The sequence below is a fragment of the Triticum urartu genome, chromosome 6A, assembly GCF_056163025.1.
Source record: "Triticum urartu cultivar PI428250 chromosome 6A, HENAU_Tu73, whole genome shotgun sequence".
NCBI lineage: Eukaryota > Viridiplantae > Streptophyta > Magnoliopsida > Poales > Poaceae > Triticum > Triticum urartu.
The window spans coordinates 142,129,554-142,201,642 of NC_141878.1; the positions used below are offsets into that span (position 1 = coordinate 142,129,554).

A 72,089-nucleotide genomic window follows, 5' to 3' on the forward strand; every position below is an offset into this window, starting at 1 on the left:
CAGCTAGGCGCGAGGCGAAGATGCCTCCAAAGACTAGGCCCTCAGTACAGTTAAGATTTAACCGCTTTGCAATAATAGCACCCATGCTGAATGTATCATCACGAAATAAGGCATGGCACAAAATAACAATATCAGGGGCACTCAGGTTTCCCTAGTTTCCGTGCCCAATTAAGCATCTACTAGCAAATATAGCAAAGTAACATAGAACAAGAAAGTGTATGCTAGTAGTTCGTGCATCGGAAACCTTCCTCGTTTGCCCTACAGTGATGGTATCAATAAACCCATCCACATCGCCGCGATGTGGTTCTTCTATGATGCCCTCGAAAGGGATCAAATAAACCCGACAAAAATCACGAAGTGACATCTCCTTATGCTCATCATATAAATAAAACTCCACCGTAGGTGGTGAGCTCCTAGCATGGAAATGAAAGTTTTGCACACAGATATTGGTGAGTAAGAGATACTATTCGCGCTAGCCGTGGAGGAAGGCGGTGAGGCCTACATTCTCAGCCAATTCATAGAAATCATCATAAATCACGGCTGCTCTCAAGAAATCATCACAAGGCCATTCACACGGCCGAACCTCCATGATGCGAGGCAGATTATATTTGGGCTTCTTTGCTTCTTCATTTTGCTTTTACTTCGAGCTTCGGCTCGATGAGCCCCTCGAAAATCTCTTCATTATTTTCTGAAAAATTCTGAATTTTTTAGTAACTTCAAATAAAAGTGAACCAAACTCAACAAAATTGATAGCAACTACTCCTACAAGTGCCTAGAGCCTATATAATGCATCAAAACTACATGGAACCACATAAATTTGACACGCAAGCTCAAGAACATGGTCACCTAGGCAACACAAATTTGCAATGAATAAAGCACTAGAACAAGAACTAATTGGACCATTGGAGGAGTCACATACCAAGGAACAATCCCCCAAAGCAGTTTTGTGAGAGGTGCTTTGAGCAAGGAGATCGAAAATCGTAGCAAAATGAGCTAAAACTCGTGCTTGGGATGGATAATGGTGTTTGTGGGAGGAAGAAGGAGTGTGTGGGTGCAGGAATAAGTGGAGGAGGGCCACCGTGGGCCCATGAGGTAGGGGGCGCGCCCTCCACCCTCGTGGCCAGGTGGATGCCCCCCCCCCCCCCGCTGTGTTCTCAGTGCCAAATATTCTCAAATATTCCAGAAAAAATCATATTTAAATTTAAGGGCATTTGGAGAACTTTTATTTTCGGGGTATTTTTATATTACACGGATAATTCAGATAACAGACAGAAAATACTATTTTTACTTTATTTAATATGAATAACATAAAGTAAAAGGAGGGTACAGGGGGTTGTGCTTTCTAACTTCATCCATCTCATGATCATCAAAAGGAATCCATTAACAAGGTTGATCAAGTCTTGTTAACAAACTCATTCCGAATAACATGGAACCAGAGAATTTTTGAATAACTCTAGGTTACCTCAACAGGGATATGCACATCCCCAACAATAAGAATATCATATTTCTTCTTGATAGTAGGAAGAGGAAATTCAAAACCTCCAAAAATAATTGATGGAATTTTTCCAATAGAATTAATACTGTGGACTTGAGGTTTTTCCTTGGAAAGTGTACCGTATGCTCATTACCATTAACATGAAAAGTGACATTGCCTTTGTTGCAATCAATAACATCCCCTGCAGTATTCAAAAAGGGTCTTCCAAGAATAATAGACATACTATCGTCCTCGGGAATATCAAGAATAACAAAGTCCGTTAAAATAGTAACATTTGCAACCACAACAGGCACATCCTCACAAATACCGACAGGTATAGCAGTTGATTTATCAACCATTTGCAAAGGTATTTCAGTAGGTGTCAACTTATTCAAATCAAGTCTATGATATAAAGAGAGAGGCATAACACTAACACCGGCTCCAAGAGCACATAAAGCAGTTTTAACATAGTTTCTTTTAATGGAGCATGGTATAGTGGGTACTCCTAGATCTTCAAGTTTCTTTGGTATTCCATCCTTAAAAGTATAATTAACAAGCATGGTGGAAATTTCAGCTTCTGGTATCTTTCTTTTATTAGTAACAATTTCTTCAATGTACCTAGCATAAGGATTCATTTTAAGCATATCAGTTAATTGCATACGCAAAAGATAGGTCTAATTGTTTCAGCAAAGCGCTTAAAATCCCCATCATCCTTTTTCTTGGATGGTTTGGGAGGAAAAGGCATGGGTTTTTGAACCCATGGTTCTATTTCTTTACCATGTTTCCTAGCAACAAAGTCTCTCTTATCATAACGTTGATTGTTTGTTTGTGGGTTATCAAGATCAACAGTAGGTTGAATTTCTATATCATTATAATTGCTAGGTTGGGCATCAACATGAACATTATCATTAACATTATCACTAGTTTCAAGTTCATTACCAGATTGTGTTTCAACATCAGAAATAGAAATATCATTTGGATTCTCAGGTGTTTCAGTAATAGGTTCACTAGAAGCATGCAAAGTCCTATCATTTTGCTTTTTCTTCCTTTTAGAAAGACTAGGTGCGTCTATATTATTTCTGTGAGAATCTTGCTCAATTCTCTTAGGGTGGCCTTTAGGATACGAAGGTTCCTGAGTCATTTTACTAGTTCTAGTAGTCACTCTAACAGCAAAATCATTATTCTTACTATTCAATTCATTAAGCAAATCATTTTGAGCTTTAAGTACTTGTTCTACTTGAGTGGTAACCATAGAAGCATGTTTACTAATAAGTTTAAGTTCACCTTTGACATTAGCCATATAATCACCCAAGTGTTCAAGCATATCAGCACTGCATTTTAATTCTCTACCAAAATAAGCATTGAAGTCTTCTTGCTTAACCATAAATTTATCAAACTCATCTAAGCATGGGCTAGCAAACTTAGTAAATGGGATTTCAGCTTTATCATGTCTATAGAGAGAATTTACCTTTACTACTTATGTCGGGTTGTCAAGACCATGTATTTCTTCAATAGGAGATGGATTAAAATTATGCATTTCTTCTACAGGCGGTAAATTAAGACCATGTATTTCTTCAATATGAGGTAAATTCTTAACATCTTCAGCTTTAATACCCTTTTCTTTCATGGATTTCTTTGCCTCTTGCATATCTTCAGGACTGAGAAATAGAACACATCTCTTCTTCGGAGTTGGTTTAGGAATAGGCTCTGGAAGTGTCCAATTATTTTCATTAGTCAACATATTATTTAATAGAATTTTAGCTTCATCCGGTGTTCTTTCCCTGAAAACAGAACCAGCACAACTATCCAGGTAATCTCTGGAAGCATCGGTTAGTCCATTATAAAAGATATCAAGTATTTCATTTTTCTTAAGAGGATGATCAGGCAAAGCATTAAGTAATTGGAGAAGCCTCCCCCAAGCTTGTGGGAGACTCTCTTCTTCAAGTTGCACAAAATTATATATATCCCTTAAGGCATCTTGTTTCTTATGAGCAGGGAAATATTTAGCAGAGAAGTAATAAATCATATCGTGGGGACTACGCACACAACCAGGATCAAGAGAATTAAACCATATCTTAGCATCACCCTTTAATGAGAATGGGAATATTTTAAGGATATAAAAAGTAACGAGTTCTCTCATCATTAGTGAACAGGGTAGCTATATCATTTAATTTAGTAAGATGTGCCACAACAGTTTCAGATTCATAGCCATAAAAAGGATCAGATTCAACCAAAGTAATTATCAGGATCAACAGAGAATTCATAATCCTTATCAGTAACACAGATAGGTGAAGTAGCAAAAGCAGGGTCAGGTTTCATTCTAGCATTAAGGGATTGCTGCTTCCATTTAGCTAATAACCTCTTTAGATCATATCTATCATTGCAAGCTAAAATAGCTCTAGTAGCTTCTTCATCCATAACATAACCCTCAAGAACAACATGCAATTCATATTTATTAAGGGGAGAGTCTTCATCATCACTTTCATCAATATTATCAGTTTCAATAATTCCATTCTCGCTAACCCTAGCAAGTTGTTCATAAAGAAATTCACCAAGTGGCACAGTAGTATCAAGCATAGAAGTAGTTTCATCATAAGTATCATGCATAGCAGAAGTGGCATCATCAATAACATGCGACATATCAGAATCAATAGTAGAAGCAGGTTTAGGTGTCGCAAGCTTACTCAAAACAGAAGGTGAATCAAGTGTAGAGCTAGATGGCAGTTCCTTACCTCCCCTCGTAGTTGAGGGATACATCTTGGTTCTTGGATCTTTCAAGTTCTTCATAATGATAAGCAGATATAAATCCCAAGTGACTCAAAGAATAGAGCTATGCTCCCCGGCAACGGCGCCAGAAAATAGTCTTGATAACACACAAGTATAGGGGACCGCAACAGTTTTCGAGGGTAGAGTATTCAACCCAAATTTATTGATTCGACACAAGGGGAGCCAAAGAATATTCTCAAGTATTAGCAGCTGAGTTGTCAATTCAACCACACCTGGAAACTTAATATCTGCAGCAAAGTATTTAGTAGCAAGGTAATATGATAGTAGTGGTAACGGTAGCAAAAGGTAATGATAACAAAAGTAATGTTTTTGGTATTTTGTAGTGATTGTAACAATAGCAATGGAAGAGTAAATAAGCGGAGTACAATATATGGAAAGCTCGTAGGCAATGGATCGGTGATAGAGAATTATGCCGGATGCGGTTCATCATGTAACAGTCATAACCTAGGGTGACACAGAACTAGCTCCAATTCATCAATGTGATGTAGGCATGTATTCCGAATATAGTCATACGTGCTTATGGAAAAGAAATTGCATGACATCTTTTGTCCTACCCTCCCGTCGCAGCTGGGTCCTAGCGGAAACTAAGGGTTATTAAGGCCTCCTTTTAATAGAGTACCGGACCAAAGCATTAACACATAGTGAATACATGAACTCCTCAAACTACGGTCATCACCGGGAGTGGTCCCGATTATTGTCACTTTGGGGTTGCCGGATCATAACACATAGTAGGTCACTATAGACTTGCAAGATAGGATCAAGAACTCACATATATTCATGAAAACATAATAGGTTTAGATCTGAAATCATGGCACTCGGGCCCTAGTGAGAAGCATTAAGCATAGCAAAGTCATAGCAACATCAATCTCAGAACATAGTGGGTACTAGGGATCAAACCCTAACAAAACTAACTCGATTACATGATAAATCTCATCCAACCCATCACGTCCAGCAAGCCTACGATAGAATTACTCACGCACGGCGGTGAGCATCATGAAATTGGTGATGGAGGATGGTTGATGATGACTGTCGGTGTCAAAACCGGCGGATCTCGGGTAGGAGGTCCCGAACTGTGCGTCTAGGATCGATGGTAACAGGAGGCAGGGGACACGATGTTTACCCAGGTTCGGGCCCTCTTGATGGAGGTAATACCCTACGTCCTGCTTGATTGATATTGATGATATGAGTATTACAAGAGTTGATCTACCACGAGATCGTAGAGGCTAAAACCCTAGAAGCTAGCCTATGGTATGATTGTTGTATATCTCTATCGACTAGCCTGGCCCCGGTTTATATAATGCACCAGAGGCCTAGGATAACAAGAGTCCTTGCCGAATACGCCGGTGGGGAGGAGTCCTTGTCTTGATCGCCAAGTCGTGTGGAATCTTCCATGTATGCGGCAGTTGTCCAAACTGGCCCATGAGTATACGGCCATGGGGGTCCTCGGCCCAATCTAACAGATCGGGAGACGACGTGGTGAGTACCCCCTACCAGGACACCGTCAGTAGCCCCCTGAACCGGTCTTCAAGTTAGGGACGCTCCTCGATTCTTCCGAACTGTTCTTCATCTTCGGTTGTCGGTCTTGAAAACTGGATCAACAAATCTTCTCATCTTCGATCTTGAGGATCGCCGAAATGCATTCGGCGAGTTTACACGTCGGGTATCCGAGGAGCCCTTTTAAGTTTCCGGCCTTTATCAATGCCTTGTTATTTTTATGCCACACCTCGGGTTTGAAGTTGTTCCCGGGAGGCAGTGTCCTCTTGCGTCCGAGCTCTAACGCCGGACTGCATTTGAGGTATCTTTTGCAGCCGAGCACCAACGTCGGACCGCTTTCTGAGCTCCAATGCCGGAATGTATCCGAGCTCCAACGTCGGACTATGTCCAAACTCCAACGTCGGACTGTATCCGGGCTCCAACGCCGGACTATATCCGAGGTGTCATATCACCTTGGTTCAAAAAAGTTGAAGGAGTTTAGCCGAGCTTAATGCTGGAAATGCCCTCTATGGAGCCAGCCACTAGCGCCCGAGCTTTATGCCGGACTGCTTCCGAGGTGGTGCACCACCCTGACTGTGGGCTGATTTTTTTTCAATATTTTTGATTGGTGCAATTTATTCTCTGCCGAGATATATAGTCAGTAGCCCTCAAGGTGTGTATCGGTCTAAAACTGGAGATGCACCTGAAGGATGACGTAAGACCGCTGATCCCAGTAGCCGATGAGACTCAGGTTGATTTGCAAAATCGGCCTGAGGATCTAGTCCTAGCTCGGCAGAATACTTCGGGACACAAAAGCGGCATGCTCAGTCCTCGGGACTCGGGTTGGGTGCGGCCGACCAACCTGAGGATCAAAATCTCGTTGGAAACCGTATTGCACTTAAAATTTTCTGCATTGAACAGGCAATGCAGTAGCCCCCGAGACACTGGTCGGGTGGCAACACCAGATCAGGGGATCGATGTGCCCCTTTAATATTTGTAAATAATAAGCCCGAAGCCCAGTAGCCCCCGAGCTTCAATGCGGGCACGGGTGGCCGAATTAAGGATCGATATCCATAGTAAAATTACAAATTATGTGTAATGACTCTATGTATCCAAGTACTTTACGTCATTAATGCTCGGATCCGCATTGTACAAAACTTTGTTGACCGACCATCGGCTTCCACCTCCTCTGCCAGTAGCCGAGGAGTGTTTGTCCTACTTTATAAAGCCTTTATGAGGGCAAAGATTTACGACAAACAAGGCAATCTGGCCATACGGTTTTATAAACAAAGGTACGCAGAGAGATATGTTATATTACTGTTTAACATAAGAAATGTCTTCCAAAGAAAAGAGTCCCGCTATCGGTTCCTTTCTTTGGGTTGTCATGCTAAGCATGATCATGAAACCTCAGCTCCAATGTAAGAGCAAAATATCGAGGATTTAGTTTGGGAGGCCAGTTAATAGCCCCCGGTAGTCTTCGGCGACAGTCGAGGTCAAGCCATAAACACTTCGGCCATTGTTATGAATGGCCCGTCATTTAACACAGTCATCGGATCGCTGACCAGTTTACCGGAATTTGTGACAGTCAGTTTTCGGCTTTCTCCACTGAGGTGCTTAACCATGTGAGCTGGAAGCACAATCGCAGTGGTTCTCCCTTCACACTCCTAGCCGAACAAAGCGAAACATAGGAAGCAAGTGCAGGAGCCAGGCAACCCAACTATTGACCGAAGACACAATTTAAAACCGATGCATATATAGCAACATCCGAGAATGTTATTGCCGAATCTCTAAAGGTGTCCGGCGTTGCACTGCGAGACTTGTGCTGAAAACACACAAATAGTTTAAAAGTGTCACAAGCTTGGAAAACCCAAAAGCGTCAGTAAAAACTTGACGTCCGAACAAGATCAATTGTTCGGTGCCAATCCAAAAATTGGTCTTAGGAAAAAAAAGAGTGCTTCTGTCATGCTTTAACATGACACATCCTATCTCAAGACTTCAAGTGGGTCAGCCTACGGCTTCGACCTCCTATCCCGAAGGCGGAGTACTTCTCATTAGGCCAGTTTAGCAAACTAAACTCTAGCGGCTTTGAGAGAGAAATTAGGCTCCCCGGCTAGTGACCACACACTCGTGTCGAAAAAAGGAGTGATGAATAATAATAGTAATAAAAACTTTGCAACAATTAAGAAGAAGAACACTTATTATAAAATTGCTCATATAAATTTAAGAGCCCCCAAGTGACTTGGGTAAAAGAATTTTATGTATAATGATTGTATGTACCGAAGTACTAATTTCATATCTTTGTTCACCCGAACTTTAAACGCGTCTTAACCGACCGTCGTCTTCTCCCTCTTCGGTCAAGGACCGAAAAGTGTTATGTACTCCACCTATCGAGAATATCGATAGTGTTTCCGATAACCAGGCCACTTGGCCATAAGACTGTAACAGAAAAAGCGCGCTCAGTGAACTTATGCTATATTACAGACGAAGTGTAAGAAGCATCTTCGAAGAAAATAGTACCCCCACCGATACCTTTCTTTGATGCTCATTATTACTATGAGACTTGTGCAATAGATTTTTTGTACTCATGAGTTCCGTTGTGTGCCGACCATGATTGAAAACAATAAGAGCGCTAGCTTTCGGCTTCACCCAGTCTGAGGTCAGAGCTCGGAGGACCCGGTCGTGACAATCGCAGAGGTGCTCCCTTTACTCCCTAGCCGAACAATCGGGAACGTAGGGGTAAGCACAGGAGCCAGGCAACCCAGCTTGCAAATTGCTTAAGTCAATATGGTGCATATTGTGGCATAATACATGAACAAGGAACGAAGCCGTACAAGTATAATCATATGCAAGAGGAAAATCTCCATCAAGGGAGCCCCCAAGTAAACGGGGTATTTGAATTTGTGTGTCACAAACAAAGTTTTGACAAGGAGATTTTCTACAAGCAACTTTTTTCCAAAAAAAGTATAATGCTTGGTCGAACCGAACACAAGTTAAAAATTTAAAACTTGGAGCATGAAGGCAACTTAGCTGGTTAATGTGTTCGGTATTGACGACGCGGTCCGAGCTTGATGCGGGACAAGGTTCCATCCCCCAAGCCGGTCCCGAGGTGGCAGAGCAAAGAGCTCGGCACTCCAAAGTTGTGACATAGCACAGTCAATGCAGGCCGGCCGAGTGATGCCGAAGTCCCCGGCATGGGGTAATGAAGTGTTGACGAAGCCCCGCGTCCAGCCGAGGTGACGCCAAAGGATATAGTCCGACTGGATCATTTTTCTGTGCACAAAAAATAGTGCAAATCGGAGATAATAATAATAATAATGACAATTAAAAAAATCGTTGCATAATGAATAATTTATGCAAAGTGAGTAATAAAAGAAATATGGTCTGGCGCCGAAGTCAATGTCGATGCAGGGCGTCGGCGTGATGCGGTAAAGGCGTGGCAAAGCCTGAATTCACAGGTCGATCCGAGTTCCGGATGCGGCGTTCGCCGGGCATGTACGGAAACTGACCGAACCACCATGCGACCATCTTTAATGCGGCCATTATTTGATAGATCTGTGTACATATGATGAACAAACTAGAGTAATAATTCCTTGGGAAAAATGAACCCGAGCAAGCAAAAAATACTAGGATTAATAGCACCTGGTTTATTTGTTGTAGCAATCTGGAGAAAGGTTACTCCCAAAATTGGGGCTTGATCCGCACACCCATTGCCTGGTGGGTGATGAAGCGGTGGCATGGCGATGCTAGCAAAGGTTGGCTCGCCGAGGAAAAGCCCGTGGTCCAGCTAATGTGATGAAGTTGGTCGGCTGGTGACGCCGAAGTCTCCGAAGTAAGTTGATGAAGAGATGGTGAAGCCCTCAGTCGACGCAGGTCGTAACTTGTGGACGCGGTCAATGCTGGCTTGATGAAGTGACCATGCGGAGATGCCTGTGTTCCCGCTCCGTGTATTCCGTGGGGCGGCGATGTTGGTGATGATTTATCCTTGGTGATTCCGAAATCTTGTTCGCTCACCGAGATGATGATCCAAAGTAGTTGAGCTTCGCTCAAAAGGCGACGACGTGTCTAGCGCAGGTCGGTAGCCGTGGAGCAGTATTGTCGGACTGGTTTGACACTAGTATGATAGTGAAGTTTACCTCAGAGGAGGCTTAAAATTTTATGGGCACATGTTTAAAAACAACGCACAATACCCTAGGAGAATATTCATTTAAGAAGGTTTTCCCATATCACGTTCATAAAGAAACATGAATTCGGGTCGGATCTGTATTCGCGCAGAAAACAGACCCGAAAAGTGATGCACTAATCGGAAGGTTCCCGGAGTTTGGACGGTCGGCTCGAGCTGAAATTTTGAGGGGTGTTAGATATAGGAATTCCGTAGCCGGTCAATGGTTGGATCTTCCAAAGGATGTCCGAGCTAGGTTCTGGAGACCACGCCCTAAACTCGTCCAGATTCCCGTCCAGATTTGACAGGGCTCCGATATATCGTAGATTGCCGGAGATTCCTCCATTGGAACTCGACGAAATTTTGCATGGTTGTTGTAGACTCAATTCCGCACAATCCCACCAAAGGGGTCGTCAAAGCGATGCTCTAAGAGGTGGTGGCAGTGGATACAAGTTCGCTGTTCGGAAAAACAGCACGGTCGCCTGAGGGCAATGTTGACGTTGAGCCCCCGAGCTCCATGGATGATTCCTCCATGATCTTGATAGAGATCGGAGTTGATGTTGATGAAGGACCTCGTCCGAACATGACGATCGGAGGCAGGGCACAGTCCTCGGTCAAGCCAAGGTGACCAATCGAGCTGGTGATGAAGATGTCGACGTCGCAGTCAATCTGTAGATGAGCCATCGATCCTTTTGCCGATCACACAGCGGAACTCTCAATGAAAGCACCAATGTCGGTGTCAAAACTGGCGGATCTCGGGTAGGGGGTCCCGAACTGTGCGTATAGGATCGATGGTAACAGGAGGTAGGGGACACAATGTTTACCCAGATTCGGGCCCTCTTGATGGAGGTAATACCCTACATCATGCTTGATCGATATTGATGATATGAGTATTACAAGAGTTGATCTACCACGAGATCGTAGAGGCTAAAACCCTAGAAGCTAGCCTATGGTATGATTGTTGTATATCCCTATCGACTAGCCTGGCACCGGTTTATATAATGCACCAGAGGCCTAGGATAACAAGAGTCCTTGCCGAATATGCCGGTGGGGAGGAGTCCTTGTCTTGATCGCCAAGTCGTGTGGAATCTTCCATGTATGCGGCAGTTGTCCGAACTGGCCCATGAGTATATGGCCATGGGGGTCCTCGGCCCAATCTAACAGATCAGGAGACAACATGGTGAGTACTCCCTAGTCCAGGACATCGTCAATGACAATGGCGACGGATTCCCCTCTCCGGAGCCCCGAACGGACTCCAGATCAGCCCTCCCGAGAGGTTTTAGGGCTTGGTGGTGGCTCCGTATCGTAAAACGCAATGAATCCTTCTCCTTGATTTTTTCTCTCCGAACACGAATATATAGAGTTGGAGCTGAGGTCGAAGGAGCTCCAGGGGGCCCACGAGGTAGGGGGCGCGCCCAGGGGGGCAGGCGCGCCCCCACCCTCGTGGCTAGGGTGTGGGCCCCTGGTCTTGATCTTTTGCCAGTATTTTTTATTATTTCCAAAAATACGCTCCGTGGAGTTTCAGGTCATTCCGAGAACTTTTGTTTCTGCACATAAATAACACCATGGCAATTCTGTTGAAAACAGCGCCAGTCCGGGTTAGTTCCATTCAAATCATGCAAGTTAGAGTCGAAAACAAGGGCAAAAGTGTTTGGAAAGATAGATTCGACGGAGACGTATCACACCCAAGGGGGTAGGGCGCGCCCTCTACCCTCGTGGATAGGTGCTTGCTCCCCCTGCTGTGTTCTCAGTGCCAGATATTCTCAAATATTCCAGAAAAAAATCATATTTAAATTTCAGGGCATTTGGAGAACTTTTATTTTCGTGGTATTTTATTGCATGGATAATTCAAAAAACAGACAGAAATTACTGTTTTTGCTTTATTTAAACTAAATGACAGAAAGTAAAAAGAGGGTACAGAGAGTTGTGTTTTCTAAATTCATCCATCTCATGCTCATCAAAAGGAATCCACTAACAAAGTTGATCAGGTCTTGTTAACAAACTCATTCCGAATAACATGGAACCAGAGAATTTTCGAATAACACTAGGTTACTTTAACGGGGATATGCACATCCCCAACAATAAGAATATCATATTTATTCTTGACGGTAGGAAGAGGAAATTCAAAACCTCCAAAAATAATCAATGGAATTTTTCCAGTAGAGTTTGTACTATGAACTTGAGGTTGTTTCCTCGGAAAGTGTACCGTATGCTCATTGCCATTAACATGAAAAGTGACATTGCCTTTGGTGCAATCAATAACAGCCCCTGTAGTATTCAAAAAGGGTCTTCCAAGAATAATAGACATACTATCGTCCTCGGGAATATCAAGAATAACAAAGTCTGTTAAAATGGTAACATTTGCAACCACAACAGGCACATCCTCACAAATACCGACATGTATAGCAGTTAATTTATCATCCATTTGCAAAGATAATTCAGTAGGTGTCAACTTATTCAAATCAAGTCTACGATATAAAGAGAGAGGCATAACACTAACACCGGCTCCAAGATCACATAAAGCATTTTTAACATAGTTTCTTTTAGTGGAGCATGGTACAGTTGGTACTCCGGGATCTCCAAGTTTCTTTGGTATTCCGCCTTCAAAAGTAGAATTAGCAAGCATGGTGGAAATTTCAGCTTCTGGTATCTTTCTTTTATTAGTAACAATATCTTTCATGTACTTAGCATAAGGATTCATTTTAAGCATATCAGTCAAACACATACGCAAAAAGATAGGTCTAATCATTTCAGCAAAGTGCTCAAAATCCTCATCATCCTTTTTCTTGGATGGTTTAGGAGGAAAAGGCATGGGTTTCTGAACCCATGGTTCTCTTTCTTTATCGTGCTTCCTAGCAACAAAGTCTCTCTTATCATAACGTTGATTCTTTGATTGTGGCTTATCAAGATCAACAACAGGTTCAATCTCTACATCATTATCATTACTAGGTTGAGCATCAACATGAAAATCATTATTAACATAATCACTAGGTTCATGCTCATTACCAGATTGTGTTTCAGCATCAGAAATAGAAATATCATTGGGATTCTCAGGTGTGTCATCAACAGGTTCACTAGAAGCATGCAAAGTCCTATCATTTTTCTTTTTCTTCCTCTTAGAAGGACTAGGTGCATCAATATTAGTTCTCTAAGAATCTTGCTCAATTCTCTTAGGATGGCCCTTAGGATACAAAGGTTCCTGAGTCATTTTACCACCTCTAGTCATAACTCTAACATCATTATCATTTTTCTTACTGTCGGTGTCAAAACCGGCGGATCTCGGGTAGGGGGTCCCGAACTGTGCGTCTAAGGCGGATGGCAACATGGGGTAGGGGACACGATGTTTTACCCAGGTTCGGGCCCTCTTGATCGAGGTAAAACCCTACGTCCTGCTTGATTTATTCTTGGTGATATGAGTATTACAAGAGTTAATCTACCATGAGATCGGAGAGGCTAAACCCTAGAAGCTAGACTATGGTATTATTGTATGTTGTTCTACGGACTAAAATCCTCCGGTTTATATAGACACCGGAGGGGGCTAGGTTTACACAAGGTCGGTTACAAAGGAGGAGATATACATATCCGTATTGCCTAGCTTGCCTTCCACGCCAAGTAGAGTCCCATCCGGACACGAGACGAAGTCTTCAATCTTGTATCTTCATAGTCCAACAGTCCGGCAAAAGGATATAATCCGGCTGTCCGGATACCCCCTAATCCAGGACTCCCTCAGTAGCCCCTGAACCAGGCTTCAATGATGATGAGTCTGGCGCACAGTTGTCTTCGGTATTGCAAGGCGGGTTCTTCTCCATCTTTCGAGTGTTTGTAAAGCAATGTCCGGTCCCATAAATGTTTGGACCTCTTGGCTTCTGTGCCCAATAAGGGCTATCTCCCATGCATCGAATGAATACGAGGTGCCAGGGCATTTTTACGTTCACCCCCCTAGCCAGATAAATAAATTGTCTATTAAAGGGATGGGGATCCTTAGATCCAATCCATACCATCCTCCCCCAGCGATAATCCATCAGAGCGCATTTCGGAAAGATCCATTCCAGCATGGCCGACCTCCGCAGCTCCTCCTCCCGCCCCCGTAGCCCTAAGCCCGGTGATTGGGAGAGGTGTTCAGTTCCGCACAGTCGATTAGTCGAATTGCAGACTAAGGGATTTCTCCCTCCGGCGTATATGGTGCCCGTTCGAGCTGGGCTTGCCACCTACAATGGCGGGGAGCAAGCGGAGAGCTTTCCCTGCCCCTCTATGGGGGAACGGGTCTGCCTTGTTCCCTATTTATTAAGGGGACTCGAATTTCCAATTCATCCGTTCCTCCACGGGCTCCTGGAGTTCTACGGCCTCCAATTACACAATTTCACCCCCGCCTCCATCCTACATATCGTCGGCTATGTTGCTCTCTGCGAGTTGTTCCTGGGCTGTGAGGCTCACTTCGAGCTATGGAAAAGGCTATTTTGCCTCGTCCCTCGCACACAGAGGGGGTCACTTTATCAAGTGGGCAGAGCCAAAATATGGCGCATCGCCGATACCGGATACCTGTCCGGTACCCCGAAGAAGTCGTCCGAAGACTGGCCTTCAGAATGGTTTTATATGGAGGACGTTCCCCTTCTGGACCCTGTTCGGCGGGGTCTTCCTGAGTTCAACGATGCTCCTCTGAAGAAACACCGAAGTTGGCACCCACGGAGCCCCCAGGTGGAAGACAATGGAGAAGTCCTCTATCTGATGAACCGGATTAAAGCACTGGCTCGATCAGGTTTGACAGTAATCGAAATTATGTCGATTTGCATAATGCGGGGAGTGCAACCACTACAATATCGTGGACACCCCTTGTGGTGTTTTAATGGGGCGGATGATGCCACCCGCTGCGGGCGTAAGGGTCCAGACAATGCTGCCGCTTTAACGAAAATTCTGTCCGAATTGTTCAAGGGTGAGGAAGAGGAGTTCACCAGCATCAAGCCACGGGATGGATTCTCTATGTACAATCCTCCAAGCTGGGTAAGTTATATCTCCCTACTCCCATTTCTCCCGTATTCTTTGTCGTAACTATTCACGTTGCCACTTTGCGGTAGGAACTGCGAAAAGCCATAAAGGAGGTCAGCAGCCCTTCTCCACAACCAGAGGACCCTGACTGGGCCCTCGATTCCGGGCTTGAAGAAGATCCAGTTATATTCGTGCAGCTAATAGACCGGCAGTTCTATCAGTTAAGCTGCGATGATGCCATGGTGGCCATTACGGCCGACTATCCCGGACTGCTCCCTGCATTGCACGTAAGAAAAACCAAAAATCCCAACTCCAAAAACTAGGATCCCCTTTTAGACACTTCACCCACCATATACACATGGCATTTTTACACGGAAGGCATTCGGGACGCCCTGCTGAACCCGCAGCAACTTGCCAGCAAGAGGCGCCGAGGCCGGGTAGGCCAAAAAGGAAGGCGGTCAGGACGGAGACGCCGGCGCAAAGGTATGACAAAAACCCCGCTCCGTGGTTGTCGTCTTTCTCGAAATATAATGACGCCCATGTTTCTTTAACAGAAAAAACACTCGCCGGAATATGTCCGGCGATGTTACTAATCACGCTTCCACCAGTCGGGCGCCAGGACCGGACATAGAGGCGGAAACCGATATGGGGCGGGCGCCGGATACTCCCCCTACAGAGGATGCGGATAGATTATCCGCTACAAACTCAGAAGTGGAAAGCACCATGAATCATAGGCGCCACCGGGCCGTACTTCGTGACACTTGTTTCTCACCAGAGGCATTTGATGCCTTCAATTCTAGAGAGGCGTACCTCCGAGCTGCTCAAGATGGTCTAGCCAGAGCCACGGATCAGTATGTAAAGGATGTACGGGTAAGTAAATCTGACGATTTATATGTATCAGTAGCCCTTGAGACTTGAAATAGTTAGCAGAACTGATTTAAGGATCATCTTTATTGTGCAGGTTCTTACAGAGAAGAATACTAGGCTGTCACAGGAGCTAGAGGAATGCAAGAACCAACTGCGGGCCGCTGTTGCTGCATTGCAGGAACCGAAAAAGTCACCCGCTGGTAACATTTACTTTAAAGAATGATGGTTACCATATAGTGTGCGGCATGGCTGCAGATCTAACAATAGATGTTGCAGATGAATCCGGAGAAAATTCGGAGGACCAGCATGTTATGCGACAGCTAGAGGCTGGCAAACGTGTGCTGACTGAGGTTAGGCGGGAGAAAAACAATCTCCAAGACGCCAATATCAAGCTGAGCGTGGAACTAAAAGACGTTCGAGCTCAGCTTGCAGACTCCGTGAAGGAGAATAAGCGGCTTCGGCGTGACATTTTCAGTAAGTGCTTGAACGAATCCTTTTAAAGGATTTTGGCGAAGAGGCCGACTAATAACGTTATGTCTGTAGGTATGCTGACGGGTCGTCCCGCGGAGGAAATGCTCGGGTCTGCGGGTGATCTTCTATCCGAGCTCTGACATCTGCACGAACAAGTTCGGTAGGTGATTCAAGGTGTTGCCCAGGCCTTTTGGCCATCCGTCTCCCTGCCAGAGGGCGTTGCAGAGCTTACGGAGAAGCTCAAGGGAGCACGGCGGCGCTTTCGATTATGGAAGATATCGGCCTGCCGACAGGGTGCCAGAGAAGCCTGGGCCATGGTGAAGACGCGGTATACCAAGGCAGACCCATTAGTGCTTGAGAACCGGGGTATGCGTGGAGACCAGGCGTAGGGGTCATTAGTGCTTGAACAGACAAGTGCCCAACTAGTTATGTTATATTACATGGGTAGTAAGAAACATCTTCCAGGGAGAATAGTTCCGTTAAGGGTTCCTTTCCCTGGGTAAGCATGCCCTAAAGTGCATGTCCGGACTGCGATAGGAAACGCAGGAAAAACATCTGGGGTCAGATATGGACAATAAATAAAAATCATCTTTTGTTCACCGACCGAATATTCCCTTAAGAAAGCTAGCTTTCGGCTTCACCCAGTCTGAGGTACACATCCGGCTGACCCGGCAGTAACAATCGCAGAGGTGCTCCCCTTATGCCCTAGCTGAATTAACGGGAACGTAGGGCACAAATACAAGAGACAGGCAACCCAGCTTGGCCAAAACTTAAGTCATATCGATGCATATAATGGCGAAAAAAAGGTACATGCGGAAGCATGACACATGTGCGGGGCCTGAGGCCCAGATAAATAATTAAGCTTCTGTGAAAGAAGCCCCCAGGTATGATGAGCGTGGCTAGCGCATCTATAATGTGCAAGCGAGGCACAAGTTGGCCCTTGAAGGCCTAGAGAAAGAATAAAAGAAGGAAGAAAGAAAAACAAGACAAATAATGTATATGCAAAAAATGGACAAAGGGAGGGGACGAACATAGAGTCCGGTGCTAGGCGTAGAATCTTCGGAGCCTGGCCGCGTTCCATGGGTTCGGCTCGAGTCGACTAGTCGATGCATCCCGAAGTCGGTACGCTCCACCGGTCAAAACTTGGTCAACAATGAAGGGACCTTCCCATTTGGGCTCGAGCTTGTTCTTTTTCTTATCCAACAAGCGTAGAACTAGTTCGCCAACGTTATAAGTTTTGGCCCGTACTTCTCTGCTTCGGTATCTGCGAGCCTGTTGCTGATAAAATGCGGAACATGCTTTGGCTACGTCGCATTCCTCCTCCAGGGTGTCCAGACTGTCCTGCCGATCGAGCTCGGCTTCTCTTTCTTCGTACATGCGCACTCGAGGTGAGTCATGAATTATGTCACAAGGCAAGACTGCCTCTGCGCCGTACACCATAAAGAAGGGTGTATATCCGGTACTATGATTCGGCGTGGTCCGCAGCCCCCAGAGTACGGAGTCGAGCTCCTCTACCCAGTGCGTGTTAGACTCCGTTAAGGAACACACTAATCTGGGTTTAATGCCGCTCATTATAAGACCGTTTGCTCGCTCGACTTGGCCGTTGGTTTGTGGGTGATAGACTGAAGCATAATCGAGCTTGATGCCCATTTTGCTGCACCAGAGTTTTACCTCATCAGCTATGAAGTTTGTGCCATTGTCAATGATGATGTTGTGGGGGACGCCATAACGGTGTATGACCCCAGATATGAAGTCTATCACTGGTCCGGATTCGGCTATTTTAACAGGTTTGGCCTCTATCCATTTGGTGAATTTATCCACCATGACCAGTAAGTATTTTTTCTTGTGGGTTCTCCCTTTAAGGGGTCCAACCATGTCAAGCCCCCAGACCGTGAAGGGCCACATAATGGGGATTGTTTGGAGGGCGGTGGGTGGCATGTGGATTTGATTTGCAAAGAGCTGGCAACCGGCGCAACGTTGGACCAAGTCCTGTGCATCTTGCCGGGCCGTTGGCCAATAGAATCCTGTACGGAAGGCATTGCTTACAAGAGCCCGGGCTGCGGCGTGGTGACCGCCGAGTCCGGCGTGGATTTCTGCCAAAAGGTTCCGCCCTTCCTCTTTGGAGATGCACCTTTGAAGGACTCCGGTAGTGATTTTTTTATACAATTCTCCCTCGTGGACCCTGTAGGCCTTAGATCGCCGCACTATGCAGCGTGCCTCATTTTGGTCCTCCGGAAGTTCCTGCCTAGTTAGGTAGGCCAGGAATGGTTCTGTCCACGGGGCTATAATGGCCATTATTACGTGGGCGGAAGGTGTTATTTCGGTGGCGGAGCCTCCGATTGTGTCAGAGTGTTCGGTATCGGGCATTTTGGCTGGGTCTGGACTATTGTTACCGGTGTCCCCTTCCCATGCTACGGATGGCTTGAACAGCCTTTCCAGAAATATGTTGGGGGGGACCACATCGCGTTTTGCGCCGATGCGGGTGAGGATATCCGCCGCTTGATTGTTTTCCCGAGCCACATGGTGAAATTCGAGCCCCTCGAACCGAGCTGACATTTTTAGGACAGCGTTTCGTAGGCCGCCATTTCGGATCCTTGGCGTCAAAATCTCCATTTATTTGGGATATTGCAAGGTTTGAATCCCCATGCACCTCTAGGCGTTGAATGCCCATGGAGACTGCCATCCGAAGACCATGCAATAGAGCTTCGTATTCGGCTGCGTTGTTGGAGTCTGTATATAATATTTGCAGTACCTACTGAACGGTATCTCCGGTTGGGGACGTCAGGACGACGCCGGCCCCTAGACCAGCCAACATTTTAGAACCGTCGAAGTACATGATCCAATTGGAGTATGCGTCGTACTCTTTAGGGAGTTCGGCCTCCGTCCATTCGGTGACAAAGTCGGCCAATACTTGCGACTTAATGGCTCGTCGAGGTTTGTATGTTATGTCGAACGGGAGGAGCTCAATGGCCCATTTAGCAATCCGGCCCGTAGCATCGCGGTTGTTTATAATATCATTAAGTGGCACTTCCGAGGCTACTGTAATCGAACACTCTTGAAAGTAGTGTCGCAGCTTCCGGGATGCCATGAATACCGCATAGGCTATCTTTTGATAATGTGGGTACCGTGATTTGCATGGAGTGAGGACAGTGGATACATAGTATACCGGCTTTTGAAGAGGGAATTTATGTCCGTCAGCTCCTCGTTCGACGACGAGCACTGCGCTTACAACTTGATGAGTTGCCGCAATGTACAACAGCATTGGTTCGTCGATGTTTGGCGCGGCCAGGATTGGGTTGGTTGCCAAAATGACCTTTATTTCTTCCAATCCGGCTGTGGCAGCGTTGGTCCACTCAAAGTGTTCGGTGCACCGAAGGAGGCGATAAAGGGGTAAAGCCTTTTATCCTAAGCGGGAGATAAAGCGGCTTAGAGCCGCCACACATCCAGTTAACTTATGGATTTGTTTGAGGTCTGTTGGGGTAGCCAACTGTGACAAAGCTCGGATTTTGGCCGGATTAGCTTCAATACCTGTACTGGAGACAATGAAACCCAGGAGCTTTCCGGCTGGTACGCCGAAAACGCATTTTTCCAGATTGAGCTTGATGTCGTATGTTCGGAGGTTGTCGAATGTGAGCCTCAAGTCGTCTATCAAAGAGTCAACGTGTTTGGTTTTGATGACCACATCGTCTACGTATGCCTCTATTGTTTTGCCGATTTGTTTCTCCAGACATGTCTAAATCATGCGCTGATATGTTGCGCCGGCGTTTTTTAGCCCAAAAGGCATTGTGTTGAAACAGAAGGGGCCGTATGGTGTGATGAATGCCGTTGCGGCTTGGTCGGACTCCGCCATCTTGATTTGGTGGTAACTGGAGTATGCGTCGAGGAAACACAATGACTCGTGTCCTGCGGTAGCATCGATAATTTGATCGATGCGGGGGAGGGGGAAGGGATCCTTTGGGCAAGCTTTATTGAGGTCCTTGAAATCGACACAAAGGCGCCAAGATTTATCCTTCTTTGGTACCATCACCAGGTTTGCTAGCCAGTCCGGGTGTTTTATCTCTCTGATGAATCTGGCCTCCAATAACTTGTCTAGTTCCTCTCCCATGGCCTGTCTCTTAGGTTCGGAGAAACGCTGAAGAGCTTGCTTAACCGGCTTGAATCCCTTTAGGATATTGAGGCTATGCTCGGCCAGCCTGTGTGGGATTCCTGGCATGTCTGAGGGGTGCCAGGCGAATATGTCCCAATTCTCGCGCAAGAACTCTCGTAGTGCGGCGTCCACGGCAGGATTTAACTGTGCCCCAATGGAGGCTGTTTTTGTAGGGTCCGTTGGGTGGACTTGGAATTTGACTATTTCATCCGCTGGTTTAGAAGAAGTGGACTTGGATATCTTATCGAGTATCACATCGTCCCTGTCCACTGTGGAGCGTAGTGTGGTTAATTCCTCGGACGAGAGGGCTTCGGATAATGCCTCGAGGGCCAGTGCGGCTGTTTTGTTTTTGGCGTGGAGTGCTGTGTCCGGATCACTGCCGAGGGTGATGATTCCATTGGGCCCGGGCATTTTGAGCTTCATGTACCCATAATGGGGTACGGCTTGGAAGATCGTGAACGCCTCACGTCCTAAAAGGGCATGGTATCCACTGCTGAACGGGGCCACTTGAAATGTAATTTCTTCGGACCTATAATTCTTTGGTGTACCGAATACCACATCTAGTGTGATTTTCCCGGCGCATCGTGCCTCCCGACTGGGTATGATTCCCCTAAAGGTTGTGCTACTTTGCTCAATGCGGTTCCAGTCTATTTCCATTTTTGAAGAGTTTCCTCATAGATGAGGTTTAATCCACTGCCGCCGTCCATGAGTACTTTGGTGAGTCGAAAGTCGTCCACAATTGGATTGAGGACCAGTGCGGCTGGTGCTCGGGCTGTTTGGAATTTAGGTTCATCACTGGCATTGAAGGTAATAGCCGTGTCACTCCATGGATTTATTGCTGCTACATGGCAGATTTCGGCCATGCTGCGGAGTGTTTGCTTGCGCCTATTATTTGATGCAAAGGTCTCAAAGACTGTTAACACCATATTGTTATCCACGGGATGGTGCTCTGTGGCATTTGGGATAAGAAGATCCTCACCACTTTTGGCCACCTGCCGGAGTATCCAACATGCTCTAAGGCTGTGCGTTGGTATCGTATCCGCTTTACTATGAATTTTGCAGGGTCCGTTAAGCCATCCCTCCAGTACGGTTCCATGCCATGTAGAGGACTTTTGTTTCTTTGCAACTAGCTCGGGTGTCTTATGATAGTGCACCCTTTTACTTCGGACCGGGTGTGTATTCGGAGCCGGATTATCCCAAAATTTTGTTTCAGTTTTTCAGGCGTTTTCCATCGCACATTACTTTCGTACTATGGACGCCAAGTCAGCGAAGCGTGATATGTCACGGCGAGTTAAGGCGTTAAGGATTCCCTTGTTCGTGCAATTATTGCGGAAAAGTGAGACTGCATCTTCCTCGCGACAGTCCTTAACCTTGTTCATCACAAGGAGGAATCTGGCCCAATAATGATGTACTGTTTCATGGGGCTCTTGCCTGATGTGGGAAAGATCGTTTATGTTTGGGTGGGTGGGTGGATTTGAGTCCGAACCCCTACCCGATCTGAGACCCAGGGGCCGAGGAGTTTCTGATCTTGGAAGTTCGGGTTCCGGAGTGTTACCCGATAAGTCTCGCCCGCTGCCTGATTCTAGGTTCAGGGCTTGGGTGATGTCCTCCCGTAAGCGGGTATCCGGCTCGGAGAGCTCAGAAATCCGGACATAGTTAGTCCTCAAAATAGAGGAAGAGTTGCCGCATTGTTCCTCCACCACCGCAACGTGATGGGTGACCGGTGGAGCGTTAATCTCCCTTTGATTGGGTTTAAGCCCAATCCGATCATAGTCTGTAGCAACTCCCAAGGCGGTGATGCGATCCAAGAGTTCGTTTAGGGAAGAGAGCTCCATTGTATCCATCTGCTCGGCGACTTCCGAGCTGACATGGAGGCTGTTTTTGATGACCCGAGAAGTCATCGTCGGTGCAGCGGCCGAACGGGCAGTCATGACGAAACTGCCTAGCCGGAGAGTTTGGCCGACAGCCAGAGCTCCCCCGGCGGTAATGTTGCTTTTAACAACGAGACGCGGCATCCTTCCTTACGGCGACGTCACAGAGGAACTCTCAATGAAAGCACCAATGTCGGTGTCAAAACCGGCGAATCTCGGGTAGGGGGTCCCGAACTGTGCGTCTAAGGCGGATGGTAACAGGAGGCAGGGGACACGATGTTTTACCCATGTTCGGGCCCTCTTGATGGAGGTAAAACCCTACGTCCTGCTTGATTTATTCTTGATGATATGAGTATTACAAGAGTTGATCTACCACGAGATCGGAGAGGCTAAACCCTAAAAGCTAGCCTATGGTATGATTGTATGTTGTCCTACGGACTAAAACCCTCCGGTTTATATAGACACCGGAGGGGGCTAGGTTTACACAAGGTCGGTTACAAAGGAGGAGATATACATATCCGTATTGCCTAGCTTGCCTTCCACGCCAAGTAGAGTCCCATCCGGACACGAGACGAAGTCTTCAATCTTGTATCTTCATGGTCCAACAGTCCGGCCAAAGGATATAATCCGGCTGTCCGGATACCCCCTAATCCAGGAATCCCTCACTTACTATTCAATTCATTGAGCAAATCATTCTAAGCTTTAAGTACGTATTCTACTTGAGCGGTAACCATAGAAGCATGTTTACTAATAAGTTTTATTTCATCTTTAACATTAGCCATATAATCACCCAAGTGTTCAAGCATATCAGCATTGCATTTTAATTCTCTACCAAAATAAGCATTGAAGTTTTCTTGTTTAACCATAAAGTCATCAAACTCTTCCAAGCATGGGCTAGCAAACTTAGTAAATGGGATTTCAGCTTTATCATATCTATAGAGAGAATTTACCTTTACTACTTGTATCGGGTTATCAAGACCATTGATGTCTACTACACAACCTTCTTCTTGTAGACGTTGTTGGGCCTCCAAGTGCAGAGGTTTATAGGACAGTAGCAAATTTCCCTCAAGTGGATGACCTAAGGTTTATCAATCCGTAGGAGGCGTAGGATGAAGATGGTCTCTCTCAAGCAACCCTGCAACCAAACAACAAAGAGTCTCTTGTGTCCCCGACACACCCAATACAATGGTAAATTGTATAGGTGCATAGTTCGGCGAAGAGATGGTGATACAAGTGCAATATGGACGGTAGATATATGTTTTTGTAATCTGAAAATATAAAAACAGCAAGGTAACTGATGATAAAAGTGAGCGTAAACGGTATTGCAATGCGTTGAAACAAGGCCTAGGGTTCATACTTTCACTAGTGCAAGTTCTCTCAACAATAATAACATAATTGGATCACATAACTATCCCTCAACATGCAACAGAGAGTCACTCCAAAGTCACTAATAGCAGAGAACAAGCAAAGAGATTATGGTAGGGTACGAAACCACCTCAAAGTTATTCTTTCCAATCAATCCGTTGGGCTATTCAAGTGTCACAAACAGCCCTAGAGTTCGTACTAGAATAACACCTTAAGACACAAATCAACCAAAACCCTAATGTCACCTAGATACTCCAATGTCACCTCAAGTATCTGTGGGTATGATTATACGATATGCATCACACAATCTAAGATTCATCTATTCAACCAACACATAGAACCTCAAAGAGTGCCCTAAAGTTTCTACCGGAGAATCAAGACGAAAACGTGTGCCAACCCCTATGCATAAGTTCATGGGCGGAACCCGCAAGTTGGTCACCAAAACATACATCAAGTGAATCACGTGATATCCATTGTCACCACAGATACGCACGACAAGACATACATCGAGTGTTCTCAAATAATTAAAGACTCAATCCGATAAGATAACTTCAAAGGGAAAACTCAATCCATTACAAGAGAGTAGAGGGGGAGAAGAAACATAATATCCAACTATAATAGCAAAGCTCGCGATATATCAAGATCGTGCCAAATCAAGAATACGAGAGAGAGAGAGAGAGAGAGAGAGAGAGATCAAACACATAGCTACTGGTACATACCCTCAGCCCAGAGGGAGAACTACTCCCTCCTTGTCATGGAGAGCACCGGGATAATGAAGATGGTCACCGGAGAAGGATTCCCCCTCCGGCAGAGTGCCGGAATGGGTCTAGATTGGCTTTCGGTGGCTACAGAGGCTTCTGGCGGCGGAACTCCCTATCTATTGTGCTCCCCGATCGTTTTAGGGTATATGGAGATATATAGGAGGAAAAAGTACGTCAGGGGAGCCACGAGGGGCCCACGAGGGTGGAGGGCGCGCCCAGGGGGTGGGCGCGCCCCCCTACCTCGTGGCTTCCTCGAAGCTTCCTTGACGTGGACTCCAAGTCTCCCGGGTTGCTTTCCTTCCAAAAATAAGTTCCGTGAAGTTTCAGGTCAATTGGACTCCGTTTGATTTTCCTTTTCTGGGATACTCTAAAACAAGGAAAAAACAGAAACTGGCACTGGGCTCTAGGTTAATAGGTTAGTCCCAAAAATCATATGAAATAGCATATAAATGCATATAAATAGCATGGAACAATCAAAAATTATAGATACGTTGGAGACGTATCAGCATCCCCAAGCTTAATTCCTGCTCGTCCTCGAGTAGGTAAATGATAAAAACAGAATTTTTGATGTGGAATGCTACCTAACATATTCATCATGTATTTCTCTTTATTGTATCAAGAATATTCAGATCCATAAGATTCAAGACAAAAGTTCATATTGACATAAAAATAATAATACTTCAAGTATACTAACTAAGCAATCATGTCTTCTCAAAATAACATGGCCAAAAAAAGTTCATCCCTACAAAATCATATAGTTTGGTCATGCTCCATTTTCGTCACACAAGAATGCTCTCATAATGCACAACCCCGATGACAAGCCAAGCAATTGTTTCATACTTTAGTAATCTCAAACCTATAAACTTTCACGCAATATATGAGCGCGAGCCATGGACATAGCACTATAGGTGGAATAGAATATGATGACGGGGGTTATGTGGAGAAGACAAAAAAGGAGAAAGTCTCACATCAACGAGGCTAATCAATGGGCTATGGAGATGCCCATCGCTTGATGTTAATGCAAGGAGTAGGGATTGCCATGCAACGGATGCACAAGAGCTATAAATGTATGAAAGCTCAACAAAAGAAACTAAGTGGGTGTGCATCCAACTTGCTTGCTCAGGAAGACCTAGGGCACTTGAGGAGGCCCATTGTTGGAATATACAAGCCAAGTTCTATAATGAAAAATTCCCACTAGTATATGAAAGTGACAAAACAAAAGACTCTCTATCATGAAGATTATGGTGCTACTTTGAAGCATAAGTGTGGCAAAGGATAGTAGCATTGTCCTTCTCTCTTTTTCTCTAATTTTTTTGGGCCTTCTCTTTTTTATGGCCTTTCTCTTTTTTTGGGCATTCTCTCTTTTTTATGGCCTTTCTCTTTTTTTATTCCTCACTTGGGACAATGCTCTAGAAAATGATGATCATCACACTTCTATTTATTTACAACTCAATACTAGAACAAAGTATGACTCTATATGAATGCCTCCGTCGGTGTACCGGGTTTGCGATGAGTCAAGAGTGACATGTATGAAAGGATTATGAATGGTGGCCTTGCCACAAATACTATGTCAACTACATGATCATGCTAAGCAATATGACAATGATGATGCGTGTCATAATAAACGGAACGGTGGAAAGTTGCATGGCAATATATCTCGGAATGGCTATGGAAATGCCATAATAGGTAGGTATGCTGGCTGTTTTAAGGAAGATATAAGGAGGTTTATGTGTGAAAGAGCGTATCATATCACGGCGTTTGGATGCACCGGCGAAGTTTGCACCAACTCTCAATGTGAGAAAGGGCAATGCACGGTACCGAAGAGGCTAGCAATGATGGAAGGGTGAAAGTGCGTATAATCCATGGACTCAACATTAGTCATAAAGAACTCACATACTTATTGCAAAAATCTACAACAAGTCATAAAAACCAAGCACTACGCGCATGCTCCTAGGGGGATAGATTGGTAGGAAAAGAACATCGCTCGTCCCCAACCGCCACTCATAAGGAAGACAATCAAATAACACCTCATGTTTCAAATTTGTTACACAATGTTTACCATACGTGCATGCTACGGGACTTGCAAACTTCAACACAAGCATTTCTCAAGTTCACAACTACTCAACTAGCACGACTTTAATATCACTACCTCCATATCTCAAAACAATCATCAAGCATCAAACTTCTCTTAGTATTCAATGCACTTATATGAAAGTTTTTAATATATCCCTCTTGGATGCCCATCATATTAGGACTAGTTTCATAACCAAAGCAAATTACCATGCTGTTTAGGACTCTCAAAATAATATAAGTGAAGCATGAGAGTTCATCTATTTCTATAAAATAAAACCACCACTGTTCTCTAAAAGGATATAAGTGAAGCACTAGAGCAAATGACAAACTACACCGAAAGATATAAGTGAAGATCAATGAGTAGTCGAATAATTATGCAACTATGTGAAGACTCTCTAACATTTAATAATTTCATATATTGGTATTTTATTCAAACTGCAAGCAAAACAAAATAAAATAAAATGACGCTCCAAACAAAACACATATCCTGTGGTGAATAAAAATATAGCTCCAAGTAAAGTTACCGATGAACGAAGACGAAAGAGGGGATGCCTTCTGGGGCATCCCCAAGCTTAGGCTTTTGGTTGTCCTTGAATATTACCTTGGGGGTGCCTTGGTCATCCCCAAGCTTAGGCTCTTTCCAATCCTTATTCCATAGTCCATCGAATCTTCACCCAAAACTTGAAAACTTCACAACACAAAACATAACAGAAAACTCGTGAGCTCCGTTAGCGAAAGAAAACAAAACACCACTTCAAGGTACTGTAATGAACTCATTCTTTATTTATATTGGTGTTAAACCTACTGTATTCCAACTTCTCTATGGTTTATAAAATCTTTTACTAGCCATAGATTCATCAAAATAAGCAAACAACACATGAAAAACAGAATCTGTCAAAAACAGAACAGTCTGTAGTAATATGTATCAAACGTATACTTGTGGAACTCATAAAATTCTCAAATAAATTGGTGGACCTGAGTAATTTTTCTATTAATCATCTTCAAAAAGAATTAACTCAATAGCACTATCCAATAAAAACTGGCAGCAATTCTCGTGAGCGCTAAAGTTTATGTTTTTTTACAGCAAGATTATAAAGACTTCACCCAAGTCTTCCCAAAGGTTCTACTTGACAAAAACACTAATTAAAACATAAAAACTCAATCATAACAGAGGCTAGATAAATTATTTATTACTAAACAGGAGCAAAAAGCAAGGAACAGAAATAAAATTGGGTTACCTCCCAACAAGCGCTATCGTTTAACGCCCCTAGCTAGGCATGATGATTTCAATGATGCTCGTATAAAAGATAAGAATTGAAACATAAAGAGAGCATCATGAAGAATATAACTGGCACATTTAAGTCTAACCCACTTCTTATGCATAGGGATTTTGTGAGCAAACAACTTGTGAGAACAAGAATCAACTTGCATAGGAAGGTAAAACAGGCATAACTTTAAAACTTTAAGCACATAGAGAGGAAACTTGATATTATTGCAATTCCTGCAAGCATATGTTCCTCCCTCATAATAATTTTCAGTAGAATCATGAATGAATTCAACAATATAACCATCACCTAAAGCATTCTTTTCATGATCTACAAGCATAGAAAATTTACTACACTCTACATAAGCAAATTTCTTCTCATGAATAATAGTGGGAGTATCATAAGAGACTCGGATACTATAAATTGTTTCCACATTAAAAGAGTAATGTTGAGATAAAGGGTAATCATAATCATGACAAGTTTTATAAATATAATCATCACTACTTTTTATAGCATAAGTTTCATCACAATAATCATCATAAGTAGCAACTTTGTTCTCATCATAATCAATTGAAACCTCTTCCAAGGTAGTGGAATCATTACTAAATAAAGTCACGACCTCTCCAAATCCACTTTCATAATTATCACAATGAGATTCAACATCCTCCAAAATAGTGGGGTTACTACTTCCTAAAGTTGACACTCTTCCAAACCCACTTTCATCAATATAATCATCATAAGTAGGAGGCATGCTATCATTATAACAAATTTGCATATCAAAACTTGGGAGACTACAAATATCACCTTCATTAAACGTAGCATCCCCAAGCTTGGGACAAACATTAATTGCAGCAAATATATTCTCAAAAACATCATCTTCATCAAACATAGCATCCCCAAGCTTGGGCCTTTTCATACCATAAGCATAATCACTCTCATAATTAATAGTATGGATAGCACCAATAGTATAGCAATTATCATATTCTTCCAAGCATGTGCCAAAAAGATTTTCAAGATCATAAGAAGTATCATTATCTTCCACAATTATATTTTCATGAGGCACAATAGTAATAGGAGCAGCATTATTTGGGAGAGATGTCTTTTTACCTCTCTTCCTTTTTTTTTCTTCTTCTTCGCCACATCATGTGTGGGTTCAATCCTCTTTTTAGAGCTCCTTATTAATGAGATTGGTTGAATAGGAAGCTCCTCCTCATTACCTGATTCATCATAAGAAATAATAGGAGGGTATTGGGAAGTCTCTTCCCTTTCATTAGTATTGTCTTCATCTTCTATTTGTTTTCTTTTCTTTATGTAAGTGGCAATATAAGGATTTTCAATGCAATTCACCGCACAATACATATAAATTTCCTCTAGATCAAAACCAAGAAGTTTACAACGGGAAAATTCTGGAAGATGCCCAGTTATAAGTTTCATTTCCTCGCAACCCATAAGCAAGCTAAGTTCATTATAATGTGCAAGGGAAATCAACTCATCACAATTTTTGGACACGATTAGATCATGAAACAATTTGCATCAGATAGCTAAATGACCACTTTCATTGCAAAGTCCACAAGTACGGCCAAGAAAATTTAAATTTTCAGCACAATCATCTAGCCTTTCTTGCAACAATTTAGTTTCTAAGTGCTTATGCCTCTTGCAATATCTATCTTCCCTATTTGGTGTGTACTTGCAAATCCAATGCACTCCACAAAAATTGACATGTTTATATGAGACATTTTCATCATAACTAGTGCAATCATCATTAGTACCATGGATATTCAAGGAGTTCATACTAACAACATTGCAATCATGCTCATAATTCAAATATTTAGTGCCAAACATTTTAATGCATTCTTCTTCTAACACTTTGGCACAATTTTCCTTTCCATCATACTCACGAAAGATATTAAAAAGATGAAGCATATGAGACAAACTCAATTTCATTTTTTTGTAGTTTTCTTTTATAAACTAAACTAGTGATAAAACAAGAAACTAAAAGACTCGATTGCAAGATCTAAAGATATACCTTCAAGCACTCACCTCCCCGGCAACGGCGCCAGAAAAGAGCTTGATGTCTACTACACAACCTTCTTCTTGTAGACGTTATTGGGCCTCCAAGTTCAGAGGTTTGTAGGACAGTAGCAAATTTCTTTGAACAGTGTTGAAGTATTCTAACGATTAATTCCGATCCGCTTCATACTCCGGACAATCTATACGATTAACGGAGGCACCGATAAATAAAATCGTACTCACATAGCACCACAATAAAGTAAACAACAATGAATTCAAATAAAACTTAAATAACAGAAAATATCAGTAGGTATATATTATCTACATGTTGGTAGGATCACAATGCAGAAAGAATCAACTAATTTGGATCAACGGTTTAAAAGATATGGCCTCCGGAAGCTTGAATTCAAATTTAAACAACTTCAGATTTGAATAGTTCAAAAATGTGAAATTTTGGTTCTGCGGTATTCTCCTGGTCTCCACGAGCACACAGGAAAAAGAATCGATGAATTGGGAGTTCCGGATGTCAAGATAAATTTAAATGAAAATTTGATATGGAATCTGCAAAGAAAAATTATGCCATAAAAGCGTTCTGGGAAGAACTGCCGCGGCACTGTGGATGTGCCACGTGGCAGATGCTGATTGGCTGGAGGTTGTTTGCTGCAGTGGCTAAAGAGCGGATGGCCGCAACTTAACAGATAACAGTTCGGCTAAAATAAAAATAAACACAGATCTAATCTTGGCCGTTTACAGAAGATCGGGCGGCTGTCGTTTGCTCACCGGAGAAACAGGGCCTGACCGCCGGACTTGAAGACGATGGCCACTGGCGGCTCGGATTGTTGACCGTGGCGTCGCTGGGTTGATCTCCAGAGCTACTGGAGGATGGGACAAGGTGACGCAGCCGACAGAGAACTCGAAAACCTCCTCGGGGATGACCGGGGCTTCTGCTAGCGTCGGTGACGTCCGGCTGGAGCGGCGACGGCGAAGGGGAGCTTCGGGTCGAGCTCGATGTGCTCGGTTTGGTGCTCCCCTGCGTAAACTAGAAGTTGAGGGAGAAAGACGAGACCAAGGGGAAAATACTAGGGGCAGGAGGAGAAGCTGGGAACCTCCAGAGGCGATGCAATCGACCGGCAGAAGCTTCAGACGGCGGCGAGCTCCGGAGAGATCGCGAAATCAACCTAGGGCACGGGAGACTACGATTTTGGCGAAAACTCGGACAAGCCGGACGTGGGGAGTATATATATGGAGAGGGGCGTGCAGGAGGAGCAGCGGATCGATCAAAAGATTCAGATCGGACTCGTTGTCCAGGAAGATCACGGCTGAGGTGGGAGATGACAAGCGGGACCCAACGTCAGCGGCAGAGAGCAGGTGGAAGAAGACAAAAAAATAGAAGGGGACCTGCCGGGTGGGCTCTGCTACGCCGAAATGGGCTGCCAGCTGCTGCGCGCGCGGGCGAGGAAAAGGAGCTGTGTTGTAGCTGTGCTGCACGACGGCACTGTGCACGCGTGTGCGGTTTCTCTTTTTTTTAAACCTCTGCTACAGAAATAATAATATAGCTAAACAAATCTAAAACAAAACAAAATAAAATTACCAGAACACATAGTAAGACATTAATGCTACTTTACAAAATAGTGAACATTTTTAAAACACAAATACACTAGAAAGAATATTTTGCAATACACGCATATAAAGAGTATGATAACAACTATAAAATAATTTTGAGCTCAGAGACTCCAAAATAACTTAGTTAGACACCAGAATATATATTCTTAGTGTTTTCCAAATATAATTAATAGGGGAGAAGTCATATTATCTCCACTCCAAATATATTGCCTTGAGTTGGAAAACACTTTAAATATTCAGAAAAATTAAATAAGCATAGAAATCATGATGAAAAGAATGATCCTATTAACATTCCAAATTTGAAAATTTGGGATGTTACAATAAGTTCATGGGTGGAACCCGCAAGTTGGTCACCAAAACATACATCAAGTGAATCATGTGATATCCCATTGTCATCAAAGATATGCACGGCAAGACATACATCAAGTGTTCTCAAATCATTAAAGACTCAATCCGATAAGATAACTTCAAAGGGAAAACTCAATCCATTACAAGAGAGTAGAGGGGGAGAAGAAACATAAGATCCAACTATAATAGCAAAGCTCGCGATACATCAAGATCGTGCCAAATCAAGAACACAAGAGAAAGATCAAACACATATCTACTAGTACATACCCTCAACCTCGAGGGAGAACTACTCCCTCCTCATCATGGAGAGCACCGGGATGATGAAGATGGCCACCAGAGAAGGATTCCCCCTCCGGCAAGGTGCCGGAACGGGTCTAGATTGGCTTTCGGTGGCTACGGAGGCTTCTGGCGGCGGAACACCCGATCTATTGTGCTCCCTAATCGTTTTAGGGTATATGGAGATATATAGGAGGAAAAAGTATGTCAGGGGAGCCACGAGGGGCCCACGAGTGTGGAGGGCGAGCCCAGGGGGGTGGGCACGCCCCCCTACCTCGTGGCTTCCTCGAAGCTTCCTTGACGTGGACTCCAAGTCTCCCGGGTTGCTTTCCTTCCAAAAATAAGTTCCGTGAAGTTTCAGGTCAATTGGACTCCGTTTGATTTTCCTTTTCTGCGATACTCTAAAACAAGAAAAAACAGAAACTGGCACTGGGCTCTAGGTTGATAGGTTAGTCCCAAAAATCATATAAAATAGCATATAAATGCATATAAATAACATGGAACAATCCAAAATTATAGATACGTTGGAGACGTATCAACCATGTATTTCTTCAACATGCAGTAAATTAAGGCCATGTATTTCTTCAATAGGTGGTAAATTCTTAACATCCTCTGCTTTAATACCTTTTTCTTTCATAGATTTCTTTGCCTCTTGCATATCTTCAGGACTGAGAAATAGAATACCCCTTTTCTTCGGAGTTGGCTTAGGAGTTAGTTCAGGAATTGGATCATGAAGTGTCCAATTATTTTCATTAGTTAACATATTATTCAATAGAATTTCAGCTTCCTCTAGTGTTCTTTCCCTGAAAACACAACCAACACAACTATCCAGGTGGTCTCTGGAAACATCGGTTAGTCAATTATAAAAGATATCAAGTATTTCATTTTTCTTAAGAGGATGATCAGGCAATGCATTAAGTAATTGGAGAAGCCTCCCCCAAGATTGTGGGAGACTCTCTTCTTCAATTTGCACAAAATTATATATTTCCCTTAAAGCGGCCTGTTTCTTATGAGCGGGGAAATATTTAGCAGAGAAGTAATAAATCATATCCTGGGGACTACACACACAACCATGATCAAGAGAATTAAACCATGTCTTAGCATCACCCTTTAATGAGAACGGAAATATCTTAAGGATATAATAATAGCGAGTTTTCTCATCATTAGTGAACAGGGTGGCTATATCACTTAATTTAGTAAGATGTGCCACAACAGTTTCAGATTCATAGCCATAGAAAGGATCAGATTCAACTAAAGTAATTATCTCAGGGTCGACAGAGAAATCATAATCCTTATCAATAACAAAGATAGGTGAAGTAGCATAAGTAGGATCATATTTCATTCTAGCATTTAGAGTTTTTTGTTTCAGCTTAGCTAATAATTTCTTAAGATCACTCCTATCATTGCAAGCAAGAAAATCTCTAGCAGTTTCTTCATCCATAACATAGCCCTCAGGCACAACAGGTAATTCATATCTAGGGGGAGAATCTTCATCATCACTTTCATCAATATTATCAGTTTCAATAATTTCATTCTCTCTAGCCCTCGCAAGTTGTTCACAAAAAATTCACCAAGTGGCATAGTAGTATCAAGCATAGAAGTAGTTTCATCATAAGTATCATGCATACTAGAAGTGGCATCATCAATAACATGTGACATATCAGAATGAATAGCAGGTGTAGGTGTCGCAAGCTTACTCAAAACAGAAGGTGAATCAAGTGCAGAGCTAGATGGCAGTTCCTTACCTCCCCTCGTAGTTGAGGGATAAATCTTTGTTTTCCCGTCTTTCAAGTTCTTCATAATGATAAGCAGATATAAATCCCAAGTGACTCCAAGAATGACTCAAAGAATAGAGCTATGATCCCCGGCAATGACGCCAGAAAATAGTCTTGATAACCCACAAGTATAGGGGATCGCAACAGTTTTCGAGGGTAGAGTATTCAACCCAAATTTATTGATTCGACACAAGGGGAGCCAAAGAATATTCTCAAGTATTAGAAGCTGAGTTGTCAATTCAACCACACTTGGGAACTTAATATCTGCAGCAAAGTGTTTAGTAGCAAAGTAATATGATAGTAATGGTAACGGTAGTAAAAGGTAACGGTAGCAAAAGTAATATTTTTGGTGTTTTATAGTGATGATAACAATAGCAACGAAAAAGTAAATAGGCGAAGAACAATATATGGAAAGCTCGTAGGCAATGGATCGGTGATGGAGAATTATGTCGGATGTGGTTCATCACGTAACAGTCATAACCTAGGGTGACACAGAACTAGCTCTAGTTCATCAATGTAATGTAGGCATGTATTCCGAATATAGTCATACGTGCTTATGGAAAAGAACTTGCATGACATCTTTTGTCCTACCCTCCCGTGGCAGCGGGGTCCTATTGGAAACTAAGGGATATTAAGGCCTCCTTTTAATAGAGTACTGGACCAAAGCATTAACACATAGTGAATACATGAACTCCTCAAACTACGGTCATCACCGGTAAGTATCCCGATTATTGTCACTTCGGGGTTAACGGATCATAACACATAATAGGTGACTATAGACTAGCAAGATAGGATCAAGAAATCTCATATATTGATGAAAACATAATAGGTTCAGATCTGAAATCATGGCACTCGGGCCCTAGTGACAAGCATTAAGCATAGCAAAGTCATAGCAACATCAATCTCAGAACATAGTGGATACTAGGGATTAAACCCTAACATAACTAACTCGATTACATGATAAATCTCATCCAACCCATCACCGTCCAGCAAGCCTACGATGGAATTACTCACGCACGGCGGTGAGCATCATGAAATTGGTGATGGAGGATGGTTGATGATGACGATGGCGACGGATTCCCCTCTCCGAAGCCCCGAACGGACTCCAGATCAGCCCTCCCGAGAGAGTTTAGGGCTTGGCGGCGGCTCCGTATCATAAAACGCGATGAATCCTTCTCCCTGGTTTTTTTCTCCCCGAATGTGAATATATGGAGTCAGGGTTGAGGTCGGTGGAGCGTCAGGGGGCCCACGAGGTAGGGGCGCGCCCAGGGGGGTAGGGCGCGCCCCCACCCTCGTGGACAGGTGGAGGGCCCCCTAACGTGGATCTTCCTTCCAGTATTTTTTATATATTCCAAAATAATTCTCTGTTGATTTTTAGGTCATTCCGAGAACTTTTATTTCTGCACAAAAATAACATCATGGCAATTCTGCTGAAAATAGCATTAGTCCGGGTGAGTTCCATTCAAATCATGCAAGTTAGAGTCCAAAACAAGGGCAAAAGTGTTTGGAAAAGTAGATACGACGGAGACGTATCAACATGCAACAACAATCAGAGGACGTCTAACTTGTTTTTGCAGGGTATGCTATGTGATGTGATATGGCCAAAAGGATGTGATGAATTATATATATGTGATGTATGAGATTGATCATGTTCTTGTAATAGGATTCACGACTTGCATGTCGATGAGTATGACAACCGACAGGAGCCATAGGAGTTGTCTTAATTTATTGTATGACCTGCGTGTCAATGAAAAAAACGCCATGTAATTACTTTACTTTATTGCTAACCGTTAGCCATAATTGTAGAAGTAATAGTTGGCGAGACAACTTCATGAAGACACGATGATGGAGATCATGATGATGGAGATCATGGTGTCATGTCGGTGACGAAGGTGATCATGCCACGCCTCGAAGATGGAGATCAAAAGGCGCAAGATGATATTGGCCATATCATGTCACTTTATGATTTGCATGTGATGTTTATCATGTTTGCATCTTATTTGCTTAGAATGACGGTAGTATAAATAAGATGATCCCTCATAAAATTTCAAGGAAGTGTTTCCCCTAACCGTGCACCATTGCAAAGGATCGTTGTTTCGAAGCACCACGTGATGATTGGGTGTGATAGATTCTAACGTTCGCATACAATGGGTGTAAGCCAGATTTACACATGTGAAACACTTAGGTTGACTTGACGAGCCTAGCATGTACAAACATGGCCTCAGAACACAAGAGACCGAAAGGTCGAACATGAGTCGTATAGTAGATGCGATCAACATGGAGATGTTCACCGTTGATGACTAGTCCGTCTCACGTGATGATCGGACATGGCCTAGTCAATTCGGATCATGTATCACTCAGATGAATAGAGGGATGTCTATCTAAGTGGGAGTTCATTAAATAATTTGATTAGATGAACTTAATTATCATGAACATAGTCTAAATTGTCTTTACAAATTATGTTGTGGATTAATAGCTCGCGCTTTAGCTCCTTGTTTTAATATGTTCCTAGAGAAAGACTAAGTTGAAAGATATTGTAAGCAATTTTGCGGACTAGGGCCATTGAGGGAGTCCTAGATTAGGGGGTATCCGGACAGCCGGACTATATCCTTTGGCCGGACTGTTGGACTATGAAGATACAAGATTGAAGACTTCGTCCCGTGTCTAGATAGGACTCTCCTTGGCGTGGAAGGCAAGCTTGGCAATACGGATATGTAGATCTCCTTCCTTGTAACCGACTCTGTGTAACCCTAGCCTCCTCCAGTGTCTATATAAACCAGAGGGTTTTAGTCCATAGGACAACATACAATCATACCATAGGCTAGCTTCTAGGGTTTAGCCTCTCCGATCTTGTGGTAGATCAACTCTTGTACTACTCATATTATCAAGAATAATCAAGCAGGACGTAGGGTTTTACCTCCATCAAGAGGGCCTGAACCTGGGTAAAACATCGTGTCCCCTGCCTCCTGTTACCATCCGCCTTAGACGCACAGTTCGGGCCCCCCTACCCGAGATCTGCCGGTTTTGACACCGACATTGGTGCTTTCATTGAGAGTTCCTCTGTGTCTTCATCATTAGGCTTGATGTCTCCTTCAATCATCGATAGCAATGCATTCCAGGGTTAGACTTTTCTCCCCAGATAGATCTTTGTGTTCGGCGGCTTCGCACTGCGGGCCAACTCGCTTGGCCATCTGGAGCGGATCGAGAGTTACGCCCCTGGCCACCAGGTCAGGTTTGGAAGCTTAAACTACATGGCCGATATCCGCGGAGACTTGATCTTCGACGGATTCGAGCCCCTGCCTAGTGTGCCACACGGTCACGATGAGCATGATTTAGCTCTACCATCGGACAGTGTTCAGGAGATCGCACCGGCAACCGCTCCGACCCTCAATTCGGAACCAGTTGCGCCATCCATGGACAGGTGGATAGACCCCACCACGGAGGTCGTACCCTCAGCGGAGATCGAGCCGAGTATCGACCTTACCCTTCATGAGAGCCGTGATGCCAAGCTGCCGGATCCTTCCCCGGCCACGGACTCCGAACCGCCTGCGCCCGTGCCTATCGAATCCGACTGGGTGTCGATCATGGAGTTTACCTCCGCGGATATCTTTCAGCACTCGCCCTTCGGTGACATACTGAACTCATTAAGGTCTCTCTCTTGTCAGGAGAGTCCTGGTCGAACTATGTCCGGCAGGATTGGGATGCGGATGATGAAGAAATTTGCCGCCCACCCACCACCCACTTAGTAGCCACTGTCGATGATTTGACCGACATGCTCGACTTCGACTCCGAAGACATTGACGGCATGGAAGATGATGCAGGAGGCGAACAAGAACCACTGCCCATAGGGCACTGGACAGCCACCTTGTCATATGACACATATATGGTGGACACACCCAAAGAAGGCAATGGCGACGGGACAGCGGAGGATGACCCCTCCAAGAAGCAACCCAAGCGCCGACGTCAGCAGCGCCACTCTAAGTCTCGCCAAGGCAAAAGCGGTGATACCGGCATAGGAGATAATAGCACTCTGGATAGTGCCGAAGATAATAACAATCCCCTCTAGCAAGATTTAGAGCAGGAGGATGGAGAAGCTAGCCCTCCCGAGAGAGCGGCAGATGGAGAGGCGGAGGATGATAATTACATGCCTTCCTTCGAGGACGAGGCAAGCCTCGACGATGACGAATTTGTCGTGCCTGAGGATCCCGTCGAAGAAGAGCTCTTCAAGCGCCGGCTTATAGCCACAGCAAATAGCCTTAAGAAAAAGCAACAGCAGCTTCAGGCTGATCAAGATTTGCTAGCTGACAGATGGACTGAAGTCCTTGCGGCCGAGGAATATAAACTCGAATGTCCCTCCAAGAGTTACCCAAAGCACAGGTTGCTACCCCGACTGGAGGAGGAAGCACCAAAACCTACATCTCCAGCGTATGACGCGGCTGATGGGCCACCTCATGGCCACGACAGAGAGGCATTTCAGCCAAAAGCTCAGCCCGCACCCCGACGCCACTCAAATAAAAATGTCAAGGCATGGGGAAATACGCCAGATCCGCGAGACGTATTGGAGGACAAAGCAAAACACGCAAGATCGATCTACGGATCACGAGGGCGCGCCACTATGCGAGACAATAACCGTCACGCCGGATACAGTAAAAGTAAGTCCGGCCGGGCCGAACACAGCGGACAAGACTCATTTGAGCTACGTCGCGATATAGCCCAGTACAGAGGCGCCGCACACCCCCTATGCTTCACAGACGAAGTAATGGATCACCAAATCCCAGAGGGTTTCAAACCCGTAAATATCGAATCATACGACGGCACAACAGATCCTCCAGTATGGATCGAGGACTTCCTCCTACACATCCACATGGCCCGCGGTGACGATCTACACGCCATCAAATACCTCCCACTCAAACTCAAAAGACCAGCTCGGCATTGGCTCAACAGCCTGCTAGCAGAATCCATTGGCTGTTGGGAAGATCTGGAAGCCGCATTCCTCGACAACTTCCAGGGCACTTATGTGCGACCACCAGATGCCGATGACTTGAGCCACATAATTCAGCAGCCAGAGGAATCGGCCAGGCAATTCTGGACACGGTTCCAGACAAAGAAAAATCAAATCGCCGACTGTCCGGATGCAGAGGCCCTAGCAGCTTTTAAGCACAACATCCGTGACGAGTGGCTCGCTGGGCACCTTGGCCAGGAAAAGCCGAAATCTATGGCAACCCTCACGACACTCATGACCCGCTTTTGTGCGGGAGAGGACAGCTGGCTGGCTCGCAACAATAACATATCAAAGAACCATGGTACTCCGGATACCAAGGATAGCAATGGCAAGTCACGTCGCAACAAACACAAGCGCCACATCAACAGCGACAATACTGAGGATACGGCAGTCAATGCCGGATTCAAAGGCTCTAAACCCAGTCAGCGGAAAAAGCCATTCAAAAGAAGCACTCCGGGCCCATCCAGTTTGGACCGTATACTCGATCGCTCGTGTCAAATACACGACACCCCCGACAAGCCAGCCAACCACACCAACAGGGATTGTTGGGTGTTCAAGCAGGCCGGCAAGTTAAATGCCGAAAACAAAGATAAGGGGTTACATAGCAATGACGAAGAGGAGCCCCAGCCGCCGAACACCGGAGGACAGAAGAGGTTCCCCCCACAAGTGCGGACGGTGAACATGATATACGCAACCCACATCCCCAAGAGAGAGCGGAAGCGTGCGCTAAGGGACGTATATGCGTTGGAGCCAGTCGCCCCAAAGTTCAACCCATGGTCCTCCTGTCCGATCACCTTCGATCGCAGGGACCACCCCACTAGTATCCGTCATGGCGGATTCGCCGCACTGGTCCTAGACCCAATCATCGACGGATTTCACCTCACTCGAGTCCTTATGGACGGCGGCAGCAGCCTGAGCCTGCTTTATCAGGACACAGTGTGCAAAATGGGTATAGACCCCTCAAGGATCAAACCCACAAAAACGACCTTCAAAGGCGTCATACCAGGTGTAGAGGCCCATTGCACAGGCTCAGTCACACTGGAAGTGGTCTTCGCATCCCCGGTTAACTTCCGAAGTGAGGAGTTCATCTTCGATATAGTCCCGTTCCGCAGTGGCTATCATGCACTGCTCGGGCGAACCGCATTTGCGAGATTCAATGCGGTACCGCATTATGCATACCTCAAGCTCAAGATGCCAGGACCTCGGGGGGTCATCACAGTCAATGGAAACACAGAGCGCTCTCTCGGCACGGAGGAGCACACTGCGGCCCTCGCAGCAGAAGCGCAAAGCAGCCTATTAAGGCAATCCACCAGTTCGGCTATTAAGGACCCGGACACCTTCAAGCGCGCCTGGAGTAATCGGCAACAAGACCGCCTGGCACGTTCCGAGCTCGCATAGCAATGCGGCCCCCACCCCAGTCCCAGCCAAACGGCGAAATCCGTGCCACGTGTACATAATTACGCATTGAAAATACCATGGGCACAGGTGGGGAGGGGGGCACGACTACGGCACACCCCAAGACGCAGCTCAACCGCACTAGGGGCTTCCCGCTTTGTTATTTTTCTCTCTTTCAGGACTTTAATCTCTGGAAGCCCTGTCCGGCAGTACGGTTGCCGGACACACGATGCAACAACCAAGGAGGCAGAAAGCTACGTCGCACCATAGAACTCCCAGGTGGTCCCTGATAACGGGTGAAATACCTGCTTTAAATACCATTCCTGAGCTTGCCCTTGGAGGGGACATGTCAAATAGTCCTACTTTTTGCTTATCGCACTACTTGTATCATTCTGCTTCGACGCACCTTTTTGAATAAACAATGCATAGCACTAGACTATTATCGCATTCTCTATTCTTCTTATATATATATATGTTCATTCATGACATTCAGCACCCGTACACTCTGGTACGGTCAATACGCCAGGGGCTTAAGCATACCCCATAATAAGGCGTGAGAAGTCCGAATACTTTTGACAGTGCGGCACCCGGAACTTATAGCATTATATGCATCAGCTCCGAATCATGTCTTGGGTCAATAGTTGGGTTTGCCCGGGTCCCATGTTTTGGTACCTTACGTTCCGCTATATTGGCTAAGGTAGCACTGGAGAACTACTACGATTGTGCCCCGATTCATCTGGGCTAAGTACCCCAGTAGAGAAAGCTAAAACTGAGTGTCATGATAAGGCGAGAGCTGGTCGCTGTTCGAGAGGTCTCGAGTCCCTAAAGACTTATGCCGCTTAGAGCGAGGAGTCGGCTTTGTCCGGCTTAAGGCGTGTATAGCGCCCCGAATTCGGCCTTCCGAATACTAGGGGCTTCGCCAAAATTTAAAATTGTAGACTTCTATGGCTAAGTGAGAGTGATAAAGCATTATAGTCTGATTGCCTTGTTCGTTGTGCTGAGCACCTCCCTCGAAGGACCCAACAATGGGGAAAAGAGTGCTCGGATTTATCCCGAACACCCCAGCACTCGTGGCATGGGGTCAGAAGCCGACGACTGGCCATCTCTCAGATTTGATAAACAGCTGCACAGAAGGTAATATTTTAAATTCAAACAAGCGTTGCATAGCGCATATGAACAAGTTTTCATAATACAGGATCACACGAGCATGTTCACTCAAAAATTACATCCTTCGCACACTCGTCTGCCACAAGACGGGCACCCTTCAGGACCCCTCATAATACATCTCGGGGTGGCGATGCTCCTTGCCCTGCGGCGGCCCCTGCTTCACCAGCTTCTCAGCGTCCATCTTGGCCCAGTGCACCTTTGCACGGGCAAAAGCCTGGCGGGCACCTTTGATATAGACAGACCGCTTGATGACTTTCAGCCGTGGGCAGGCATCCACAAGCTGCCTCACCAGGCCGAAGTAGCTGTTGGGAAGGGAGTTGCCAGGCCACATCCGGACTATAAAGCCCTTCATGGCCTGTTCGGCCGCCTTGTGCAGCTCGACTAGTTGCTTCAGCTGGTCGCTCATAGGCATCGGGTGTGCGATCCCAGTATACTGAGACCAGAACAACTTCTCCGTCGAGCTTCTCTCCTCGGCCTGGTAATATTTCGCGGCATCCGACACGCTGCGGGGCAAATCTGCGAATGCTCCTACAGAGCTCCGGACTCAGGTAAGTAACAAGTAATTTACTTTCACATGCTTGCTTTGCATATTGAATGCCTTACCCACCGCTATCTTCCTCATCGCCTCGATCTCCTGGAGGGCCTTTTGGGCTTCAGCCTTGGCATTCTTTGTGCTCTCAAGGGCCGTGGCAAGCTCGGACTCTCGCGTCTTCGAGTCAAGCTCCAAGCCTCGTGCTTCTTCATGAGAGCCTGGAGCTCTTGCTGCACCTCGCCCACCCATGCCTCTTGCTTTTCTCACTCGGTGCGCTCCTTGGCCGCTTTGTTTTCGGCCTCGGACGACGCTTGCTTCAGGGTCGCCACTTCGGTCGTGGCCCCTGGCACATTCATGATGATCCTGTCATTTCGCAACCACATTTTATTTTATATATAGACAAGGTATTACTTACCTTTGTTCTCCTCGAGCTGCCTCTTGGAAAGGCCGAGCTCTTTTTCGGACCCCTCGAGGTCCTGCTTCAGTGCGGCGACCTTCGCAGTCAGTGCGGCAGAGGTCAGCAGCGAAGCCTGCATACGCATAGACATACTTATATTAGACTCCTGCAGATATTATTTGATCCTCTATTCGGCTTTTCTTTGTGAACACCAAACAGAGCATCAGGGGCTACTGTCTATGCGGTAATATTTTTCCTATATTTTAAATACTTACCTAAAAGCCTGTTAGAAGGCTGGCACAGGCTTTAGTCAGTCCGCTCTTGGCGGACTGAACCTTGATCACCGCACTCATAATAGTGCGGTGCTCTTCGTCGATGGAAGCGCCGCGAAGCGCTCCCAGCAGGTTGTCCGGTGCCTCTGGATGGACAGAGGTCACCGGCACGGGCGGCTTGCCCCTTTTGGAAGGGGGCCGCCTGCCCGAGTCCGAAAGCACTGGAGGTTCCGGCGCGGTGTTCGGCTGAGAGCCGAACTTGGAGCCCCCGGGAGCCTTGCTCCCTTTGCTCCTGGAGTCCGGAAGGTCGCCTTGAGGCACCTCCGGGACTATCTCCCCCGGCTCGGTGCTCCTTGAGACAATACCTCAGCATTGTCCGTAGGGCAAGGGGAGGAGGCGGTTGGAAGTGTATCACTATTCATGTCCGACGAGTCCAAGGAACCATCCGACGATGATACGTCGATACAGGCTTGGGGCGGACTGCATAATCATATTCGACGTTAGGAGAAGCAGTGCGACAAAGGTATGCTATGAGTTACTCTGGTATCTGGATACTTACGACTTTGCCAGGGGCTTGGCCCTGAGTAGCCACTCGTCTTCACCGTCGGCGGCGGTGGTGGAGCAGTCCGTAAGGAGAGTCCTTCCCTTCTTGGACCCTTCGGCCTCCCCGGTTGGGGCGGCCTTCCTTTTCTTGTCTCCCCCGGCTGGAGGGGGAGAGTCTTCATCTTCCTTCTCCTCGTTTTCACAGGAGGAATGTGTCTCGGTATTATCGGACGATGAGTCCGATATCACCTAGCGCCGGGAACTCTTCCGGGTTCCCTTGGCCTTCTTCTTGGTCTTCTCCGGCACCTCATAAGGAGCCGGAGTCCGCATCTCCGTCAGGAGAGCGTCCGCAGGGTCTTCGGGCAAGAGGGGCCGAGCAGTTAATCTGCTCCGATGTCTCCACCCAGTCTTGTCAAAGGCATGGGAGCTCAGACCCCGCACATGGTTAAGCTATGGGAAATATCCTACCAGATGTACATAACTTACCAAATTCGCAGAGCGCTTCGCACTTAGTCTGCGGTCCTCGGTAAGCGAAGGAGGGACCTCGGCGCCCTTGAACAACACCCTCCAGACGTCCTTATGCGTTGTATTGAAGAGCTCGTGTAGAGTCTGGTGCTGGGCTGGGTCGAACTCCCATAAGTTGAAATCCCGTTGTTGACACGGGAGGATCCGGCAGAAGAGCATGACCTGGACTATGTTGACAAGCTTAAGTTTCTTGCTTATCATGTTCCGGATACACTTCTGGAGTCCGTCCAGCTCCACCGATGAACCCCAGGACAGGCCCTTCTCCTTCCAGGAAGTGAGCCGTGTGGGGATTCCGGATCGAAACTCGGGGGCCGCCTCCCAGTTGGTGTCGCGCGGCTCGGTGATGTAGAACCACCCCGATTGCCACCCCTTTATGGTCTCCACGAAGGAGCCCTCGAGCCATATAACATTGGGCATTTTGCCCACTATGGCTCCGCCGCATTTCGCTTGTTGGCCGCCCACCACCTTCGGCTTGATATTGAAGGTCTTCAGCCACAGGCCGAAGTGGGGCCGGATGCGGAGGAAAGCCTCGCACACGACGATGAATGCCGAGATGTTGAGGACGAAATTCGGGGCCAGATCATGAAAGTCCAGCCCATAATAGAACATGAGGCCACGACGAATGGATGGAGGGGAAACCCCAGTCCACGGACGAAGTGGGGGAGGAAAACCACCCTTTCGTGAGGTTCCGGGGTAGGGACGACCTGCCCCGCGGCTGGCAGCCAGTGCGCGATATCCACGGCTAAGTATCCGGCTCCACATAGCTTTTTGATGTGCCCCTCCGTGACGGAGGAGGCCATCCACTTACCTCCCGCTCCGGACATGTTTGGAGAGAGTTGGGGAGAAGGATGTGGACTTGGGCGTTGGAGCTCGAGCGCGCGAGAATGGATGAGCAAGGAGGAAGAAGGCGTGGGTAGAAAAAGGTGAAACCTTATCCCTTTATAAGGGCGGACGAAACTATGCGCCCCCACCAACCTGGTAAAACTCGCTTATCCCCCAAGCGTCGTAATTGGTGGCGCGGTTGGGTTACCCACACCCGTATTGATGGGAGTCCCATAATAAGGGGACACGATCTCTGCTTCAACAAGACGTGCCAAGGAAACTGCCTCGCGAAACATGCCGAGATGGGTTATGAAAAACGATTCGAATAAAGACCTAGTTGTGGTGTGATGCCACGCTACGGGGTACGTCAGCAGATCAGATTTGTGGAAATACTATTCTCTCTACGGTGGTATGTGCAACTTGTTTTGCAGAGCCGGACACGATCCTGGTGTTCAAGATCTTCTATGAAGTATTCGGAGGAGGAACCCACCTTGCAATGCCGAAGACTATCTGCGCGCCGGACTCATCGTCATTGAAGCCTGGTTCAGGAACTACTAAGGGAGTCCTGGATTAGGGGGTATCCAGAAAGCCGGACTATAACCTTTGGCCAGACTATTGGACTATGAAGATACAAGATTGTATACTTTGTCCCGTGTCCGGATAGGACTCTCCTTGGCGTGGAAGGCAAGCTTAGCAATACGGATATGTAGATCTCCTTCGATGTAACCGACTCTGTGTAACCCTAGCCTCCTCCGGTGTCTATATAAACCAGAGGGTTTTAGTCTGTAGGACAACATACAATCATACAATAGGCTAGCTTCTAGGGTTTAGCCTCTCCGATCTCGTGGTAGATCAACTCTTGTACTACTCATATTATCAAGAATAATCAAGCAGGACATAGGGCTTTACCTCCATCAAGAGGGCCCGAACCTGGGTAAAACATCGTGTCCCCTGCCTCCTGTTACCATCTGCCTTAGACGCACAGTTTGGGACCCCCTACCCGAGATCCGCCATTTTTGACACCGACAGCCGTAGTCTGAGGATTGTCCCCACTGCTACACAGAAGGCTTCTGTCCTTGATGCACCGCTCGGTGTGCCAACCCCTCTGGCATCGTCTATGGATGTTGTGAACATCTGGCAGACACGTAATGATGACTACCTGATAGTTTAGTGCACCATGCTTTACGACTTAGAGTCGGGGCTCCAAAAGCATTTTGAACGCCATGGAACATATGAGATGTTCCAAGAGCTGAAATAGGTATTCAGGCTCATGCCCGTGTTGAGAGGTTTGAGACCTCTGACAAGATCTTTGCCTACAAGATGGGGAGAATAGCTCAGCCGGTGAGCATGTGCTCAGAATGTCTGGGTACTTCAATCGCTTGAATCAAGTGGGAGTTAATATTCTAGGTAAGAGAGTGATTGACAAAGTTCTCCAGTCACTATCACCAAGCTACTAGAGTTTCGTGATGAACTATAACATGCAAGGGAAGATGATCCCGGAGCTGTTCGTCATGCTTAAGGCCGTAAAGGTAGAAATCAAGAAGGAGCATCAAAGTGTTGATGGTTAACAAGACCACTGGTTTCAAAGAAGGGCAAGGGCAAGAAGGGAAACTTCATGAATGGCAAGCCAGTTGCCGCTCTAGTGAAGAAACCCAAGAACCCAAACCCGAGACGAAGTGCTTCTATTAGGGGAATGGTCACTGGTAGCGGAACTGCCTCAAATACTTGGTAGATAAGAAGGCTGGCAACTTCAACAAAAGTATATTTGATATATGTGTTATTGATGTGTACCTTACTAGTACTCCTAGTAACACCTGGGTATTAGATACCGGTTCAGTTGCTAATATTGGCAACTCAAAACAAAAGCTACGGAATAAACGGAGACTAGCGAAAGGCGAGGTGACGATGTGTGTTGTAAGTGTTTCCAAGGATGATGTGATCACCATCGCACGCTCCCTCTACTTTCGGGATTAGTGTTGAACCCAGATAAATGTTGTTTGCATTGGTGTCTGCGTTGAGCATGAACATGATTAGATCATGTTTATTGCAATACAGTTATTCATTTAAGTCAGAGAATAATGGTTATTCTGTTTACATGAATAATACCTTCTATGGTCATGCACCCAGTGTGAATGGTTTATTGAATCTCGGTCGCAGTGTTACACATGTTCATAACATTGATGCCAAAATATGTAGAGTTGATAATGATAGTACCACTTTCATGTAGCACTGTCGCTTAGGTCATATTCATGTAAAGCGCATGAAGAACCTCCAAGCTAATGGACTTTTGGAGTCACTTGATTTTGAATCACCTGACACATGCGAACCATGCCTCATAGGCAAGATGACTAAAACCCCGTTTTCTGGAACAATGGAACGGGCAAGTGACTTGTTGGAAATCACACATGCTGATGTGTGCGGTCCGATGAGTGTTGACGCACGCAGTGGATATCATTATTTTCTCACCTTCACCGATGAATTGAGTAGATATGGGTATATTTACTTAATGAAGCATAAGTCTGAAACGTTTGAAAAGTTCAAGCAATTTCAGAGTGAAGTTGAGAATCATCATAACAAGAAGATCAAGTTCCTACGATCTGATCAAGGGGAGAGTATCTGAGTTATGAGTTTGGCAATCACTAAAGACAAGGTGGAATCGTTTCACAGTTGACGCCACCTGGAACACCATAGCGTAATGGTGTGTCTGAACGTCGTAGTCGCACCCTATTGGATATGGTGCAATCTATGATGTCTCTTACCGATCTATCGCTATCATTTTGGGTTTATGCATTAGAGACAATTACATTCACTTTAAATAGGGCACCATCTAATTCCGTGGAGACGACACCATATGAACTATGGTTTGGCAAGAAACCTAAGTTGTTGTTTCTTAAGGTTTGGGGCTACGATGCTTATGTCGTTAGGCTTCGGCCAGAAAAGCTCGAACCCAAAGCGGAAAATTGTGTCTTCATAGAATACCCAAACAAGATGATTGGGTATACCTTCTATCTCAAACCTGAGGGCAAAGTGTTTGTCACTATGAACAAGTCCTTTCTTGAGAAAGAGTTTCTTTCGAAAGAATTGAGTGGGAGGAAGATAGAACTTGATGAGGTTGTTGAACCTTTACTTCAACCAGAGAGTAGCACAACACAGAAAGATGTTTCTGTGGCACCTACCTCAGTTGAAGAGAAAGCTAATGATGATGATCATGGAGCTTTAGATCAAGTTACTATTGAATCTCGTAGGTCGACAAGGGTGTGTACAACTTCTGAGAGGTAACCCTGTCTTAAAGGTCATGTTGTTCGACAACGATGAACCTATGAGCTATGGAGAAGCAATGGTGGACCCTGATTCCAACAAATGGCTGGAAGCCATGAAATCCATGATAGGATCCATGTATGAGAACAAAGTATGGACTTTGGTGGACTTGCCCGATGATCGGCAAGCCATTGAGAATAAATGGATCTTTAAGAAGAAGACAGAAGTTGATGGTAATGTCACCATTTATGAAGCTCGACTTGTCTCAAAGAAGTTCCCGACAAGTTCATGGAGTTGACTGTGATGAGACTTTCTCAATCATAGTGATGCTAAAGTTTTGTTAGAATTATGTTAGCAGTTGCTGCATTTTCATTTACGAAATCTGGCATATGGATGTCAAAACAAAGTTTCCTTGACGATTTCCGTGAGGAAAGGCTGTATATGATACAACCAGAAGGTTTTGTCAATCCTAAGGATGCTAAAAGGTATGCAAACTCCAGCGATCCTTCTATGGACTGGAGCAAGCATCTCGGAGTTGGAACATACGCTTTGATGAGGTGATCAAAGCTTTTGGGTTTATACAAAGTTTGCAAAAAACTTGTATTTACAAGAAAGTGAGTGGGAGCACTACAACATTTTTTATAAGTATATGTGGATGACATATTGTTGATCAGAAATGATGTAGAATTTCTGGAAAGCATAAAGGGTTGTTTGAATGGAGTTTTCCAAAGGAAGACCTATGTAAAACTTCTTACGTATTGGGTATCAAGATCTATAGGGATAGATCAAGATGCCTGATAAGACTTTCACAGAGCACATACCTAGATATGATCTTGAAGGAGTTCAAGATGGATCAGTCAAAGAAGGAGTTCTTGAATGAGTTATAAGGTGTGAAGTTAATACTTGAAGCTCGACCATGGCAGAAGAAAGAGAAAGGACGAAAGTCGTCCCCTATGCCTTAGCCATAGTCTCTATACGATATGCCATGTTGTGTACCGCGACGTGCCTTGCCACGTGTCTGGCAAGGGGGTATAAGAGTGAGCCAGGAGTGGATCATTGGACAAGGTCAAAATTTTTCCTTGGGAATAAGGAAATGTTTCTCGATAATGGAGGTGATGAAGAGTTCGACGTAAAGGGTTACGTCGATGCAAGCTTTAACACCTATCCGGTTGACTCTGAGTAGCAAACCGGATACGTATAGTGGAACGGCCATTTGGAATAGCTCCAAGTGGAGCATAGTAGCAACATCTACAATATGAAATAGAGATTTTCGAAGATCACACGGATCTGAATGTTGCAGACCCGTTGACTAAAACCTCTCTCGTAAGCATAACATGATCAAACCCTAGAACTCATTGAGTCTTAATCAAATGGTGATGTGAACTAGATTATTGACTCTAGTAAACTCTTGGGTGTTAATCACATGGCGATGTGAACTAGATTATTGACTCTAGTAAACTCTATGGGTGTTCGATTCATCACAATGTAACTAGATTATTGACTCTAGTGCAAGTGGGAGACTGTTGGAAATATGTCCTAGAGGCAATAATAAAATGGTTATTATTATATTTCCTTGTTCATGATAATTGTCTATTGTTCATGCTATAATTGTATTAACCGGAAACCATAATGCATGTGTGAATACATAGACCACAACATGTCCCTAGTAAGCCTCTAGTTGACTAGCTCCTTGATCAATAGATGGTTATGGTTTCCTGACCATGGACATTGGATGTCGTTGATAACGGGATCACAACATTAGGAGAATGATGTGATGGACAAGACCCAATCCTAAGCATAGCACAAGATCGTGTAGTTCGTTTGCTAGAGCTTTTCTAATGTCAAGTATCATTTCCTTAGACCATGAGATTGTGCAACTCCCGGATACCATAGGAATACTTTGGGTGTACCAAATGTCACAACATAACTGGGTGGCTATAAAGATGCACTACATGTATCTCCGAAAGTGTCTGTTGGGTTGGCACGAATCGAGACTGGGATTTTTCACTCCGTATGACAGAGAGGTATCTCTGGGCCCACTCCGTAATGCATCATCATAATGAGCTCAATGTGACTAAGGAGTTGCTCATGGGATCATGTGTTACGGAACGAGTAAAGAGAGTTTCCGATAACGAGATTGAACGAGGTATGGGGATACCGATGATCGAATCTCGGGCAAGTAACATACTGATGGACAAAGGGAATTCTATACGGGATTGATTGAATCCCCGACATCGTGGTTCATCCGATGAGATCATCGTGGAACATGTGGGAGCTGATGTCTACCACACAACCTTCTTCTTGTAGACGTTGTTGGGCCTCCAAGTGCAGAGGTTTGTAGGACAGTAGAAAATTTCCCTCAAGTGGATGACCTAAGGTTTATCAATCCGTAGGAGGCGTAGGATGAAGATGGTGTCTCTCAAGCAACGCTGCAACCAAATAAAAAGGAGTCTCTTGTGTCCCCAACACACCCAATACAATGGTAAATTGTATAGGTGCACTAGTTCGGCGAAGAGATGGTGATACAAGTGCAATATGGATAGTAGATAATGGTTTTTGTAATCTGAAAATATAAAAACAGCAAGGTAACTAATGATAAAAGTGAGCGTAAACGGTATTACAATGCAGGCCTAGGGTTCATACTTTCACTAGTGCAAGTCCTCTCAACAATATTAACATAATTGTATCACATAACTATCCCTCAACATGCAACAATCACTCCAAAGTCACTAATAGCGGAGAACAAACGAAGAGATTATGGTAGGGTATGAAACCACCTCAAAGTTATCCTTTTCTGATCGATCTATTCAAGAGTCCATAGTAAAATAACACGAAGCTATTCTTTTAGTTCAATCCATTATAGAGTTCGTACTAGAATAACACCTTAAGACACAAATCAACCAAAACCCTAATATCACCTAGATACTCCAATGTCACCTCAAGTATCCATGGGTATGATTATACGATATGCATCACACAATCTCAGATTCATCTACTCAACCAACACAAAGAACTTCAAAGAGTGCCCCAAAGATTCTACCGGAGAGTCAAGACGAAAACGTGTGCCAACCCCTATGCATAAGTTCATCGGCAGAACCCGCAAGTTGATCACCAAAACATACATCAAGTGGATCAATAGAATACCCCATTGTCACCACGGGTATCCCACGCAAGACATACATCAAGTGTTGTCAAATCCTTAAAGACTCAATCCGATAAGATAACTTCAAAGGGAAAAATCAATCCATTACAAGAGAGTAGAGGGGGAGAAACATCATAAGATCCAACTATAATAGCAAAGCTCGCAATACATCAAGATCGTACCACCTCAAGAACACGAGAGAGAGATCAAACACATAGCTACTGGTACATACCCTCAGCCCCGAGGGAGAACTACTCCCTCCTCGTCATGGAGAGCACCGGGAGGATGAAGATGGCCACCGGAGAGGGATTCCCCCTCCAGCAGGGTGCCGGAACGGGTCTAGATTGGATTTCGGTGGCTACGGAGGCTTCTCGCGGCGGAACTCCCGATCTATTGTGCTCCCCGATGTTTTTAGGGTATATGGGTATATATGGGAGGAAGAAGTACGTCGGTGGACCTCCGGGCTGTCCACGAGGCAGGGGGCGCGCCCCCCACCCTCGTGGGTAGCCCGGGACTCTCCTGGTCCATCTCCGATACTCCGTGGGCTTCTTATGGTCCAAAAATAAGTTCCGTGAAGTTTCAGGTCAATGGGACTCCGTTTGATTTTCCATTTCTGCGATACTCTAAAACAAGGGAAAAAACAGAAACTGGCACTGGGCTCTAGGTTAATAGGTTAGTCCCAAAAATCATATAAAATAGCATATAAATGCATATAAAACATCCAAGGTTGATAATATAATAGCATGGAACAATAAAAAATTATAGATACATTGGAGATGTATCAGCATCCCCAAGCTTAATTCCTGCTCATCCTCGAGTAGGTAAATGATAAAAACAGAATTTTTGATGTGGAATGCTACCTAACATATTTATCCATGTAGTTATCTTTATTGTGGCAAGAATATTCAGATCCATAAGATTCAAGACAAAAGTTTAATATTGACATAAAAATAATAGTACTTCAAGCATACTAACCAAGTAATCATGTCTCCTCAAAATAATATGGCCAAAGAAAGCTATCCCTACAAAATCATATAGTCTGGCTATGCTCTATCTTCACCACACAAAATATTTAAATCATGCACAACCCCGATGACAAGCCAAGCAATTGTTTCATACTTTTGATGTTCTCAAACTTTTTCAATCTTCACGCAATACATGAGCGAGAGCCATGGACATAGCACTATAGGTGGAATAGAATGGTGGTTGTGGAGAAGACAAAAAGGAGAAGACAGTCTCACATCAACTAGGCGTATCAACGGGCTATGGAGATGCCCATCAATAGATATCAATGTGAGTGAGTAGGGATTGCCATGCAACGGATGCACTAGAGATATAAGTGTATGAAAGCTCAACAAAAGAAACTAGTGGGTGTGCATCCAACTTGCTTGCTCACCAAGACATAGGGCATTTTGAGGAAGCCCATCATTGGAATATACAAGCCAAGTTCTATAATCAAAGATTCCCACTAGTATATGAAAGTGACAACATAGGAGACTCTCTATCATGAAGATCATGGTGCTACTTTGAAGCACAAGTGTGGTAAAAGGATAGTAGCATTACCCCTTCTCTCTTTTTCTCTCATTTTTTATTTTTTTTATTTGGGTCTTCTCTTTTTTATGGCCTCTTTTCTCTTCCTTTTTTTATTTGGGCTTCTTTGGCCTCTTTTATTTATTTATTTTCGTCCGGAGTCTCATCCCAACTTGTGGGGGAATCATAGTCTCCATCATCCTTTCCTCACTGGGACAATGCTCTAATAATGATGATCATCACACTTTTATTTACTTACAACTCAAGAATTACAACTCGATACTTAGAACAAGATATGACTCTATATGAATGCCTCCGGCGGTGTACCGGGATGTGCAATGACTCATGAGTGACATGTATCACTACTAGGAAAAGGGCTATAGATGGAAATGACACTAATGGTGCACCATGTGTTGGTGCGCCATTAGTGTCCAAATACTAATGGCGCACCACATCCACGGTGCGCCATTAGTAACAAAAAAATTTTAATTTTTTTTTCAAAACTACTAATGGCGCACCGTGGGAGTGGTGCGCCATTACTAGTTCAACTAGTAATGGCATTACTAGTTGAACTAGTAATGGCGCACCACTCCCACGGTGCGCCATTAGTAGTTTTGAAAAAAATTTAAATTTTTTTAATGGCGCACCGTGGGAGTGGTGCACCATTACTAGTTGAACTAGTAATGGCGCACTACTCCCACGGTGCGCCATTAGTAACTTGGCCAGCAATTCCACCGAATGCACCCCCCCCCGTGGACCGCCTTTTCAGTTTTTAAAAAATAAAAATAAATGATGGAAATGCCAAAAAAATAAAAGAAAATAAGTTTCCCATGTGATATGTGGTCTAGTTGTTGTGAAAATTTACAAATATGAATTTCAACTTTATTTGCGAAATCTCTCGAGAATTTGTAAAATGGGCATAACTTTTGCGTACGAACTCGGATGAAAAAGTTTTTTATATGAAAAATCATCTACTCGAAAAGTTACATCCGAATTTAACGGGGGGAACCCCGTTAAACATTTTCAAAATCCCCAAAAACCTAACAGAAAAAAGTTACGGGGCTTCTAAGATCCGGAGGCAAAAAAATTCAAAAAAATTCAAACTTACTAGTGGCGCACCGTATGCTAGGTGCGCCACTAGTAACAGAAAAAAAATTGGTTTTGAAAAAAAATTGAATTATTTTTCAAAACATGATGCGTAATATGATCGTGAAGTTTGAAATATTTTTTCAAAATTTCATCATATTCATGAACATGAACAAAGTCCTAGACATCAGCAAGGTTTAATAGGATTGATATGATAGATATATCAACAAGTGCTTGTGTAGTGAGGTGGTGCTGGGGTTGGATAGAACTATGAAGTTAAGCGTGCTTGGGCTGGAGTAGTGTGAGGATGGGTGACCATTCGGGAGGTTTGACCACAGAGTGTGATTTGACCTGAGATTAAGCATATTGACTCGAGATTAAGCCATAGTGACCCGAGATTAAGAAAAAAATTGAAAAAAAAATTATTACTAATGGCGCACTTCTATGTGGTGTGCCATTACTAAGTCAGATAGTAATGGCGCACATCTAGGCATACTAATGGCGCACTACTGGTGCGCCAGTAGGCAAAACTGGTGCGCCATTAGTAGGCCTTTTCCTAGTAGTGTATGGAAGAATTATGAACGGTGGCTTTGCCACAAATACGATGTCAACTACATGATCATGCATAGCAATATGACAATGATGGAGCGTGTCATAATAAACGGAACGGTGGAGAGTTGCATGGCAATATATCTCGGAATGGCTATGGAAATTCCATAATAGGTACGTATGGTGACTGTTTTGAGGAAGGTATATGGTAGGTTTATGATACCGTGTAGCGACCCGACCTCAAACGGTCAAGTCTCTGTGCTTCAGTGTCATCCCTGGATCGGTAATGCTGACACACACAGTAGTCGAAGGATTTATAACAGAGTAGCAATCACACACTTATTACATCGAATGTCTCAAAGAGAACTTATTACAATAAATATGGCTTAAGGCCATCTAATACGATAATAGCGGAAGGCTTGGAAGATAAAGTGAGTCCATCAACTCCAATGGCATAGCTGAGCTGCACGGCAATGACCTAACGAACCATACTCCTTGTCTGAAAAGTCTGCAACATAATATGTTGCAGCCCGAAAACAGGTCAGCACATGGAATATGCTGGCAAAATAACATAGTAGAGCAAGAACAGAATAATGCTATCACTACATGCATATTTGGCTGGTGGAAAGCTCTATGGTTATAGTTTTGCGAAAAGCCAATTTTTCCCTACAACAAAGGAATAGATTTTAATTTAACTATCAGGGTAGTTGAAACATCATTGAGAAGGTTCCTCCAACTCAATCCCAATTAAAGTAATTATCAACCCAACAATATTAAGTTAAAAAAAGTGATGAGATACTTAAGATACTCCAAGTACTAGATACTCAAGATTGTCCATAACTGGGGACACGGCTAACCATGGTTAGTTTATACACTCTGCAGAGGTTTGCGCACTTTTCACCACATGACTCGATCGCCTCCGTTGAATTTCTCGCACTACATGGTCTTTGAGAAACGAATGACCGAGACACAGTCTTTCAGAAACATTAACTCTCTACTCCGGGCAGACCATACCAAACCTACAACCCACTACCCGCTGATCTACCTCTTCGAGAGCTTCACGTAACTTACTCAACTATGCTACAGCCCATAATAGCTTGTGGCTGCACACAGAACTTTCTAGCATGAATCATCTCAGTTCCCTTTGAGCCTGGGTGGCGGTCCATAGGAAAATCCCATGGAACCCCGGGATTTCCAAAAAAAATACATGCAACACTGGGTTCTACAGGTGCCTCAATCCACCCAGATGTGTATTCAAGTTGCCACCTTAAGTTGAACCATTAATTAACAATCTCACATCTGTCATGGATTTCACTCAACCAAACCACGTCTACGAGCATAGCATAGCAATATAAGCAACGCGTCGAAGTAACTCCCAAGGGTTTGAATGTAACAAGGCAATAGGTTCTACCTCATCAACTACTTCCCAACCCACATGTTATTGGCATCCTAATCATGCAATGTTTGAGGATTGGAACTAATGCATAAAAACTAGGTGATAAAGGGGTATGATCAAAGTGTTACTTGCCTTGCTGACGATCCGCGAAACCTAGGGACTCCAAATAACACGCTTCGCACTTCGGGAATTCTATCGCAAACAAACAATATCATACATAAGCAATCAAGCAAAGAAGCACGGGTAAATCTCAAATAAGAAGATCTAACCAGAAAGTTCAACTTAAGAACTCCGGTATGCAAAAAGAATCAAATCAAACGGAGCAACGAAACTCAAACGGCAAAAAAAAAAACAAGATCCGTTTACTAATCTGTACTAAGGTCAAATTTTACAGTAGAAAAATCTTGTTTAATTTGATTAAACGGAAAGAGGGTCTCGAGACGAAGATCTAGGCGCTTGAATCGCCTGATTTCGATAAACAAGCAAAAAGATAAACTGAAACGAAAATCGGATCAGAGATGGCGATCAAAAATAATCGCGGAAAAATCCGATAAAAGAGAACTGACGTACAGGCTAACGAACTAGCGTTCGTTGTCTGTAACTAACGAGCGAAAACCATTCGTTTAAACGAACGTATGGACGAACGTCCGCTAAAGAGAAGAACCGAGAAAAACCGGCAAACCGATCTAAAAAAATGAGCTAGGTTTTTCAAAAAAAATGAATCGGTTTTCTTAAAAAAAAGGCGGCGAACGGCTACCTCGTCCCGGCGAGACGCGGGGCTCCGGTGGGGCAAGGCAGCACGGCGCGGCGAGGCGGCGGCGGCGAGGCGCTGCGGCACGGGAGCGGCGGCGGGCTGCGGCGGCGGTGGTCGGTGGTGCTGGCGGGGGGAGGGGGGCTTGGGCAGCATATAAAGGGGGGAGGTGGCTTGGAGGAGGGGGCAAGGCGGCGGAGGAGGAGGAGTCCGGCTCGGACTCTTGTCCGAGTTGGCGGTGGCGGCAACGCACGTCCTGGCGCGGGACGACGGCACGGGAGATGGGCCGACCCGGCTGGGTTTCGGCCCAGTCGGCGCCCGAAGATTTTTTTTAAAACAATCCCGCCGAACAGAAAAAAATCCTAGAAAATAAAATAAAAATATAAAAATGCCAAAACAAATTTTCACCGTCTAAATAAAATATTTAGAACGAGATGAACATTTTCTTGGCCCTAAAATGCAATTTTGAAAACGTGCAATTTTTCTAATGCAAACAAAATTGCAATAAACTCCAAATAAAAACAAATATTTGATTTTAATATTTTTCCTCCAATATTTCAATTATTTTGGAGAAGTCATATTATCTCCTCTCATATATTTTAATATGAAATATTTTCGGAGAGAAAAATAATTAAAACCAAAAATCCTCATTTCAATATTTGATAATAATCAAATTTGAAAACCGGGAAATCCCCAACTCTCTATGAGGGTCCTTGAGTTGCTTAGGATTTTCGAGGATCGTGAGACAAAATGCAATAAAATATGATATGCAAGAATGATCTATGTATAACATTCCAAATTGAAAATTTGGGATGTTACAAACCTACCCCCCTTAAGATGAATCTCGCCCTCGAGATTCGGGTTGGCTAGAAAATAGGTGTGGGTGGTCTTTGCGAAGATCATCCTCACGTTCCCAGGTGGCTTCATCTTCGGTATGGTGGCTCCACTGAACTTTGCAAAACTTGATAACCTTGCTGCGGGTGACTCGACTGGCAAACTCCAAATCTTGACTGGCTTCTCCTCATAAGTCAAATCATTGTCCAACTAAATCGCCTCCAAGGGTACGGTATCTCTTAGCGGTATATCGGCCGTCTCAGCATGGCACTTCTTCAACTGGGAAACGTGAAACACATCGTGAACTCCTGACAGTCCTTCAGGTAACTCCAACTTGTAGGAAACTTCTCCCATCCGTTCCAAAACACGATACGGTCCTACAAATCTTGGGGCTAACTTTCCCTTAACTCCAAAACGTTTCACTCCTCACAAAGGTGATACTCGCAGATATGTTCTATCTCCAATTTCATAGGTTACCTCCTTGCATTTCGAATCTGCATAACTCTTCTGTCTGGACTGAGCTATCTTCAGTCTATCTCGAATCAGTTTAACTTTCTCCTCAGACTCTTTGATCAAGTCTGGTCCAAACAACTGTCGGTCTCCAACTTCATCCCACATCAACGGTGTTCTGCACCTTCGTCCATACAGGGCTTCGAACGATGCCATCTTCAAACTGGCTTGGTAACTATTGTTGTATGAGAACTCTATGTAAGGCAAATTGTCATCCCAACTAGATCCATAGTCTAGCGCACAGGCTCTCAACATGTCCTCCAGAATCTGGTTGACTCTCTCGGTCTGTCCATCCGTTTGCGGGTGAAATGTTGTACTAAACTCCAATCTCGTTCCCAAAGTTTGGTGCAACTGATGCCAAAACTTTGAGGTAAACTGTGTTCCTCTATCGGATACGATGGTCCTTGGAACTCCATGAAGACATACGATCCTGGACATATATATCTTGGCCAACTTCGCACTTGTATAAGTTGTTTTCACTGGGATAAAGTGTGCCACTTTGGTCAAGCGATCAACTACTACCCATATAGAATCATATCCTGATTTGGTCCTGGGTAATCCGGTGATAAAATCCATGCCAAGTTTATCCCACTTCCATTCGGGTATCGGCATAGGCTGTAGCAATCCTGCTGGCTTTTGATGCTCTGCCTTCACTCTCTGACATACATCACATACGGCTACATACTAGGCGATATCCTTCTTCATCCCTGTCCACCAGGAAACGTTCCTTCAAATCCAAATACATCTTGGTGTTTCCGGGGTGTATCGAGTATGGTGAGTCACGAGCCTCCTGAAGTATTAATTTCCTGATCTCTGGGTCATTGGGCACATAAACTCGGTCCTCAAACCATAAGGTGTCGTTCTCATCCTCACGAAAACCTTTGGCCTTTCCTTCGCTCATTCTCCCTTTTATCTCGGCAATCTCTTTGTCATCCTTCTGAGCTTCTTGAATCTTTCCCAACAATGTAGACTGAACCTCCATCGTTGCAACAAAACCTCTAGGAACAATCTCCAATTGAAGTTCCCGGAGATCCTCTGCTAACTCCTTCGGCAATCCCGTGCTCTCTAGGGTATTAGCATAACTCTTCCGGCTCAAAGCATCTGCTACGACATTGGCCTTTCCTGGATGATAGTGCAGCTTCAGGTCATAATCCTTTATAAGCTCCAACCATCTCCTCTGCCTAAGGTTCAGTTCCTTCTATGTGAAGATGTACTTCAAACTCTTATGATCCGTGTACACATCACAATGGTTTCCAATAAGGTAATGCCTCCAGGTCTTCAACGCATGCACTACGGCTGCTAACTCCAAATTAGGCGTGGCATAATTCAGTTCATGCGGTTTTAGTTGTCGTGAGGCATACGAAACAACTCTTCCGTCCTGCATAAGCACACTTCCAAGTCCTAAGTGAGAGGCGTCGCAATACACTTGGAAATCCTTACGTATATCTGGCAGTGTTAGCACTGGGGCTGTAGTCAAACGTTTCTTCAACTCCTGGAAACTTGCCTCGCAATCTTCCATCCAATTAAACTTGGTATCTTTCTTCAATAATTCCGTCATCGGCTTCGCAATCTTGGAAAAATTCTCAATAAATCTCCGGTAGTATCCTGCGAGCCCAAGAAAACTGTGGATCTCGCTAACTGAAGTGGGTGCCAACCATTCAGTGACTGACTGAACCTTGGTTGGGTCTACTGCTACACCTTCTCCTGATATAACATGTCCAAGGAATCCGACTTCCTTCAACAAAAACTCGCATTTGCTGAACTTGGCATACAACTAATGTTCCCTGAGTTTCTCGAGAACTAAACGCAAATGCTCATTATGCTCCTCTTCATTCTTCGAGTATACCATTATATCATTAATAAACACCACAACAAACTTGTCCAAATACTCCATGAACACCTTGTTCATCATGCTCATGAAATAGGCAGGGGCATTAGTCAGTCCAAACAACATGACCGTATATTTGTATAGCCCGTACCTTGTGGTGAATGTTGTCTTGGGTATATCCTTCTCTCAAATCTTCAACTGGTGGTATCCTGATCGCAAATCGATCTTCAAAAACACCTTAGCTCCTTGCAGCTGGTCAAACAGATCATTGATCATCGGCAATGGGTACTTGTTCTTGATTGTCACTTCATTCAAGGCCCGATAATCAACATCCATTCTTAGGGACTTATCCTTCTTCTCGACCAAAAGCACTGGGGCTCCCCATGGTGATGAACTCCGTCGAATGTAACCTTTCTCCAATAACTCCTTGATCTGTTTCTTAATCTCCTCCAGATCATTCGCGGGCATCCGATAGGGTCTCTTGGATATTGGCCATGTACCTGGTAATAATTCTATCAAAAACTCGATATCTCGATCCGGTGGCATGCCTGGTAATTCCTCTGGGAAAACATCCGGGTAATCCTTTACTACAGGCACTTCCTCCTGAACAACTCCCGTGAGGGTATTTACTTGGCTACTTCTTGGCGCATGCCTAGATACATACTTGATCCTTTTTCCCTCAGGGGTGGTGAGACAAATTGACCTACTAGCACAGTCAATGCTTCCTCTGTACTTTGACATCCAGTCCATTCCTAATATCACATCCAATCCTTGTGACTCCAAGATAATTAGGTCAGACGGAATAACATGGTTGCCAATGGTTAAGGGTATCTGGTTGCACCATCGACTAGCCATATACTCTGCTCCAGGTGAGCTCACTAACAAAGGGGTCCTAAGGGTTTGGGTCGGTAGTTTAAACTTATCCACGAATTCCCTTAATATGTATGAATGCGACAGAAGTATCAAAAAGAACAAGAGCGGTAAATGACTTAACCAAAAACTTACCTATAACCGCGTCTGGCTGCTCTTCAACCTCCTCCACATTAATGGGGTTTACTTGTCCTTTGTTGAATGGATTGGGCTTCTTCCCAGCGCTCCCATTTCCGTTTCCATTCTTCCCTTCAGGGCACTCCATGGCATAGTGTCCAGTCTTCCCGCACTTGAAACAAGTAACGTGGCTTAGGTCTCTCTTGGCGGGTGTGACTGGATTGGGGCGGTTCTGATTGTTGCTTGCTCCATTCCCATTCCCATTCCTTGGGTTAGTATGGTTATGGTTACTTCCTCCATTATGGGTGTGGCCTCCATGGTTATGAACAAGTCCTCCCGAGTTCGGGGTTAGGCGAGGCTTCTGCTGAGCTCCTGAGTTATACCTCCCTTGTCCATACTTCCTCTTACGGTTCTCAATCCGCTGCTGCTTCCCTTCAATTATAAGAGCCTTATCTACCAACTCCTGGTAGTTGTTGAATGTTGCCACCATCAACTGCATGCTCATCTCATCATTCAGCCCTTCCATAAACTTCTCCTGCTTTGCGGCATCTGTGGCCACATCATCAAGGGCATAGCGAGATAACTTGCTAAATTCATCCGTGTACTGAGCCACAGTACGGTTCCCCTGGCGTAAGTTGTGAAACTCACGCTTCTTCATATTCATGGCTCCAGTTGAAACATGGGTTGTGCGGAAAGCTTGCTGAAACTGATCCCATGTCACCGTGGCTATAGGGTAGGTGACAGTGTAATTCTCCCACCATGAGGTTACTGGTCCATCCAACAGATGTGCGACAAAATGCACCTTCTCAGCATCGGCACATCCTGAAGTGGTTAACTCCCTTCCAATCCTGCAGAGCCAATCATCTGCTACTATGGGCTCGGTGCTACTGGAAAACACCAGCGGCTGCAACCTCAGAAAACGGGCTAAGTTGTCAACTGGTGGTGGTGGTGGTGGATTGTTGTTGTTTCCTTGGTTCTGGACTAACAACTGCATCAGGATATTCTGCTGCTGGATCAACTGAGTGAGCTCCGGTGGGAAAGCGAATCCGGGGTCACATCTCGGAGGCATCTGATGGGTTTAGAGGGGAGAGATTTAGAATAGAATGAGGTCTATTGAGAAAGCACTACCCATATGCACATGAGACAAACAATCATTTCACTAAATCAATCAAGCAAGGGCATACAATCGATCTAGAACTATCGCAAAAGTGCTCGGACTACACTATTTACATGGTGGAATACTACTACTGATGTGGTGGTCTACTAAAATATTCTTCGGTTGAAGACTCCATGATATCTGCTCCAGCTTCGTCTTCAAAGTCATCATCTCTAAGGTCGGAGTCGGTGTCATCGATGATGATGTAGTGCTCCGGGCGAATCTCCTTGGGTTCTTCGTCTTCTTCTCCTGGTGCGGGGTCTCCCATGAATACTCCGATCTTCTTAATTAGGTTGTAATTCTTATCCAATAGTGTCATAATTTCCTCCTCGTATCCATCGCGTGTAGACTTAAGTTCTTCTTCTAGCTTAATGATCCCTGTTTTCGCCTTCTTTAGATCTATCATGCATGCGCACATTTCATTCTCCTGACGTCGAATGTGCTGGTTTAATTCCTGGATGAAAGCTACAATTGATCTATCTTTCCTGGTGCTGATCATCTCCCATTGCTCATCTCAGCGCCCACAGATCTAGTAGATAGTATCCTTAAGCTCCTTTTGGTAAACTTCTCCAATGCGTCCCATGGTGATGTGAGCTGCCATACTCTTTCCTAGACTCCAGGTTGGTGCATCGAAAGAAAACTCTATGGGCTTAGTGACTGGCGTGAATGTCCTTCCGGGAACTTGAACTTGAATCATCCATCGCTCCTCTTCTGGTAAAGTGGCATTGTAAGTCCCGGTGAAGCTTGGTATTCCTATGTTTAGGTACCTAGTGACTTCCTTCAAGTGTCGTCCAAAGGGTGTGTCTTCATCCGGTTATGCAAACTTGTTCCTTGCGTCCGTCATCCTAAAGAGTGGAAAGTGGAGAGGAGTCAGAAATGAGAAGAGAATAGTGATCTAGGGCTTTAGCATAGTGGTCGTGTCCTACACTCAGCGTGTGCTTTGATACCATCTTGTAGCGACCCGACCTCAAACGGTCAAGTCTCTGTGCTTCAGTGTCATCCCTGGATCGGTAATGCTGACACACACACAGTACTCGAAGGATTTATAACAGAGTAGCAATCACAAATTTATTACATCGAATGTCTCAAAAGAGAACTTATTATAATAAATATGGCTTAAGGCCATCTAATACAATAACAGCGGAAGGCTTGGAAGATAAAGTGAGTCCATCAACTCCAACGGCATAGCTGAGCTGCACGACAAAGACCTAACGAACCTTACTCCTCGTCTGAAAAGTCTGCAACATAATACGTTGCAGCCCGAAAACGGGTCAGCACATGGAATATGCTGGCAGAATAACACAGTAGAGCAAGAACAGAATAATGCTATCACTACATGCATATTTGGCCGGTGGAAAGCTCTATGGTTATAGTTTTGTGAAAGGCCAATTTTTCCCTACAACAAAGGAATATATTTTAATTTAACTATCATGGTAGTTGAAACATCATTGAGAAGGTTCCTCCAACTCAATCCCAATTAAAGTAATTATCAACCCAACAATATTAAGTTAAAAAAAGTGATGAGATACTTAAGATACTCCAAGTACTAGATACTCAAGATTTTCCATAACCTGGGACACGTCTAACCATGATTAGTTTATACACTCTGCAGAGGTTTGCGCACTTTTCACCACATGACTCGATCGCCTCCGTTGAATTTGTCACACTACATGGTGTTTGAGAAACGAATGCCCGAGACACAGTCTTTCAGAAACATTAACTCTCTACTCCGGGTAGACCATACCAAACCTACAACCCACTACCCGCTAATCTACCTCTTCGAGAGCTTCACGTAACTTACTCAACTATGCTACAGCCCATAATAGCTTGTGGCTGCACACGGAAGTTTCTAGCATGAATCATCTCAGTTCCCTTTGAGCCTGGTGTTGGAAATATGCCCTAGAGGCAATAATAAATAGTTATTATTATATTTCCTTGTTCATGATAATCGTTTATTATCCATGCTATAATTGTATTGATAGGAAACTCAGATACATGTGTGGATACATAGACAACACCATGTCCCTAGTAAGCCTCTAGTTGACTAGCTCGTTGATCAATAGATGGTTACGGTTTCCTGACATGGACATTGGATGTCATTGATAACGGGATCACATCATTAGGAGAATGATGTGATGGACAAGACCCAATCCTAAGCATAGCACAAGATCATGTAGTTCGTATGCTAAAGCTTTTCTAATGTCAAGTATCATTTCCTTAGACCATGAGATTGTGCAACTCCCGGATACCGTAGGAATACTTTGGGTGTGCCAAACGTCACAACGTAACTGGGTGACTATAAAGGTACACTACGGGTATCTCCGAAAGTGTCTATTGGGTTGGCACGAATCGAGACTGGGATTTGTCACTTCGTGTGACGGAGAGGTATCTCTGGGCCCACTCGGTAGGACATCATCATAATGTGCACAATGTGATCAAGGAGTTGATCACGGGATGATGTGTTAAGGAACGAGTAAAGACACTTGCCGGTAACGAGATTGAACAAGGTATCGGGATACCGACGATCGAATCTCGGGCAAGTATCGTACCGCTAGACAAAGGGAATTGTATACAGGATTGATTAAGTCCTTGACATCGTGGTTCATCCGATGAGATCATCGTGGAACATGTGGGAGCCAACATGGGTATCCAGATCCCGCTGTTGGTTATTGACCGGAGAGTCATCTCGGTCATGTCTGCATGTCTCCCGAACCCGTAGGGTCTACACACTTAAGGTTCGGTGACGCTAGGGTTATAGAGATATTAGTATGCGGTAACCCGAAAGTTGTTCGGAGTCCTGGATGAGATCCCGGACGTCACGAGGAGTTCCGGAATGGTTCGGAGGTAAAGAATTATATATAGGAAGTGCTGTTTCGGCCATCGGGACAAGTTTCGGGGTCACCGGTATTGTACCGGGACCACCGGAAGGGTCCCGGGGGTCCACCGGGTGGGGCCACCTGCCCCGGGGGCCACATGGGCTGTAGGGGGTGCGCCTTGGCCTATATGGGCCAAGGGCACCAGCCCCTAGAGGCCCATGCGCCAAAGGGACAAGAGGAGGGGAGAGTCCTAAAGGGGGAAGGCACCTCCGAGGTGCCTTGGGGAGGATGGACTCCTCCCCCCCTTGGCCGCACCCTTCCTTGGAGGAAGGGGCAAGGCTGCGCCCTCCCCCTCTCCCTTGGCCCTATATATAGTCGGGGGAAGGGAGGGCAACCATATCTAAGGCCTGGCGCCTCCCTCTCCCTCCCGTGACACATCTCCCTCCTCCCGCAGCGCTTAGCGAAGCCCTGTTGGAATCCCGCTACTTCCACCACCACGCCGTTGTGCTGCTGGATCTCCATCAACCTCTCCTCCCCCCTTGCTGGATCAAGAAGGAGGAGACGTCGCTGCTCCGTACGTGTGTTGAACGCGGAGGTGCCGTCCGTTCGGCGCTAGGATCATCGGTGATTTGGATCACGACGAGTACGACTCCATCAACCCCGTTCTCTTGAACGCTTCCGCTTAGCAATCTACAAGGGTATGTAGATGCACTCTCCTTCCCCTTATTGCTGGTCTCTCCATAGATAGATCTTGGTGACACGTAGGAAAATTTTGAATTTCTGCTACGTTCCCCAACAGTGGTATCAGAGCCAGGTCTATGCGTAGTTTCTATGCATGAGTAGAACACAAAGTAGTTGTGGGCGTTGATTTTGTTCAATATGCTTACCGTTACTAGTCTTATCTTGATTCGGCGGCATCGTGGGATGAAGCGGCCCGGACCGACCTTACACGTACTCTTACGTGAGACTGGTTCCACCGACTGACATGCACTAGTTGTATAAGGTGGCTAGCGGGTGTCTGTCTCTCCCACTTTAGTCGGATCGGATTCGATGAAAAGGGTCCTTATGAAGGGTAAATAGCAATTGGCATATCACGTTGTGGTCTTTGCGTAGGTAAGAAACGTTCTTGCTAGAAACCCATAGCAGCCACGTAAAACATGCAAACAACAATTAGAGGACGTCTAACTTGTTTTTGCAGGGTATGCTATGTGATGTGATATGGCCAAAAGGATGTGATGAATGATATATGTGATGTATGAGATTGATCATGTTCTTGTAATAGGAATCACGACTTGCATGTCGATGACGTGACAAGATGATCATGGAGCCCCAAGATGGAGATCAAAGGAGCTATATGATATTGGCCATATCATGTCACTATTATTTGATTGCATGTGATGTTTATCATGTTTATACATCTTATTTGCTTAGAACGATGGTAGTAAATAAGATGATCCCTCATTACAATTTCAAGAATGTGTTCTCCCCTAACTGTGCACCGTTGCTAAAGTTCGTCGTTTCGAAGCACCACGTGATGATCGGGTGTGATAGATCCTTACGTTCACATACAACGGGTGTAAGACAGTTTTACACATGCAAAACACTTAGGGTTAACTTGACGAGCCTAGCATGTGCATAGACATGGCCTCGGAACACAGAAGACCGAAAGGTCGAGCATGAGTCGTATGGTAGATACGATCAACATGAAGATGTTCACCGACGTTGACTAGTCCGTCTCACGTGATGATCGGACACGGCCTAGTTGACTCGGATCATGTAATCGCTTAGATGCCTAGAGGGATGTCTATCTGAGTGGGAGTTCATAAGATGAACTTAATTATCTTGAACATGGTCAAAAGGTCTTCACGAATTATGTCGTAGCTCGCGCTTCGGTTCTACTGTTTAGATATGTTCCTAGAGAAAATTTAGTTGAAAAGTTGATAGTAGAAATTATGCGGACTAGGTCCGTAAACTGAGGATTGTCCTCATTGCTTCATAGAAGGCTTATGTCCTTAATGCACCGCTCAGTGTGCTGAACCTCGAACGTCGTCTGTGGATGTTGCGAACATCTGACATACACGTTTTGATAACTACGTGATAGTTCAGTTAAACAGTTTAGAGTTGAGGCACCGAAGACGGTTTTTGAAACATCGTGAAACATATGAGATGTTTCGAGGGCTGAAATTGGAATTTCAGGCTCGTGCCCACGTCAAGAGGTATAAGACCTCCGACGATTTTCTTAGCCTGCAAACTAAGGAGAAAAGCTCAATTGTTGAGCTTGTGCTCAGATTGTCTGAGTACAACAATCGCTTGAATCGAGTGGGAGTTGATCTTCGAGATGAAATAGTGATGATTCTCCGAAGTCATTACCACCAAGCTGCTAGAGCTTCGTGATGAACTATAATATATCAGGGACATATATGATGATCCTTGAGATATTCGCGATGTTTGACACCATAAAAGTAGTTTCAAGAAGGAGCATCAATTGTTGATGGTTGGTGAAACCACTAGTTTCAAGAAGGGCAAGGGCAAGAAAGGGATACTTCATGAAACGACAAGTCAGTTGCTGCTCAAGTGAAGAAACCCAAAGTTGAACCCAAACCCGAGACTAAGTGCTTCTGTAATAAGGGGAACAGCCACTGGAGCAGAATTACCCTAGATACTTGGTAGATGAGAAGGCTGGCAAAGTCGATAGAAGTATATTGGATATACATTGTGTTAATGTGTACTTTACTAGTACTCCTAGTAGCACCAGGGTATTAGATACCGGTTCGGTTGCTAAGTGTTAGTAACTCAAAATAAAAGCTACGGAATAAATGGAGACTAGCTAAAGGTGAGCTGACGATATGTGTTGGAAGTGTTTCCAATGTTGATATGATCAAGCATCGCACGCTCCCTCTACCATCGAGATTGGTGTTTGCGTTGAGCATAGACATGATTGGATTATGTATATCGCAATACGGTTATTCATTTAAAGAGAATAATGGTTACTCTGTTTATTTGAATAATACCTTCAATGGTCTTGCACCTAAAATGAATGGTTCATTGAATCTCGATCGTAGTGATACACATGTTCATGCCAAAAGATAGTAATGATAGTACCACCTACTTGTGGCACTGCCACGTAACTCATATCGGTATAAAACGCATGAAGAAGCTCCATGTTGATGGATCTTTGGGCTCACTCGTTTTTGAAAGGTTTGAGACATGCGAACCATGTCTATTGGTGTATATGCATGAAGAAACTCCATGCAGATGGATCGTTTGGACTCACTTGATTTTGAATCACTTGAGACATGCAAATCATACCACATGGGCAAGATGACTGAAAGCCTCGGTTTCAGTAAAATGGAACTAGAAAGCAACTTGTTGGAAGTAATACATTTTGATGTGTGCAGTCCAATGAGTGCTGAGGCATGTAGTGGATATCGTTATGTTCTTACTTCACAGATGATTTGAGTAGATGTTGAGTATATTTAGTTGATGAATCACGAGTCTGAATTATTGAAAGGTTCAAGTAATTTCAGGGTGAAGTTGAAAGATCGTCGTGACGAGAGGATAAAATATCTATGATATGATCATAGAGATGAATATCTGAATTACGAGTTTGGCACAGAATTAAGACATTGTGGAAATTGTTTCACAACTAATACAGCCTGGAACACCATAGTGTGATGGTGTGTCCGAACATCATAACTGCACCCTATTGGATATGATGCATACCATGATGTCTCTTATCGAATTACCACGATAGTTTATGGGTTAGGCATTAGAGACAACCACATTCACTTTAAATAGGGCACCACGTAATTCCGTTGAGACGACACCGTATGAACTATGGTTTAGAGAAACCTAAGCTGTCATTTCTTAAAAGTTTGGGGCTGCGACGCTTATGTGAAAAAGTTTCAGGCTGATAAGCTCGAACCCAAAGCGGATAAATGCATCTTCATAGGACACCCAAAACAGTTGGGTATACCTCCTGTCTCAGATCCGAAAGCAATAAGGGATTGTTTCTAGAATCGGGTCCTTTCTCGAGGAAAAGTTTCTCTCGAAAGAATTGAGTGGGAGGATGGTGGAGACTTGATGAGGTTATTAAACCGTCTCTTCAACTAGTGTGTGGCAGGGCACATGAAGTTGTTCCTGTGGCACCTACACCAATTGAAGTGGAAGCTTATGATAGTGATCATGAAACTTCAGATCAAGTCACTACCAAACCTCGTGGGATGACAAGGATGCGTACTACTTCAGAGTGGTACGTAATCCTGTCTTGGAAGTCATGTTGCTAGACAACAATGAACCTACGAGCTATGGAGAAGCGATGGTGGGCCTGGATTCTGATAAATGGCTCAAGGCCATAAAATCCGAGAGAGGATCCATGTATGAAAACAAAGTGTAGACTTTGGCAGAACAGCTCGATGGTCGTGAGGCTGTTGAGTACAGATGGATTTTAAAAGGAAGACGGACAATGATGGTAAATTTCACCATTAAGAAAGCTCGACTTGTCGTTAAGATGTTTTCCGACAAGTTCAAGGAGTTGACTGCGATGAGACTTTCTCACTCGTAGCGATGCTAAGAGTCTGTTGGAATTATATTAGCGATTACTGCATTATTTATGAAATCTTGCAGATAGGATGTCAAAACATTGTTTCCTCGACGATTTTCTTGAGGAAAGGTTGTATGTGATACAAACCGGAAGGTTTTGTCAATCCTGAAAGATGCTAATAAGTATGCAAAGCTCCAGCAATCCTTCTAGGGACTGGAGTAAGCATCTCGGAGTTGGAATGTATGCTTTGATGAGATGATCAAAGATTTTGGGTGTATACAAATTTTATGAGAAACTTGTATTTCCAAAGAAGTGAGTGGGAGCACTATAGAATTTCTGATGAATATATGTTGTTGACATATTGTTGATCAGAAATGACGTAGAATTTCTGGAAAGCATATAGGGTTATTTGGAAAGTGTTTTTCAATGGAAAGCCTGGATTAAGCTATTTGAGTATTGAGCATCAAGATCTATAAGGATAGATCAAAACGCTTAATGGTACTTTCAAATGAGCACATACCTTGACATGATCTTGAAGGTGTTCAAGATGGATCAGTCAAAGAAGGAGTTCTTGCCTGAGTTGTAAGGTATGAAGTTAAGACTTAAAGCTCGACCACGGCAGAATAGAGAGAAATGACGAAGGTCGTTCCCTATGCTTAAGACATAGGCTCTACAGTATGCTATGCTGTGTACCGCACCTGAAATGTGCCTTGCCATGAGTCAGTCAAGGGGTACAAGAGTGATCTAAGAATGGATCACAGGACAGCGGTCAAAGTTATCCTTAGTAACTAGTGGACTAAGGAATTTTCTCGATTATGGAGGTGGTAAAAGAGTTCGTCGTAAAGGGTTACGCCGATGCAAACTTTAACACTAATCTAGATTATTCTGAGTAGTAAACTGGATTCGTATAGTAGAACAGTTATTTGGAATAAGCTCCAAATATAGCGTAGTAGCTGCATCTACAAGATGACATAGAGATTTGCGAAGTACATACGGATCTGAAAGATTCAGACCCGTTGACTATAACATCTCTCACAAGCATAACATGATCAAACCCAGAACTCATCGAGTGTTAATCACATGGTAATGTGAACTAGATTATTGACTCTAGTAAACTCTTTGGGTGTTGGTCACATGGCGATGTGACCTGTGAGTGTTAATCACATGACGATGTGAACTAGATTATTGACTCTAGTGCAAGTGGGAGACTGTTGGAAATATGCCCTAGAGGCAATAATAAATAGTTATTATTATATTTCCTTGTTCATGATAATCATTTATTATCCATGCTATAATTGTATTGATAGGAAACTCAGATACATGTGTGGATACATAGACAACACCATGTCCCTAGTAAGCCTCTAGTTGACTAGCTCGTTGATCAATAGATGGTTACGGTTTCCTGACCATGGACATTGGATGTCATTGATAACGGGATCACATCATTAGGAGAATGATGTGATGGACAAGACCCAATCCTAAGCATAGCACAAGATCGTGTAGTTCGTATGCTAAAGCTTTTCTAATGTCAAGTATCATTTCCTTAGACCATGAGATTGTGCAACTCCCGGATACCGTAGGAATACTTTGGGTGTGCCAAACGTCACAACGTAACTGGGTGACTATAAAGGTACACTACGGGTATCTCCGAAAGTGTCTATTGGGTTGGCACGAATCGAGACTGGGATTTGTCACTCCGTGTGACGGAGAGGTATCTCTGGGCCCACTCGGTAGGACATCATCATAATGTGCACAATGTGATCAAGGAGTTGATCACGGGATGATGTGTTACGGAACGAGTAAAGAGACTTGCCAGTAACGAGATTGAACAAGGTATCGGGATACCGACGATCGAATCTCGGGCAAGTATCGTACCGCTAGACAAAGGGAATTGTATACAGGATTGATTAAGTCCTTGACATCGTGGTTCATCCGATGAGATCATCGTGGAACATGTGGGAGCCAACATGGGTATCCAGATCCCGCTGTTGGTTATTGACCGGAGAGTCATCTCGGTCATGTCTGCATGTCTCCCGAACCCGTAGGGTCTACACACTTAAGGTTCGGTGACGCTAGGGTTATAGAGATATTAGTATGCGGTAACCCGAAAGTTGTTCGGAGTCCCGGATGAGATCCCGGACGTCATGAGGAGTTCCGGAATGGTCCGGAGGTAAAGAATTATATATAGGAAGTGCTGTTTCGGCCATCGGGACAAGTTTCGGGGTCACCGGTATTGTACCGGGACCACCGGAAGGGTCCCGGGGGTCCACCGGGTGGGGCCACCTACCCCGGGGGCCACATGGGCTGTAGGGGGTGCGCCTTGGCCTATATGGGCCAAGGGCACCAGCCCCTAGAGGCCCATGCGCCAAAGGGACAAGAGGAGGGGAGAGTCCTAAAGGGGGAAGGCACCTCCGAGGTGCCTTGGGGAGGATGGACTCCTCCCCCCTTGGCCGCACCCTTCCTTGGAGGAAGGGGCAAGGTTGCGCCCTCCCCCTCTCCCTTGTCCCTATATATAGTGGGGGGAAGGGAGGGCAACCATATCTAAGGCATGGCGCCTCCCTCTCCCTCCCGTGACACATCTCCCTCCTCCCGCAGCGCTTAGCGAAGCCCTGTTGGAATCCCGCTACTTCCACCACCACGCCGTTGTGCTGCTGGATCTCCATCAACCTATCCTCCCCCCTTGCTGGATCAAGAAGGAGGAGACGTTGCTGCTCCGTACGTGTGTTGAACGCGGAGGTGCCGTCCGTTCGGCGCTAGGATCATCGGTGATTTGGATCACGACGAGTACGACTCCATCAACCCCGTTCTCTTGAACGCTTCCGCTTAGCAATCTACAAGGGTATGTAGATGCACTCTCCTTCCCCTTGTTGCTGGTCTCTCCATAGATAGATCTTGGTGACACGTAGGAAAATTTTGAATTTCTGCTACGTTCCCCAACACCTGGGTGGCGGTCCATAGGAAAATCACATGGAACCCCGGGATTTCCAAAAAAATACAGGCAACACTGGGTTCTCCAGGTGCCTCAATCCACCCAGATGTGTATTCAAGTTGCCACCTTAAGTTGAACATTTAATTAACAATCTCACATCTGCCATGGATTTCACTCAACCAAACCACGTCTACGAGCATAGCATAGCAATATAAGCAACGCGTCGAAGTAACTCCCAAGGGTTTGAATGTAACAAGGCAATAGGTTCTACCTCATCAACTACTTCCCAACCCACATGTTATTGGCATCCTAATCATGCAATGTTTGAGGATTTGAACTAATGCATAAAAACTGGGTGATAAAGGGGTATGATCAAAGTGTTACTTGCCTT

The 72,089-nt window shown here is 44.7% G+C and overlaps 1 long non-coding RNA gene across 1 annotated transcript; it reads right to left on the reverse strand.

Annotated features, from left to right (window-relative positions):
- Nucleotides 1-24,134: 24,134 nt before the first annotated feature.
- On the reverse strand, nucleotides 24,135-31,033 carry LOC147964501 (uncharacterized). Its single transcript, XR_015607649.1, has 3 exons — nucleotides 30,813-31,033; nucleotides 30,487-30,736; nucleotides 24,135-29,906 (listed from the first exon to the last, which is right to left on the reverse strand). It is a non-coding gene; the product is annotated as an uncharacterized LOC147964501 (long non-coding RNA).
- Between the last annotated feature and the right edge of the window lie 41,056 nt (nucleotides 31,034-72,089).